Source organism: Onychostruthus taczanowskii, unplaced genomic scaffold (genome assembly GCF_017590055.1).
Source record: "Onychostruthus taczanowskii isolate IOZ18803 unplaced genomic scaffold, ASM1759005v1 scaffold285, whole genome shotgun sequence".
In the NCBI taxonomy this organism is placed as follows: Eukaryota; Metazoa; Chordata; class Aves; order Passeriformes; family Passeridae; genus Onychostruthus; species Onychostruthus taczanowskii.
In genome coordinates, this window is record NW_024500184.1 from 9,747 (window position 1) to 81,835 (window position 72,089).

General features: G+C 39.4%; 1 protein-coding gene across 1 annotated transcript; it reads left to right on the top strand.

Moving 5' to 3' along the window:
- The first annotated feature begins 698 nt into the window (after positions 1 to 698).
- ANKRD55 (ankyrin repeat domain 55) lies at positions 699 to 47,760 on the top strand. The gene is made up of 11 exons (XM_041408004.1): positions 699 to 930; positions 7,969 to 8,091; positions 9,901 to 10,031; positions 12,146 to 12,255; positions 15,245 to 15,305; positions 18,943 to 19,071; positions 31,593 to 31,777; positions 33,792 to 33,959; positions 35,789 to 36,453; positions 41,937 to 42,038; positions 47,172 to 47,760. The coding sequence occupies exons 1-11, from the start codon at positions 891 to 893 to the stop codon at positions 47,423 to 47,425; spliced, it is 1,968 nt and encodes a 655-aa protein (XP_041263938.1). The 5' UTR covers positions 699 to 890; the 3' UTR covers positions 47,426 to 47,760.
- The last annotated feature ends 24,329 nt before the right edge of the window (positions 47,761 to 72,089 follow it).

Here is a 72,089-nt window from a genome sequence, read left to right on the forward strand (position 1 = left end):
TGCAGCCATTCCAGGGCAGCTGCCCTGGCTGTGTTCCCTCCCAGCTCCCTGCGAGCCCTCCCAGCCTCCTCGCTGCTGGGACACACTGAGGAGCAGAAAAGGCCTTGACACTGTGAGAGCACTGCTCAAGAAGAGCTTAAACATACCTGTTACCAACACAGCCAATCTCCCACCTCCCAGCCAATCCACACCTCAGCCCCATAGCACTGCCTTGAAGAAAATGAATTCTACCCAGCCCAAACCAGCACAGCCGTGCACCGTGTACGTGCTGCACTGTGCTGTTGTACAGTGTCCCCTTCAGCCGCAGCAGTTTGCTGTCAGTACTGTCCCTTCACCGTCCCTTAACTAACTGTAACTGAGCGGTACCGAACCGAGGCAGGAGGGCCTGTGAGCTGTGTTCTCCGCGCTGCGCTCGCCCCGCTGGTACCCGAAGGCCCCAGGGCCCGGCGGCTCTCCGGCGCAGGGGGGGCGGGCAGCGCGGGCCCGGCTGGGCCGCGGGCCCAGGAGAGGCTGGGCGAGCGCGGGCCCGGGGCTCTGCACATGCTCCGTGTGCCAGCCCGGCCGCTGGCGCTGCCCGCGCTGGGCTGCCCGAGCTGCGGCACCGCCGAGCCGCTCGCACGCTCTGGCACTCGCTGGAGACGTGGCATCTTTCAGCATCTCAGATAGGCTTCCAGGGGCATCTTTTTAAGAGAGTCCGTAAGAGAATATAATGTTTCCATCAGGCTCTTGCCTTGGCAACAACCTGCAGCCGCAAAGCGAGTTTAAGTCTCTGAGAGGAAGAGTGGTGACAGCTATCGTTTCGCTGTGTACTGTAATGTGTGAGATTCTACCCTGAGAACCCTGGAGGTGGCATTTGTCTGGTCTGGTTGTAAATAATGAGATAGATCACAATGGATTTCAGTTCCTCATCCGTGTTTGACCAGCACAAAGGTAAGTCACGTGCTACTAATTTCAAAATCCTCTGGTCCTCCAACGCGTCCCATGCAAATGTGCTATGGTCACTTCACAGAATCAATAACATTCATTTTTGGGAAAGATTAGGTTTATTTTGGTTTCATGTAAAGGAATCTCTTCCATCAGTGTTAGACTGGATGGATATTTCAGTCTACTGCTACAGTGATTTAAAAAAATTGATTTTCAGCAGAACAGCAACAGCATCTGGCTACTCTTATGGTTAGCACTGAGAGATGTATATATATATATTTATTTATTTATTTATTTATTTGTCTTTGTATTGTATATTGGTCTTTTTGTGGTTATAGATATTAAAAACAGTTGCAGCACTAGCAAACAGAGCAGTTTTAAATGGAGTAAAAAATTTAAGAACAGGTGGTTTTCGTAAGTCTACACTTACGAAAGGACTAGAAGCTGACAAGTGAAATACTTTGCTTTAGGAAATTTATCTGTATAAGTGAGTATTGCCATAATTGCAAATTTAAGAGATGACTAAAATACCCAACGTAAAGATTGTAAGGTTGCTATGGAAATATAAATGTCTCTTTCATGTCTATTTTGAAGTTAAATGTTAAATTTCATGTCTTTATTTGCCAATACAAGCTTTTATGTCTTATGGCTTAATCCACTACAGGTGTAATGACATTCCTTTTTTGTTCCCAAAGCAGGACACTGTCATTGCTTGATTATGCCTGTTACAATAAATTTCTAGGTTGGCTTACCAAAAAATACTTTGCTGTAGTGCAAAATATGTGTGCAGTGGCCACAGTTTCCAGTGCCAACCTGCAAAATATCTGAGCTGACGTGGCCACACTGGCCCCACAGCAAAGGGGCTGATGGTGGAACAAAAATGAAAGCAGGAGGAAGACAAGGCGCTGACTTTTGGGGAGCTGAGTGCTACAGGTTGTACTTCTATGCTTTCCTATACTACCCTGGTGAATCCAAAGTGAATACAGCCCACATAAAGCGGTGGGTTTATCACTGACCTTCAGCCACAGTAGCACTCAAAACCTGAGCAGTCTTGGGAGTACTGGTCTGTGTCAGCCCAGCTGGAATCCCCTTGTAGTGGGGGATGAGTGGGAAATAAAACTGAGTGACAAGAGAGAAAAATCTGTTACCAACAAGTATAAAGGGAAGTGCAGTGATAAAAGGGGGAGCTGTACTGCAGGAATAGAGACAGGTATTCCTAAATCACGTGTGAATGACCTAAGGAGCATTTTTCCCAACAGGACAGAGGTGTGGGGATGACTGAGCTTCTGCAGCCCCAGACAGCCATTCCAACCTCTGCTCCTGCAGCACTATGAGTGTCCTCTGTGCCACATGCCATCCCAGCAGGGCTCGGAGTGGGGAGGCAGAGGTAAAATCCTGCATGCTCAGTGCCATGGGATGGCTGCCAGGGAGCCAGTGGAAGTGGCACCAGGAATGAGGCTGGCATATCACCAAGGCTGGGGAAGGCAAAGCCAAGTCTCCAGATGTTTTAGGGGGCAGAAAGCAGTGCAGGAGACCTCGGACCCCAACCGGTTTATCCAGATAGAAGGGATAGAGCTGGGAGGCAGCATCTACCTATACTTCCCCTTGCTCCTAATCTGCACCCCCCCCGCCCCTGCTGCCAGGCCACCCTTCACACTGACCCATCCCAATTTCTGTCCAGAATCACCTGCAGCCTGTGTCACTCTCCACCCACATCAACTCCCCTGCCAGAAGGTCCCTTCACTATGCATTCATCGCCTCTGCTTCACCGGCGCTGCAGGAATGCTTGCTCATTAGGTGCTTTGTGATTTACTGCGTGCCTTCCCTGGTAGCTGCGTGGGAGGTGGATGGGAAGCAGGAGCACAAAACACACATTAATGGGATACTGAGCTCACTGGTTACTCTGCAAAGAATACTCTATTCAAAACTTAGAGTGTATAGTGGATTTTTTCCAAATACCTTCTTACTGTGTTGGCACATTATTGATTTAAGCAGGTATCATTTTTTTAGAAAGGAGGAGGGAAATGTCTTTTATTGCAGCAATTTACAACAATGGAAGAATACAAACTATTTTTCAAACACACTAAATTTCTCTCTGTTGGTCCAAAAAAATAATTCATCTCTCCACACAAACCCTTTTTTCTCCATCCCACACACCAGAAGACTCTCCCAACTATAAATAAAAACAAATCCCCTGTATTCCAAATTTGAAAATCATAACTGTCTCTTTGCAACTGTTTTGCTCAGTAATAGCTCAAAATACTTACAATAGTAACAGGAATGTGGGACTTAGAGAAGACAAACAGCACCAGAAACCCCTTCCCTCCTAATATTGCTAGGTGCTATTTAAATAAATGTCGGCTGTGCCTGATTTCAAATGTTTACTAAATAAACAGAGAAAGCAGACAAAAGCCTGTACTGATGCATGCACTGCCAGGCATGCACAGGGATTATTATTTTGTTAAGTGTTCAATAAAAATGCAGTAGTAGAGAGTAAGTTACACTTTTCAAAAACTGCCCCTCCCACTGACCCTGGACACTGATGTACTGAAAACCAATAAACTACACAGTATTATGTCCTAACAGCCAGGTGTAGGAAATCACATATGGCCTTTGGCTAGTGGAGGAGACAGGAGGAATTATGAGAGAGAGGGTAGTAAATTACATGCATAATTAGTTCTTTTTCACAATGAACGTGAATTATCCTATTATTCTGTCTTCAGTTTTTAATATCTTTGGTTTACTAAGTCCAAAATCAATGATTGTCATGTACGTGTGCGTGAGCATGTACACTAAGCTCCAGCAAATTTACATAGAACTTAAAAATCCAGTGCGCTGGAAAGCATGCACTTATGTACATCTCATGTGCACTTTGTAAAACAACAAATCAGCCAACATCACAAATCATGTAAAACATGCATTCTTCAAAGTACATCAGAGGAGAATTAAGAAAGAGAATTAAGATAATGAGAAGCACAATTTCACTGCTCTGAATACTGTAATAATTCTCTTTTTATATACCCCCTTTTTGATCAAAAGAAAACTACTTTGCCTTGAAGAAATTATACATTCTTAAAACACTGCAGGTTATTTCAGATAGATTGGTGTTTAACTTTGATTGTTTCTGAGGATTTTAACACCACCCTGTATGTCATTTAATCTTTTCTTCCAGACCTTTCGACACCACTACTGCCAGCCTGCAGTCTCTCCCTTGCCTTTTTCTATACACAAGCACTTAAATGGAAAAAAAATGGAATGGGAAAAAAAAAATGGAAAAGCACTTCTGCCTTTCTGAATCTGACTGACAGCTTCCTTTCACTAGTATCACAGCAATTCTCCAAAATGTAAAATGTATTTGAAATGGGACCGTACTTAGTGGCATTTCTTGGACTGCAACGTAGTAATGGAGTAACTCTAACACATTAGAAGGTGAAGAGTCAGGCATTTGGTTGTTCACAATCCCTTTCTGCCTCATGGAGCTTGTGACCCAGCCACAGCAAAGCCCCCAGCAGGGTAAGCTCACAGAGGGTGGGACACGGGCACTCAGTACTTCACTGTTGCCTTCTGCAAAATGCCCACTCTCTGAACCATTCCTCTTCTGCCCAGGAAGATGTCTTCAAAAATAAATGTTCTACTACCTTCGCCCCCTTACTTCTCCATTCCTTGACAGGGTGAGCTGGAGGAAGATTAAATGGTTGTGTTGTTCAGCTGGAGCCAAGTGCATCCAGCACAAATGACATCCAAGCTCTTCCAGCATTTTCTGCTCTCTGTCATGTGAAACGTCAGAGCACAATTTATCTGTCTTCCTTCTCACTCCCCATCCACAATCACACAAGTCAAGACACCCCACTAGTAGTTGGGTCGCCCCTACAGATACGGAATTCATGTCAGTCATCTTTATTCAGATCCCAGCATGAGTGCTTATCCTTTGCTCGTGGCCGAGGCTGACAGGAAGGGTGATAGCCTGCTCCACCTGCTTCTCCTTGCTCTGGCAGATTGGACTTGTGGTTGTGGAAGTGTAAATCTTTGTGGCTTCATGCCACCATCCAACTGGAATGGAGCCTGTGTTCTGCAAGAAAAGGCAGGGGCAAAACTTCATTAATTTTTCCATCCATCTATCCATCCATCCATCCATCCATCCATCCATCCATCCTTCTGTCCGTCCATCCACAGTTTTACTTCCCCTCCTTATACACAAGTAAAACAAGGATAATTGCTCTGGGGAAAGCAGACTGAGCGCAGCAGAAGCAAAGGGGAAGTGTCTTGGTTTTACCTAGAGGAAAAAGGGCAGAGATGTTCAGAGACCCACATGAAGGAGTGCACCCTTGTCCTCTTCTTCCTGCCATAGTGCCCTCCAGGTGAGCAACTGCTCTGCTTGGGAGATGGAGATTTCCCTTTTGTGGCTAGATTTCTCTGCTCCTGACTCACAACAGGAATACTTTACAATATGTGCAAGGCAAAAAAGGAGTAGAAAATTTACATGTGCAATGCACAATTATACCTCAAAGGAGGTGAGGACCCTTTGATTCACTGTCTGCCTCACTACATGTAGCAGTTTCTTTCCCAGTGCCAGCAGCATCTTCTCTGTACCACACCCACACAGCACCTGCACAGCTGTACACGACAGCAGACGTCAGAGGAGCCAAATCACTGCTCAGGGCTGGCACCCTCTGTGTACCTCCAGAAACTGGAGGACAAGAGGAGTAGCTCAAGCTATCAACCAGTCAGACCTGAACTTATCATTAACCTTTTTTGCTGAATGTACCGATTGTGAGAGGCATCTTCAGGTCTGATGTAATAAGGAAATATTACTAACTGAACCAGTGGTGAAGTCACTTCTTTTTCTTCATGTACTAGTCACTGATGATGACTCTTCAGCAGCAATGACTCCTCATCTCTCTGGATTTCCCAAGCCCACAGGACAAACCTCCTGAGCCAAACGAACAGTTGCCTCAGCAACAGACCCCCTCAACAGAATAAAAATCAAGTTAACATTTTTATTCACAAACTTTATGAAGTGTGTAATTTAAAGTACCAGTTAGAAGAAAGAAAATAAATTAGATTCTCTTTAGCTGAGGAGAAATGGAGAGGGAATCTGTGACAAAGGCAGATTAATACCAGCTTTTTAATTTTCCCAAGCCCACAGAGTTCCAGCTTTGACAAACTAACCCATTCCAGGGTAAGAGCAGATTGTGTTTCCATGGCAGCCAAATTTTGAAGTCCAGAGTACTGATTGCACCCAGTGAGAGAAGATCACGTGCAGAATTAGGCTAGGCTGTGAAGTCTAACGTAGAGCTCATGTAAGTTCATCTGAGACATCGTCTGATCACAACATGAATAGTGTGGCTAATACTTTGCAACAATATTTATAGGTCTTTTATCACTCAAAAAATGTAAATAGTCATACTATCTCCAGAAGTTTGACAGTACAGATAAGTCACCAGTCAATCTGTCTTTCCTTCGATCAACTCTGTAGTGTGATTTAGGCATTTTCTCCAGCTCACAAGGTTGTGGAGTGGCTGGACAAGTGATACGTTTTATAGCTCTGACCCTGTCCTGGTTTAGCCTGGAATAGAGTTGATTTTCTTCTTAGCAGCGAATACCGTGCTGTATTTTGCATTTAGTATGAGACTAATATTGAAAACAGAGTGCTGTTTTAGTTGTTCGTAGTTAGTGCTTGCCCTAAATCCAGTACATTTAATGTCCTCTGTACGTTAATGTACATTTAATGTGCTCTGCAGCAGTCGGTGCAGAGAGGCTGGGGGAGCATGCACTCTGCATGGAGTCGGTGCCAAGAGGCTGGGCTGACCCCACATGGCCAAAGGGATGTTCCATGCACAGAACAACATGGCCAGGATGTGAACTGGGGGGAGCTGCGGCATGACGGGCTGGGCATCAGTCAGCAGGTGGCAAGCAACTGTACTGTGCATCACTTGCCTTTCTTGGGTGTTATTCATCTCTTTCTCTCCTTCTATTACAATTATTAACGATGATGTTGTTGTTCTGGTGGTGGTGATGATGATGATGATGTGTTATTTCAATTATTAAACTGTTCTTACCTTAACCCAACAGCTTTACCATTTTCTGATTCTCCTTTCCACCCCTCAGGGGTCAGGGCAGTGATGTTAAACCCCAACAGACCCTCAGCCATGGTGAACAGTACAGCTCACTATGGCTGTACTTATTTTTGAGTTAATAGGTATAAGAAACATGCGACTGTTTCTGACCAGCAATACATATCTAGAGCATTTTACCATTACATCAGATTTGACCCCGCACCCAAAAATCTACTCTTTTGACTCCAAGAGTTAAAAGGTTAGTAATCCTCTTGAAGGCAAAGGAGGTGCACACCTGTGGAGCATGACATGACAAGTCTGAAAAGAAGTGAAAAGGAAAGAAGCAAAGAGAATCTTACTTCTTTAGAAAGAAAAGCCTGAGGAATGTTCCAGAACAGGTTCTGCAAAGCATCTGCTTCAAATAATAACTCACACTGTAGCTGCCAAACAAAATAAACCTCTCCTGGGTTCCAAGCAATAGTCCACTTTTCCTTTTTGCAGGAATTATCAACACAAACCATTGCTGCCAGAAGTTTACTCTCCCGAGAAGAGAATTCCGTTGGACATTGCAGGGAAGTGAAAAGCCTCAGTCTTCTGACTGGTACAAGGATAACACTGAAATTGAAAACACCTGAGTCCTGATTTCCTCCTATCTCATAAAAGTGCAGCCAGAAATATTACGAGCTAGTTCAGTTATTACATTTTTTCTCAAGTCATGTTATGTTAGTATGATTTCTTACAAGAAGTGGAAACTTTCCAGAATTTTTCATAAGTCCTTTCAGTGTCTATGTTTGAAAGTTTTTGGAATAAGTTATGATGAAAAGCAATTTTCAGATGACTAACAAAAACCACAGTGCTGTTTAGATACACTTTGTTCCACCCCAAGTTGCACAGTCATTTAAACTCAGTGAGACAAGTGTCGTTATTTTTCCTGTTTATCATTTGTACTTGCTCTCTGTTTGCTCATGGCTGTGCTCCTTGACTGCAGCTGATGCAGCAGAAGAGATGGACTTGGCTGTGGTTTACCAAGCGGCAGCTAACGGCGATGTGAACACCCTGACTGCAGTGATCCGAGAGGATCCTTCCATCCTGGAGTCTTGTGACAGAGAGGGTAAATGAAGGCCGAGCTTGTTCTCAGGAGATCTGTTGCTTCAGCTTGCAAATTAAACTTTCCATTTTTTTACTCTGATGTTTTAGTTCAGGAAATTATATTTAGTAGCAGAATATGGGAAATTTGAGTTATTCTTTGGAACATCCACTGGAAATGCACAGTTTGGATAATTCTTTCCCCCTATAATTGTAAGATATTTTCACATGATTACAAATAAGCTGTTTTTCTATAATTAGACCGTACTTTACCATTTATTTAGTTTATCTTGTTTAGGGGTATGCTGAGAAACTGCTGACATTTCAGGGGAGGAAAAAAAAAAATATTACCAATGCAAAATGACATACATTCTGGACATCTCTAAAGCAAATGTTATAGTATGTGTAAAGTCACAGTTTGAGTGGTTTTGTCAAGTAATTTTTTTGCCAAAGGATACAATGTGCAATTATCTAAATGATCCGTTTTATCTGTCAGGCTGTGCTCATTTTGTGTTCAAGTTACTATTTAATGTTATTACAAATTATTGTACATTGGCTGGGTTTCATATGCATCTGTTTCCGAAGTGAGTAAGAACCACAGACTTCTGGAAGCTGTTCTCAAGGCCAACTTTTTTTTGTCAGAAGTATTTTTTTTGATTGCATTTTCTTATAAAGGGTCCATATGAGCACTGTCTTTTCTAACAGCTTTTACCAAGCTACCAATTTTTCATATACTCTAAGCCAGGCATTATTACTGATATCTTTAAAACATCCACTGGTTAGTAGAGAAAATTTACTTAAGTGGTCCCTGTCCACTCGTTAATGGGAGAAAGACTAGGTGTGAGTGGTGGGTGGAGTAGGAGGAGATGGACTGGCCAGGAGTGCTTCAGCACTGGAGCTAACTTGTCTCCTAGGCTCTCCATGCAAATGTAACTAAAGAGCAGTATTTCAGCACAAAACATACAGCTCATATCCTGCACATTTTTTAGGCTCTACGTGACCTCAGGTTGAGTAGCACATTTCCTCAGCAATCTCATTGAGTCCAGTAAGAATAATTATTCTTCAACTATAGATGAAGTTTCTAGTAGTCTTATAGTTTCTAATACTTATGTTTAATCCCAGCCTAGTAACTTTAAAATGCTTTGTTAGATTCTGCAGGAAAATCTCCTGCTGTTTTTCAACTGTTAACAGAATGGAAGGAAGAGGAAGCAATTAAATGGTACAATACTTCATGAAGAAATTTGATTATTAGGTTTAAATGGAGATTTCAGGGGTTTTTCAAAACAGAAAAGTTTTGCAGCATATTAAAAAACTTCTTATAAAAACACAGGAAATAAGATATCCTAGAGCAAATCCAGACTTCAAATTAAGTTGTTCTCTGCATAAAGGGCCAACTCACACTTTTATACCTTTGCATGGGACACAGCTTGATTTCGTAAGTCTTTTGAATATACAGACATAATGAAGCTGGGTTTTGAGAAAATTAGACAGGCACCATCTGGTTACTAGTCAGTCTGAAGGATATTAGCCTCCAAAATGGTGTACAAAGCCAAAAGTTAATTTTGGGAACTTATCAACAGAAAAGCACTTTTCCCTCCAGAAGCAGAGTTAGTGAGGCAAAACTTTTGGTAATATAGTCATGCTCTTTTTAAAATCAGTGGTCAGAGACTGTCATAGAAGTTACTTCCTGACTAAAAAAAGCTGAGTACCACTATTGGACAGTTGTCAGAGAAAGGATTTGTTAGCTTGCCAGTGTTAAGATCAGAAAATAAGAAGCTATATCTTATAGACATGACACAACAAATGGTAAAATTAATTTGGCTTTCTTCCCCAGGTTGCACACCTTTGATGCATGCTGTGTCAGGACGCCAGGTTGACACAGTGAAGCTTCTGTTGAAGATGGGAGCTAATATTAATACTCAAGATGCTTGTGGACGTACCAGTTTATCTCTGGCAACTTATTTGGTACCAAGACTTGGGGGACAAGGATGGAGTGAAGGGAGTAAATGTACAAACCAAATAAGATTTCTGCTTATACTACAGGAAGGAAAAAAAAAAGCACAAAACATTTGGTTCTAGACAACAATGGAATTGGTTTTGAAACTTTACCACAATACAAAGCTGAGCAATGATTATTACAAGAGGATCAGGACTCCTGTCAGACACTCCTGTCAGAGTGTCCTTTCTCTTTTGACTTATAAAATAAATGCATGATATGAGGATCTCACAAGAAAATCGCGCTTTTTTGTACACTGAAAGTTTCCTCTTGTTCTTATTAGGCAGATTGACTTCTCCCCCTTGCATAGCCAGCATTAGATATTTATTAAGCTCTAGTTTGAGACAGGAGGGCTTTCCTGTCTCAAACTCTGGTGATCAGCAGGCAACTGTTACTGCACACTTGATGAACAAGGGCATTGCTTCTTTTCACTGTGGTGCTGGACTCTGGGTGGCCAGGTTGAGGACTGAAGTTCTAGGTGCTGCAGGTGCTGGTTTGCTCAGATCACAAACAAACCAATCCCCTGATCAACCCACATCCAAGTGACAGGAGGGGGCACACATCCCACTGAGACATTTGGGAGAGGAATTGTACTTCAGAATCTGTCTGAAGCAGCAAGGATAGTCCTTTTCTCCTTAGTCTTCTACTCCTTGCAGCAGGTAATTCAGAATTCAGAGAGAAAGTGGGGACCAAGTTAGCCCAGCAGACAGGGCTTCCATTATTAATTGGACAAAAAGGAAGAAGGGGTGTGCATCCATGGCTGCGCATTATGAGTTAAGCTGGATGACTGCCAGCTCATTTAAACAGACACCGTGGCAGCCTAATTAAATGACATCCCTTGCACGTAGTTTCTTCCTGAAAATTCAAGACAAAAACAATGTTCCTGCTTAGCTATGCAATATTCAGCCAGAAAATAAGTGTAGAAAATAACAAAACAGACAGTCTCATCCAGTGGAAGGAGCATGCCCCACTTAGTTGACAATAAACATTTCCTCTGCTTGATATTTTAAAAAAATCCCATAATAAGTGTCACACTTCTTTTTTCCTTCCTCTTTTCCCGGAGGGGAAAAAATATTCTTTGGAAAAAAAGAAATGACTGGAAAAGATTTGAACCACCCAGGCTTCTAAGTTTCCATTTCTGTTTCTGTGAGGGATATAACAAGAGGTCCGGAGAGAATTCTGCTGTGATGTCTGTCCAGACAAATGAATTCAGGAGAGTTGCACAGTCAAGACTGCGTGTGGCATTTGGTGGTCTTGTACTTCCACCAAGAGCTCCAACAGGAGTGTTCTGATTCCACCATTCCACACATTTCCCCCAGCAATGCTCGTAATGCCAATCCAAAATAGCTCATATGAGAGGGAATGGTCTTTGTCAATGGTCCGTGGTTTTAACAAAACACTTAAACTCATGCTTGATTTTCATCAGACTTAAGTATATGCTGAAAGATTTATGCAGTCACAGTCACAACCAGACTGTTTACTTGTTTTTATGTTGAGGTGATCAATAGAAGGTTTTAGTCCAAGAACTGATTCATCCCATCTGTTTTGGTGCTATTTTCAGTCTAACACTGCCACTAGTACAAACTTCTGCAACAACACTTATAAAACCACACTCTAAGGCTTTTTACCATTGATTTGCCGTCCTTGCTAAAATCTCACAAACAAAATCAGATTGAGTGCTCATGTTCTTTGTTTAATCTAGCATGATTGAATTCACATGCAAGAATATGTGTAGCATCTGCTAATGATACAGGAATTAGCAGGTTTTTAATCACTGTTAGTGCTTGCCAAAGATGCAGGGGGAAGAGAAACAAACAAAACAAAAAACAAACAAAAAAAAACTACAGTGTAAATTAAACACCTCATCTGAGACATTAATAACTGAGGTAGTTTGAGGCCCAGACTCCAAAGGGGAGCTACTTTCAGTGCTGAGAAACCTCTAATTTTTTTTTGAGGAAAAAAATTCCAGTTTCTCTGCAGACAGAAGTGGCTACAGTCACATGTGAATGCCAGGACCAGCAAGAAAAGATCTGGCCTTATACTTTTCACTTTCCTCTGTGATATGCTCCAATTTCTTTTTTAGGGCTGGCTGGAAGGCTGTGTCAGCCTGCTCAGGAATGGTGCTAAGCAGAACATACCTGACAAGAACGGGAGGTTGCCACTACACGCTGCCACCGCAGAGCCTGACGTCAGGTATGTGCCTGGCTCCCCAGGGAGAACCCACAGCAGGAATAACAGTTGTGACAGCTACACTTGTGACCTGTGTCTTTGTTTAGTCGTTACCATGAAGGGTAGAGAGGTGAAAAACATTGTGCAATACTTGTGTACCAGAGATCGATGGCTGGGTAAAGAGGAGCCTGTTTTAGTATTGTGATAGCTGGAGGAGGGAAAATAATTAGAAGGGAGATTGAAACCCTACGTTTCCCCTGCCCAACTACCTTTCTGTCCTACCACATGAGATATTACAAGACTCCTTCTCTGGACTTCTCCTCTGAGTAGCATGGCAAATGTGAGAAAAGTTTTCCACAAGACAACCTCTCTGAAAATCCCCAGCCATAAAGGGGAAGTTAAGGACTGGTGGTCTGGCTCGTTTTTAACTCTTTTACTGAAGGTAGAGTAACAGCTACAGAGTGTCTTCACAAGAACTCTTAAGAAATATTCTCTTTTTCTGATTCCAGCCTGTGACAATAGTACAATTTAATAAATTTTGGTTTGTATAGCTAAATAAACTTACTCAAAAAATTCCCCTAAGTAAATCATGCCTGAAGGTACAGAAAGGCATTAGAAACAGGTTAAACATTCAGTACATGCAATTCATGTGACATAGTCACTGAGTCCATGATTTTGTTGCTGTAATCATATCAGACCAGGCCAGACATCTGGTCATTTCTGCTGATCTTGTTCTCCAGCCTTTTTTAACAGCTTTATTCATTTTCCGTATTATCTTTGCTTTTCATGCATCACTTGGAGAGAATAATTTGAGATTCCTGCAGAAAAAAGGTCCCTATCATTAAACAAAGCCAACACAAGAAAAAATAAAATGTTTGTACAACACCACACGTGTTGCCACTTTAAAGGGAACACTAATCTCCTCTGCCAGGAGCACACTGGGTCCCCTGAATGTTTTTCACATTCTCCAAGGATACAGACCCTTCTTTGCTCTGCACAGTTTTCCTTTTCCTCTGTCTTCCCCATGGGTTTGCCCCGTGCCCAGACACAGGCCTGGAGCACTGGGCAGAGGTTTTTCCATCATGGTCATTGTCAGTCCCTTGTCATCCTGTGTCACTGCCAAAAGAGAATATGCAATGGCCACTTTTGAAATCCTTTTGCAGCTAAATTTGAAAGCTAGCAGTCCACTGCTACAACCTCACGTGCTAGAGGCAGCTTGGAAAGACAGAGACTGTTCATGTATTGATTTGATAATTTATTTATGTGCTCCAGTGCACTCCACAGAGCCTAACAGGCAAGGTGGAAAGATAATTCATTCCTGATCTATGCCTTTAAGAGTAGATAGCAGAGAAACCTCAGCTGCTTGGTTGGGTATCTACATATTTAAATGTAGCACTTAGGTTGCCATAATGGTGTAACTGAGTCAAAGTTTGTTCATGACAAACATTCTAGTCAAATAATTAGATTTCTTTCACATATAGTGGTGTCGTTGATCATATCAGGAGCTGAACCACAGAGCCCTGTATCAGATTATAAAACTATGTGATAAATGGGTTTTACAAGAATACTATGGTTATCTTACTTTGTTTTTCCTCTCTAGTTGATATTTACCAAGACCTATTGTCAGACACGGAATTTCTGAGATTCTCATTAATTTTCTTAATGACAACAGAATCTTTCTTCACTTTTACAAACTTCTACCAAGCCAATCACAACAATCATAGTGTCATCCTTTTCAGATTTCCTACAGTATGACTCCATTTAGAAACAGAGGTGTGACACCTCTTTTCTACCAGAATTGGTATCCACACACAAATGGATTTGAAGTCAGAGCAAAATCCCTATGGTGGGATCTGCCCAATCATCACCCTTTAGGGACTCTACTTTAAAAAAGTCTTAAATTTGGACTTTCAACACCTGAGGAAGATGTTACCTGTAGATAAGATTTTCACCTGCAGAATTGTCAAAATCATCCCTAAGCAACTGTAATTTACATAGCTAGTTCTTTATTACCAGTAGGGAAGAACAAATTTGATATGAAACGTTAATTTGATGCACACACCTGAGCACAGTTCAACCCAGAAGATACACTAGAAGTGGTTGAAGATAAAAAGCAGCAAAAGATTTTTATTCAATCTCTTCTGCATAGGAATAAATGCAGGATTTTATACATTTGTTTCTGCGTTATCTTTACATTTATCAAATTTCTTTACTTTATACTTCATTATTTTTTACTGTCCTTGCTAAACAGTATGTCTTCTTCATCTCCATGTTCTGAAGGTTTCTACCAAATTCACACCTTCAGATGAGCCACAGGTTTGCACAATGATCCACTGAGGATACATCCTTCATTTTGCTATAATCCTAAGAACTGTACATTCATATTGGGATTGGCTTTGCTACAGCATGTGAATGGATGGAGTTTTTAATTTTCATGGTCCAGCCATGTACATGATCCAAACAATTAGTATCCTGCTATAAAACACAACCAGCTTTGCTGAACCTATAGTGATTTTAGAACATCTTCACAAGATAGCAAAAGGATAAGAAGATGTTAAAAATATTATTGTACTTGAATAATATTTCATGTAACTACTTCATTGTTCCCTCCACTAGACACGAGTGCTTGTAGTCCAATATTCTATAAAATGTGAACCTATGCATTGCTATGTTCTATGCCATAATACAATATTATTAAAATGTAAATTTCTAAGCTACCAAAAGCTGCACACACGTACAGTGTTATACATTCTGATTGTAGCCCAGCAGTCAGCATAAGAGTTATTCTGAGTGGATCTTCTTTTAATTCCAAGCTCTGAAGTTTTGTTGTTACTGTAAGTCATAAAGTCCAATTTGTTTTGCTCATATGACAAAGCTCAGATCTAAGATTCTGACCTGTGCCCGTCACTAATACTGATTTTTCATGAAATTGCACGTTTTGTTTTTAAAAAACTGTCAGTTTTTCAAGTTTAGTCAGGCATACAGCACACTGATTATATCGTTGCTTCCACAGGCTTCTGAGCTTGCTTCTGCAGCAGTCAAATCTTAGTGAAATTAATCACCAGGACAATGAGGTGAGTGAGCTTGTGCTACAAGTCACAGTCCCTGGCACTGAAGGCATGGAAGCCATTCAATTTTACAATAAGGCTAAGTCAAAAATTTCTATAATGCTTTTAATAAACTCTGCAAAGTATTATCTCATTCTTCCTTCTATGTACGATGCACCTGTAGGCTAATAAAGCTTCTCTCTATTGAGCCAGCTATGAGGTACCTTGAATCCGCTTCTTAAATTATTTGCCAAGACAAGAATTGCCCTTGATTGTTCTGAAGTTGGACACTGGACCAAGTCTTCACTTTTACCAATCATAAGTGTTCAAGACCAGGCTGGGTAGAGCTTGGAGCAACCTGGTCTAGTGGAAGGTGTCTCTGCCTATGGCAGAATCCTTTGTACAGCCACATGGCTCCAGCCAGATAATATTTAAGATCCCTTCCAGCCCAAGCCATTCTATGATTCAATGATTCCTTGATCCCACCATTCAATTCCTATTCTCAGGAAAAGTATTGGAGAGCTGGCATTACACAGAACAGTCATGGAAGCACAAAAATTTGTGCTGTTGTCTTCCATGTGGAATTGTGTCCTGCATGTATATATGTTGTACATAGGAAAGAGTTAACTTCCCACATGTTTTTCTCCAAATAGAGAAGCCGAGACACATAAGAGATTCTGAGTGTCTTTTCCTATGTTTCTGTTCATTTTTTAACAGTTGCTAAAGGATGTGTCTCTTTTCCACAGTGTCAGAATGGCCAGAGGGCTGTATATTTTTCCTCTTTCTCACCCACTGAAAGGTTTGCAGACCCTGCTCACAACACTCTAAACCAGACACATGTATTGTCTCGATGTAGAACTATGTTACTAATGAATTGCGTGAAATGGTGGATCATCATTTCAAGCCATAATATTTTGCTGGAATGCACTGCTACATGCAATTTGGAGCTTCTAGTTCATCTCATTGTTATTTGGCACTGACAATATATTTGTTCAAGTGTCAGTACTAAGCCCTGAATACTCATGTTTTCTGAAAATTGTGTATCCTAATAAATGATTACAGCTAACAGAGCTGTTCTCTTGGCATAAGTAAACACTTCAATTTTCCCACTCGATGCTTGAGAAAATCACCCTGATGAATGCATGAACACGTAAACAGTAAGAAATACATCTGGAGGTTTCATAGCTTCCACAACCGTGTCTTTCTGTGGGTTTATTAGTGAAGCCTGTGAGACGACAATGCAAAGAAACAATCCCTGTAAAAGCCTTGAATCTGAGCAAAACAAGTGTCACACTATATTTCTCAGAGCCATTTCTTGGGGTTTGTCCTTTTATGTCCCATATTGCTCCTCAGTTTTTGTGAATGTGCAATTGTTTGCCTGTCTCACCTCTAAGATTGTTTTCTGCTGGACCTTCAGCTTTGGCAGTTCTGATACCACTTATGTTTCCACTTAAGAACAGCAGTCTGTTTACCTACAGATGCCACTCCAGGGTGGTAGCACAAAGCACAAAGCACAAAGCAGTTGCCCGCTGCAGAAAGCCCACACGAGTGAGCTGCTGTGACAAACAGCTCAATGCTCTTTGCTCAGCTGGGTGCTCCAAAAGGACACGTGGAATGTACAAAGTATTAGAAAGGAAACGGAGAAGAAAACAGGAAGCTCTGTTTGAATCCTTTGTACAGCCACATGGCTACTAAAGTAAACTGAAAAAATATATACAAGAAAAGGAACAGAAAAAGGACTACAAAGATGATAATAGTTATAGAGCAGCTTCCTTACATGGGCAGGCTGACTAGAGCAAACTAACTGTAACAGGACTCTCACCTTGGCAACTACATCAAAGGGATGATATAAACCTGTGGTATCATAAATGGTGTGGAAATGAAAAGAAATTTTTTTATTAATTGTTCTGGGGGTTTTGCATATAAAAATATGGGGGCTTCTACAAAAATTATCAGGCAATAGTTTCAAAGAAAATTAAAATAAAGACTTTTTCAGAAAATGCGTCGTTACCTTTTAGCAGGTTGGATATCATATGAAGTCTTTAATCTGATTACCAAAATATTAGGTGGCAGTATATTGTCAAGCCTTGTTTCTTATATTTTTGCACTAAGCATATGCTATTGGCCTCTCTGAGTTTTGTCGTTTTATTATAGAGATTTTTGAAAACTATCCACAGTTTTACACTCTTATGTTACAACTGATTCTGCTGGCTACCACAGTAGAAACGGAGAGAAAGTTGATTTTTCAAGGATTTTTTTTTTGGCCATATCAACACACTGAGAGAGGATGACAGAAAGACAGCCTGGTACACTGTAGTGTTTCCTTCTTCAGTGATTTTCATGCTCTCCAGGACCAGTGGCTAGTACTCATTTCCCAGCTGGAAATCACTTCAGTGATGCCTCACAGATAATGTGTGTCCGTCAACAGTACTAGGTCCCTCATGTTTACTGACATCAATGGCAGAGATCCCATTAATTTCAGTTGGTGCAAGAGTTTACCCTCAGTTTTGGTTTTACAAAACCGAACCCCCCATGATTAATCTTTGCAAACACTAAGTAAAACCAAAACTCTCATTCAACTGCTCTGTTTTGTTATCACCCATTCTTAAACCACATGGGAACTGAAAAGTCTTACAAGATATGGGATGAGTGAGAGAAATGAATACTGAGGCATTCAGGCTTTTAGTCAGAAAATCACTGCAAACAGCTTCCATTTTAACACACTGATAAGCTCTCTGCATCGGTATAGCTCATACTTTAGCTGGGTTGTTACCAACTGGCTTTATTGGGTTCTAGTTCAAGTTTTAAATTGCTTTTCCACTCAACCTTTTTTTTATTTTTAATGCTTTTTATCCTTTTGGAAATCAGGCAAGACCCTTGAAATACGTGTTTTTCTGGTAAGAGAGAAAACAGAACCTACCCAAAGGAAAATGTTACCACACCTAAGAACACTAGAAATTTGTTAGAAACATAATAAATTAGTCAATTTATACAGAAAATCTTAATTAGTATGGATATAGAGAAAAATGCATGTGAGTGTAACAATGCTGAAGGTACAAATATAGGTCATGAATTCTCTGATCTCTTAAAACTGACTGGATGTAGCTAAGATGGAATGAAAATGCAGCTGAATACCTTACCATTTGCTTTGTTTTCTCCCTGACAAGTAAATATAAAGTGTTTATATTGTGACTTTTTTGTGGGCATCACTCTGTCAGTTCTTTAGCTTGCTGACTAGTACCAGCTGCAGTAATAGCTTATAATATTTATTTTGGATCAAAGATAAGACCAAACACAAACATCATGCTGTGTAATGCTGAAGCACCAGTCTAATCCAGGCTTTTCTTGCAGGATTCAAGCTGAGCAGTGAGGAACTGTCCCACCAGCCATCATGGCCCTGACCACATGTTATTTATAACAGGCTATAGGCACATATGGAGGAAGCATTTGTATTTGTATCCATTTTCTGTAATAATTCCAAAAAGCTAATTGGTTCCCCCTTGTGACTCCACTAATTCAGAAGCTGCTACTATTTCAAATCAAGGTGAAGAGGGAAGAATTTGTCCACCCTGGATGGTTTCAGGGCTGCGTAGCTTATCTACAGAGCCTTGAAGGGTGCTCCTTTGAGTGACAATAATTTGCCCTCTGGGTTTGTGGCTTGCAGGGAATGACTTCACTCCACTGGGCTGCGTTTCACAACAGACCTCAGCACACCCAGACTCTGCTGCACAAGGGAGCAGACCCGACTCTGGTGGACAAGGACTTCAAAACAGCTCTGCACTGGGCAGTACAGGTGAGCCACAGCACAGCCCCAGAGGGATGCTTATTGAACTGGGTTGGCTATTGTGGTGTCCTAAATACTCCTAAAAAAGTAGTTTGGGCTGTGCAACACAGAAATTGGATGCCAAAAATGCCCACTAAGCCCCAGTGTTTTGCCAATGGGTATAGATCAGGGACCTAGCCTCTTCTTTGGAGACCAAGTCATACCTAATAGAGGCTTAGCCCTGTTACCCCAAAGTTTTTGTTTATCTCAGTGGGATTACATGTATGCTTCATCTTAAACTTGTGCCTATTTTTTTTTTTTTTCACTAAATCAGGGTTGCAGAAACTAGAAGCTTACTTGCCAAAGGCCTGTGGGAATAAAATGGCATAAACACAAGTTAAAACACATTTAAAGAGCTAGAGCTATGAAAGAATTATCTGAAGGGTTGAGGCCCTACTTCTCTGGAGACTGGAGAAGACATGGAGCTAAACACATTTCCTGTTGAGCTGTATGTTTCTGTCTCATGTGCAAAAGAGCATTGTCAAATACTCAGGCCATCATTAGAGAAACAAACCATACAGGTTTAATATGATATTACAAACTGTATTATGTAATTGTGTTAGTGAGTGATATAAAATACAGCATAATTTAATGGTTTTCCTGGTTTACTGCAGAAAACTGCCCAGATGAAATTGTATGTTTTCACATGCTCTCATACCATAGCAAGTTCCAGTATCAATGTTCAAAACACATTGATACTGGACAACAGATAAGCCAAAATAGAACTCACACAGAAATCCACAAAAATCTTTTCGTACAATTACCAAATATTTGCATTCTCATCTTTTGGTCTAAGTTTGCTCTTCTTAAAAGAAGTCAACAAGGAAATTTGAAATTCTGAACTGCCATATACTGTATTTATTACGGGGTAATACATCTGAACAAATAGTCTGTTTTCTTCAACCACAGCCTCACAAAGATGATTAGCATATAATAGGCCTAATTTTTTTTTTTCTGAAGTAGAGGTATATTTTGACCTCTGCAACTGGTATTATTTCAAAAGTTTTGTTCTTCTTCAATCCTAATCAGTATTAAATTGGACTTGTTATTTGCCTTAGAAGATTATAGGTATCTACTCTACTGCCTGTTGTGCATTTTCACCAGGCTTATTCCAGTTCTGGCTGCTTCCAGTGGGAAACATCTGAATCTCATGCAAACTCCTGCATGATAGCCAGTGGTCTGTATCATAGCTCTGGGAACAAACTGTCTGACAAACAGGAAGACAAAAGTGAATCCACTTTATAACCTTCAGAGTTCCCCTCCTTCTTTAAGCTTTCCCTGATTCTGTATTTTGTATGTTTCATTATTTAATTCCGCTGTTAACTCTCACCTCCACCCTTCTCTCAAATGTGCAGACAAAGTCTTGAGAAATAGGGAAATGGAAACTACACAAAACCCACTTGGCCCCAGGTGGAAGGAACTCACAAATGCCCTCTTTTCCTTTAAGCTGCTCCCGGAAATCAAGAGGAAGTGTGCAGAATGACACACACACACTCTCCTTTTCCCTTATTGTGACATTTCTGCCATGAAACCCTTTAAATTGCTTCTTCCATCCACATGCTTCTCCACATTCTAGGTCCACAAGTGGCAGTTGAAATACCAGAGCATGAAATAGATCTGTTCACATTTCTCTTACTCTAATAAGAACACTCTTGGCCAAGAAAACAACAACTTGCAGCCAGTGCTGCCCATTTAGGCCCAGGAGATTTGTATACTGTGGACAGGCACAACTTTCTCTGCTGTGACAGAGAAGAGAACAACAGCTCTGCTGAATGGGATCATCATTATGTGTAATAGCCTCCTCTGTGACTGCTGGAAAGAAGGTATTTTTCCTTTAAGGATTGTATAAATATCTTCAGAGAACAAGAGACTCACAGAGCTCAGGCAGTACAGCTGCAGGGGTTATTTTTGGCTGAATAGGGCCCTGTGTTTAATTTCTTTTTTTTTTTTTAATGCAGTGAGGGGAAGACCAGACACTGCACAGAAACTTGTTTCAGAAGTTGCAGGAAAGAGGCAGTTTGTTCACACTGGGCTGAAACACACAGGAGGACCATATGAAAATCATTGCCCACCATTCAAACCCAAATTCATGGGCATGAGGCATATTTCATATGAAATCATTGTTCTGTGCTGACTCTTTCAAAGACTGCATGTTTGTGACTTTGTCTTCCTTCAGGCATCATGGGATGATGAGTCCCATCCATGTAACCAGACAGACCTTGCCCACACCAAGGTCTGCTCTTTTGAGAAGCTCAGATCTCCTGCCATTCAAGTTCACATCTTAAGTGCAAGTGTATCAGTGTCCAAAACACAGATCATTACTGTTTGGTGTGAGAGTATCATGCCACATTTTTTTACGCATGCAGAATTTCTATGTGCTGGTACAGACAGGCCTATTAAAAGTGTCTCAGGAGGTATTTCTCTCCTTTCACTTCAGCCAGCATTAATTACTGTAGTGAAAAGGAAACACACCTTTGAAATACAAAACTGTTAATTGATACATGGACAAAGGGTAAAGCCATTCTAACAATTCTACATAACAGTGTTATTGAAATCCTGGTCAAATATAATATATACCATACAGCATGCACTCTGATGCTACACAGTTCTGTACTCTAACAGTATTAGTAGTACCTTGGAAACAGCCTGGGAAGATTTGGAATCTTGCTGCATTGCCTTGCCAGTTGTCATCATTTTTACCAGAATTTTCTTTGTCTCATTCTCAAAGTCTCTGACTCCCAAAGTCATGTGATTATGTGAAAATATCAGCTTTCTGCTAAAGGATAAACAAAAAAAACCAGATTTTTTTTTTAAGTGAAGAAATACAAAGGAATAAAAAGAATGTAACTAGAAAGAAGCTATTAAAAATAACAATCTGCCATGGAGAGATGTGCTTATGATTTTTTTATAGGCTGATTTGGAGTGTAAAGTTTTAAAAAATTATAAGCCAGTGTATTTTTCCACAGCAACAATGCAGTTGTTTCATTCCTCTGTTTCCAGAGAAGAGAGTGAAATACCTGTATATATAAAACCCACTGTAAAAGAAATGCATAAGTAAGTATTAATTTGTGTTTGGCTGACATTGCAGTTTCTCTGTAATTGTTTGGAAGGTGAAAGCACACTTAAATGCCAGGATCTCTAGGAAAGAATGTCTCTGTTGCTGCAGGACATCTCAAGGACACAGCTGGCTATCCAGCCAGAGAAGAGGAGGGGGCCAGTGGTGGCTCAGAATGTCTCCCAAGGGATCACTTCTCTCCTTCTCTCTGCCCAGCACCCCATTTTTTCATGTGGGCTACATACAGTGTAAGAGTTCATAGACACTTCCAAAGACAACTTAAAACCCAGTGAGTGTTTCTCTACTGCAGATATGTCAGTTGTTGGACTGACCAGAAAAGGTGCCTTTGCTGGGCATGGTTCACTGTCCAGTTGGTTTCAGGCAGATTTCTTTCCCTGCAAAGTTGTACTTAATTTCTCCTTGTTTCATGCAATTTTCTAAAGATGGCTTGAAAGGAAGAATAGTGATTTCCTTTTTTATGTCACTAAGCTTTAAAGACAATTTTGACTGTTAACAAACAAGTCGAAAAGATATTAAATTTTCATTTTTTTAAAATATACACTTTTAAAATCACTTTCTTTTGTAAATATTGTCATTCCAGCAATGGTACAACTCTTGCTTGGGGAGCCTGGAACATTAAATAGCAGCAGGGATCTACAGAGTGAGCTGTCAAGTTGCAAAACAAGATAGAAGAAAATTTGCAAATAATTTTGAGTAAGAAATAAACTTGCTTTAATGCCAGCAGAAGCTTTTTCCGTAAACTGCCCTAAATATTTGTGACACTGTCTGCAACAGTGAATTAAATGTGCTTAAGTCTTGGCTCTGGCACTGAGGCAAACTATCATGGGACAACCTGTGTCCCTACTGCTGTACTCTCTTATCCAAACAGGATGATCATACACAGACCACCTACTGGGAATGATCTGGCACCCATATTAGCTCCAGGAACTGGTAGGGAAAATACTAGTTTGACCCAGGCCTAAACCATGCCAGGGAGGATTTTAAGAATTATTTGGTACAGACAACTACATTCCAGTGCTGAAGGATGTTCCTGAGTGCTACTTCATTTTTTTGTGTAGCTGCAACTATTTCTTCATTTAATTTGTCACAGAATAAGCTGAGTTGGAAGAGACTCACAAGGATCATTGAGTCCAGCTCCTAGCCCTGCACAGTTCACCACAAGAGTCACATCATGTGCCTGAGAGCATTGTCCAAACTCTTCTTGAACTCTGTCTGGCTTCGTGCCGTGACCACTTCCCTGGGGAGCCTGTTCCAGTGCCCAAAAACCCACTGGGTGAAGAAACTTTTCCTGATATCCAACATAAACCTCCCAACACAGCTTCAGGCCATTTCCTTGGGTCATGTCACTGATCACCACAGAAAAGAGAGGCCAGTCTGCCCCTCCTCTTCCCCTCACAAGGAGGTTATAACTGCAGTGAGGTGTGTCCTCAGTCTCCTCCAGGCTGAACAGACAGGTGACCTCAGCTGCCCCTCATACGGCTTCCTAGAAGTCCATTCACCATCTTTGTTGCCTTCCTTTGGATGCTCTCTAATAGTTTAATAACTTGATTATACTGTGGCACCCAGAAGTGCCCCCAGCACTTGAGGTCAGGCCGCCCCAGCTCAGAGCAGAGCAGGACAATCCCCTCCCTTGCCCGGCTGGCCATGCTGTCCCTGATCCCCCCAGGACACGCTTGGCCCTCCTGGCTACCAGGGCACTGCTGGCTCATGTTCAACTTGCCATGGACCAGAAGCCCAGGGCCCTTTCCATGGCACTGCTGCCCAGCCTCTCATTCCCCAGTCTGTCTGTACATCCAGGGCTGCCCCATCCCAGGCTCATAATTCAGCACTTTCCTTTGTTGAACTCTGTATGGTTGATGATTGCCTCCTATCTCTCTAATTTTAATCAAGGTCTTTCTGCAGGGCATCCCTGCCCTGGAGGTTGTCAGCAGCTCCTCCCAGTTTTGTATCATCTGCAAACTTGCAGTATTGATAGAAAAACTCACCAGTACAGCCAGATGATCAGAAAAACTCTTACTGAAATAATAAACAGTTAAAAAGTAAGCCCTTCAAGTGTGAACATGCCATAGACAATTTAATTGTTCATGCCAATCAAATGTTTGAGGTAATCAATTGCAGAATTCCCACTGAGCTTAGCAGGAATTTGTCTTGGGCAAAGCCTTTAGGTAAGTACAGAATAATTGCCAGACCTCTTCCCAGCGCAGTCTATGTGTAACTGCACAGTGGATGCCAGAATATGAGTAATGTATGTGCAACACACTTCTTGCGTATCTATACTTGCCCTGATCTCCTGTGCCTGACAAAAGGCACTTGAAGACAAATGCTTCAATTTCTCTGATAGAATAAATCCTATTCTTCTGCAGATTTTAAAAATTACCTCTTTTCCAAAGCATGTAAACAGCTCATTTGGAGAAATCAGTCCTTACAACAATGCAATAGCGGGGGAAAGTTGCCAAGTGATTTTAGTCATAGTCATAGTCATTTACACAATAAATCATATGCACTTAGAATCCAAGGGAAAATAAATTCTCAAAGAGACTTGGCCAGTGTTTCATGCAGTGTTTTGTTTGAGCAAAGAGAGGGTTAGAGAAGCAGGGACATATGATAGCCAAAATCATGCTTCCATGACTGCCTTTGTAATTTGGTACCTTTTTCCAAAACACATTAAGGCTGCTAAAAGGAAAAATATTTTAAAAATATCATGTGCCCTAGCTGTACCAGAAGCAGCAATGCTCTGAGGACCACAGGACAAACTTTCCTGTACAACAACACATTCTCTTTCCCACAGTGCCACAAAGTCCAGCCAAGCTGGGTCGCTCTGACTCTGCAGAGATGCTCTCTCAGTGGGTATGTAAAGCTGCAGCACTTGAGTTAGGAGAAGACAAATGAGCTTCTCTCTGAGCTGACTGAGTCTCACCAATATATCTACAGTGGCGTCAGAGCAGTTGTTGTTAATTTGTATTGGTTTGCCGTCAGAAACACACCCTGTGAAGTGCCTGGGCTGCATTCAGAGAATCTCTGGCACAGTTTCCCTGGCAGGAGGCAAGATGAAGATGGTATTATGACTTGCTTCTTTCCTCATCACAAAGACCAGTTTTCCATGTCCTCTAAGGGTAGAGAAGCCACAGGATGCTCTGAATTTTTGCTCACTTCTCCACTGCCAAGTTCAGCCATCTAGCAGCCAGGAAATGACAGCAGTCAAGGTAGAGTGAAGGTGTTTCCCTTCCTTGGCTTTGTCTAGTCTTGGGTGCAGAAGGGGGTGGTGCTGGAAGTCCTTGATACATGGGGGAGAGCACCAATGTGTGCAAAACTCTTCAGCAAGCCAAACTGCCAATATAAGGACATTTCCCACTGCACTGTTTGCTGCAGACCAAAAGCAGCATTATACCTCTGGTTTTGAGTCTGGCATTCTCCATGCTTAAAACAGCAGACATTGCACCTACCACAAGATAGATTTCTGATACTGCCCTAATATCTGATTCCAGCCTGACTTATCCTCACAGCTGATGCAACATTTGTCTTGCTCTGAGTCTAGAATGAAGTTCTAAATCATACTAAAGTAATGGTGTGATGCACTGCTCCAGTGCTCTGCCTGTGAATATGAGGAAAATGGCACTTCAGTGAAATTAATCACATGAGGGAAAAGAATGTATTGGAAGAACAGCTGACTTTTGCCAGTATAACTGTAACTAAGTTTCTTCCTAAGTTTCTTCCAGAACAGCCTTGAGTTAAAAATCAAGTATTTTCAAGATCCAGTCAAGAGATCCATAATAATGGAAATTTTATTATATTTTAAAAAATGTGGAATGTCTTCTGCTTTTGGTAAATGGTGAATTTCAGAATGAAGAAAAAGGTTAAAAAGTTATTTGAAGGGAAAGATGTATTTACCAACACAATAGTTTCATCTGGGGTTATAAAATAAAAAGTCCACAGACAAGTTACTTGTTAAAATTTTGCTATGAGTTGCTCAAAAATAGCTCATGTTTCTTTATTTCAGTGCAGGAGAAAAAGATTTGTGTTTTGTTTGGCTGGTTTATTTTCTAATGGTCCTGCTGGTGTTACATTTGATTTCAGATTAAAGTATTCTATGCATGTCTATTTGTGAAGGATAAGAAGAAAGACAAAAGGGCTTGGATTCTCTAACATAAAATTCTAACAACACCCAGTGATACACATAGATGGTTTCCAGGAGGAAGCTGGAATTACTTATGTAAATGTAATTCATTTTACTTTTTTTATAAAAGTGAGTTACCTCCCAGAATAGTGCAGTGGTGGTAGTATTTGTTGCTGCAGAAAGGAATGAAATAATGCTTAAAATCTCAAGACACTCAGGGGTGGCTTTAGGTTCATAATTGAGAAATCAAAAAATGACAGAATGAAAAAGAGGAAAACACAGGCTGACCTAAAGTTCAATGCTAATGATAAGAAGCAACATCAAGAGCTTCTAGTGGGGACTTTCCACCTGGCAAAGATGGCTATAAATGTGGGAAGGCTTTAAGCTGCATGCTAATACAAACAGATAGAAAATATAGGAGAACTAATACAACCTAACCACATAATCTCCAGAGGCATTTACTTGGAAAAAAAGTATTTTATCTGGGTTTCATGAGACCAATTAAGTGGTCCACAGCTTGTTGCTCTACCCATCCCACCTCTCCATTACTGATAGAAAGCTTAGCAGACTCCTTTTGTATGACTCCTCTTTGCCACCCCATTATCTAGTTTACTAGGATACTTGGAAGAAGGGAAAAAAATAGCCATCTACACAGTGCAATATAAACAAAAAACAAACATCTCAGAGTTTGTGACTGAAGACCTGGCAGAATGAAATGCAATGATACGGTAAAATATTATGTAAGGGACAAGAAACTTTCTATATAAAATTATTTTTCTGCTTATCAGTTGAACATAGAAAGGGCTGAAGTATAAGAACCATTGCTGTAGTAACAATGAGGATAAATTGCATAGACATAGTTGAAAGAAGTGCCAAAACTAGAAAAGTGTCCCAGAGGTTCAGGATTCTCCTCAGGGTACTTGATTAGATGGATGCTTCCTGAGTAATTATTTTCTTATTTGGAAAGCACTGAGAGATGCAAGTCTCAGAAGTCTGACTTTCATTAACAAACATACAGAAACCATAGTTGTAATCAAGTGTCAGAGCTAAATATCTGTTAGTGATTTGGCTGTTGGCCACTGTCTGGAGATGATACAAATCTCAGACAAAAATTTGCATAAAGCACAGAGTTTTTTTTACAGGGGCTCATGGATCCAGGCTTTAGGACATTTCTTCTTCATAAATGTCCTGGTTTGGGATGAGTAAAGTCACTCTAGAACAATAAAGTATGTTTAATTGAGATAAGGGATCTAAGGAAGAAAATTTCACTGAGGAGAATCAATAATGGATGGAAGCAGATAAAAGTGTGAGATGGGACAAAAGTGTAACAAAACCTGGGGGAGGGGCAGGGATGGGGTGGGGAGAAGTCCTGCAAAACTATTTAGAAACACACAGCAAAAATGACTGATAATATCTGAGAACATTTGAATCTGTGCTGTAAAGAATTTGAATACAAAAAGGGAAGATTAAATTTAGTGATGCGTACAGTAAGGTTACAAAAACACATAATTTTCGTATGGTAAATTTACCAGAGAACATCCTGGTCTAACAATAGTACTGTGGTAAATTTACCACAGGAACACTATATTTTTGGTGACCACATCTCAAAGCTGTCAATCTCAGAATAAGGGCACTGTAAGCATTTTAGGAGAATTTTGAGTGCAATTTCAAAGAGACAAGGGGAATTTAAAGATAAGAAGGCATTCCTAAGAAGATAGAACTGGAAAGCCACTGAGCAGTCACCCAGAAATCTTGTACAGCAGAAGGTTCAAATATTAGGAAATATTCTTTGATTACTTAGAAAATTGAAGTAACAATTTGATTGAATTGAAATGAGGCAGAATTTTCATAGCCATCTTCAAAGCAATTACTGTTTCCTCAAATAAGAAGCTTCTGTACCTAATAAGGTATAGTATGTTTGAATGTCAATTAATAAGTTTAATCCCATGTAATAAAACACAAAAACTCTGAAAAAGTGACAAGATAAAGTTCATCACATGGCACAAAAGCCTTGCTAAGCATGTAGCAAATACAGTGGTCATTAAAAGGCTAATTATTTGTTTCTTTCTCATTTGAGCAGTACATACAAGTTTAATCACATTGAATAACATCAATAGCACAATTTTTATAAGCACAACCTGTTATAATAGACACAGAATTCTGTCCAAGATGTCCCACAGGGGAAGAAGAAGGAGTGATGCCATCAAAATCAATCAGAGACTTGTATCACACATCATATATTCTCTATCAGCCACATCTAAGACAGTTCAAATAATCTTTGGAGGCAAATCTCTCGTAGACTGTCCAACCAGGGATGTATCATAAGAATGTTTTTATTTGTTCCATAATGAGGTGTCGAAACACAGAAAACACATATAACCCACAGTAAAAATCGAATTACAGGGACACCAAGTACTTCATGGGTGAGGATGAAATTCAAAATTACTTTGAGAAATTGTAGGAATTAACTGAAGTTAATAAAATAACGCTGTGTACAGAATTGTGAAAAAATTAAAGGTTTTTTTGCAAAATCAAGAGTAATAGACTAACAGATTACAAAAGTGAGAAGCAGTTTAAGTTATGATGTTGATATAAATCAAACAAACATCATTCTGGGACATACTAACAGAAGTATAGTACATGTGGGCTACAGGACGTCATTTTCAATGTCAGGAGAGAAACCTCTGCTGGATAATTGTGTTTTTTGGAGTGCCATGGTTGAAAAAAAACTGTAGACAAACTGGAAACAGACCAAAAGCAAGCACCAAGTATAATAAGTGCATTGGAAAACATGACCTGCACAGGGAGGTTGAAATTATTTGTTTAGTCTAGAAGGCAGAAGATTGGTGGGAGACAGAACAGTCTGTAAAAGTATAAAATGTCAGTCAGAACAGTGGGAAATTTCTTATGTGAATGCTAAGAGTTGTGCAAGAACATGGAGGGACTGAAACTGCAGCTGCAGGGTGTGAAATTTGCACTTAGCAAGACAGTGTAAAACTGGAATAATAGTAGAGTCACTAGAGCATGAATACAGAAGTAGTAAGGTACTAATGAAAATTATATTTTCTATCAAAACTGACTTAGAGCAGGATGATAACAGATATTTATTGTGGTGGTACTATAAGTATGTAATAGACTTCTAGATTTCGTTAGCCCTGAATGTGACTAGAGATTTCACTGATGCCAATGATGAAAATGTATAACTGGTATTATTATACCAGTATGGAGGATATTGGTATCTGGCATAGGGACTGGACAATGAAAACAACAGTTATTCATAGGACCTCAGTATTCCTGAACATGAGGATCAACACTCCTCTTTTCATCAGATGTTCAGACAACTATAACTTAATAACAATTCCAACATTGTTAATCAGGATGTTACAAAATGCTGGCCATAGAAAATAAGCTTGGATTACATGATCAAGATTAGACTCTAAGTTAAACAAAAAGTACATGTAAAACAAAACTCCTGATTGCAGTGGGACATGTTTTGATAAATTAAGGAAATTCTCAGCTGGATTGAGTAGTTGTGAGATCAGAATGTTCCAGGGACCTGGAATGTATTCTCTCAATGGTGCAAAATATGGCAGGAAGCTGAATCCCAGGAGCAGAGATGGAAAGTGTACAGTAGAGTCTTGAGATAATGGATGTCTACCCATCTTTAAAAGATAAATTTAGAATAAATAGCTATCTTACAAAATAAGATACAAAAGTACAGAGAAGCAAAAGAAATTGTGTCTTAAAATCCAGAAAACAAGAGTATGATTAAGTGTTGAATAGAGGCTGGAAGGAAATTACTTTCAGGGATAAGACTTGATAATACTCTTGTTTAATATTTTCATAATAACTTGACACATAATACAGGAGCTTTCTGATAAAATCTGCCAATAATAAAAAACTGAAAGACAATAACACAAAGGAATGGGGATATCATACAGGGATATGGATCACCTTGAAATCTTGAGCAATAAAAATGGGACAAAATTGAATAGGATAAAATGTATAAGTCAGGCACTTTGGTGCTAGTAACAGAAGGTCCTCCTCAAAACTAGAAACTCTATGCTTGGGAAAAAACTAAGGAAGTACTGAGGTGTAAAGGGTCATTCCAAAATCACTAGGAGCTTCTAATGGGACACAGCTGTGAATGAGGCAAATGCTGTTCTATGACGTACCAAAAGAGGTATTTCTAACACAAATAAGGAAGAGCAGTGTCACTGTATAAGATCTGGCAAAAACATCTTTGCATGACTAGTACAATTTTAATCATTCCCCTTCAAGGAAACACAACTAAAACACAATAGGAAATGGGTTACTAGGTTAATGAGAGAAACAGAAAGCATATTTAAAAAAAAAATAAACTTAAAAGACCATGATGGGTTAGAGCAGCAGGAGAACAATTCAGAAGAGATGTGTTGATTGCCTATAAATACATCTGAAGAACAAGTACCAGTAAGAGGAAAGGAGTATTTAATCCAAATAATAATACTGGAACAGAAACAAAAGAATATAATCAGCCCTGAGTGTGAATAGAATTTAGAGATACAAATCATAAAAACAAAGTAGTTCTTGAACTGTGTTCCTTTGAGAGTAATGGGGGCAAAAGGAACCTAATTGCCTTTAATGGACAGAGTAAGCTTATGAGAGGAATGATGTAACATAGCTTCAAGTGATTGCAGGGATTGAATTTGATGGTACAGAAAGACCTCTGCAACCTTGTGTTTCTGTTGTTATAAAAAAGTAATGAATTCTTTTGCTCTGTTTCTACTAAGGTAGGATATAAAATGTTCCATTTCATTTGCAAGTTAGAGAACAATGTCAACTTTATATTAAGACACCAGACACTGGAGCAAACTACCTAAGAAAGTTTTCAAGAAGCACTTGAACAAATATTTGACATGGCTTTTCTAAGTGTACTGAGACAGACTTAGAGATATGGGTTGCTTTTCTGAGGTTCTTTTCAGCCCTACATTTCTGCTGGAAAATATAAGCTTGTGTTTCTGGACTCTGGCTTAGCAAAACAGCAAAAACCACAAGTAATTTCTATTAAGTAATTTACACTCTACCACTTCTGGAGATATTTGCAGTGGTTCATTATTTATTATTTATCTCGTGTTCGGAGTGTTTTAGAAAATTCATAAAGTAAGCACAATTCCCAGCTGGAAATGGAAGATTTTGGCTTTCATATCTGGAGATTCTGGTATACACACAGAAGAATACTATTACTGTATTTAGCAGAGAAGGTGCAGCCTGGTGTGAGCTCCATTGTAAAACACTTTCCTTCTCTGAACTTCCTTCCAGAGTGGCAACAGGATTCTGTGTTCCATCATTCTGGACCACTGGCAGGGACCATCAATAATAAATTATGATGATGAGGATGGCAAAACATGCATGCACATTGCTGCTGCTGCAGGCTACAGTGATATCATCAGTGAGCTGGCTAAAGTCCCGAAGTGCAACCTGCAGGCCCTTGATGTGGATGACAGGTAACCATGGAAACTCTGAAGTTGCTGCTCCCCTTCTGATAACCTGAGACCAGCTCTGTCTACTATGTAATCATGTTTCCTGTTTCACAGGCCGTGGCCTAGTAGTGCTGTGCTTGCTCAGAAACATTGCAAACCAGTCCAGTTCGCATATATTGTACTTAGTATGATAACTGACTAGAAAGAATGATATTTAGCTTTCTGTTTGTGCTAGAAAAAGAGAATATTTGTGTAAGGACTTTGCCACGACTCACCTAAGTTTCTTTCAATCAAAAGTGAACATTCTTTTTAAAACAATACAACAGGATCCTTGAAACTTGAAGCCAGGATCTTGCTGTTATTTTTGTTTAAGAAATGGCAGTATTCTCTTGTTGTATTTAAGGTGAAAATACCATGCTCCTGTAGGACCAGAAGACCCTCACCTTCCATTCTGAAAAGACCTGTGATTTCTTCTGTGATTAAGTCTCTATTTCATGTACAGAAAAGTCATCTTTCCTCTTTTTCACCCCACACCTACCTTCCTTGGAACTTTGCCCATAAATTTATTTAATGCAAAGAGAACCAGCTGGCTGTTCACATTGATTATTCTGCTCAGTGCAGCAAAAGCCAAGGTTTTCTTGGCTTAGGCCTTTAGGTACTTAAAATAATATCATTCTTCATGGAAAAGTGCAATAAAATGGAACAGAAATAAAATGAACAGGGTTCTGGAGCAGTTTCTAAACATCATTAAAATGTAGTTGAGCAGGCTGTGTTTCTGTGGAAAGAAGGGCAAAGGAAGGAGATTGCCTACACTTCAAAGTTCATTAAGACATGGCCACCTATTCCACATGCTCAGATATTTCCACAGAATATATTATACTTGGAGAGGGAAAAGGTAAGCTTTTGTCTATAAACACATCTATAAGATTTTCATTCTATTGTGTTTCTGATTACACCCAATCTGAAATCACTGGGACTGAAAAGGAATAGAATGAAAAAATGTCAATTTTTTTTTATTATTTTTTTTATTCTTAAGTACTTCTTTTGCGGTGCTGTCTGTGCTTTCAGGTTTTTCACAAGAGCAATTTGGAAACTGGACAAAAGTTTCTAAACACCATTAAAATGTAGTTGAGCAGGCTGTGTTTCTGTGGAAAGAAGGGCAAAGGAAGGAGATTGCCTACACTTCAAAGTTCATTAAGACATGGCCACCTATTCCACATGCTCAGATATTTCCACAGAATATATTATACTTGGAGAGGGAAAAGGTAAGCTTTTCCCTCTCCAAGAGGGAAAGATTTTCATTCTATTGTGTTTCTGATTACACCCAGTCTGAAATCACTGGGACTGAAAAGGAATAGAATGAAAAAATGTCAATTTTTTATTATTATTTTTTTTATTCTTAAGTACTTCTTTTGCGGTGCTGTCTGTGCTTTCAGGTTTTTCACAACAGCAATTTGGAAACTGGACAAAAGTTTCTAAACACAAGACGCAAATTTTATGCCAAGAACAAAATCAGTTTGATTCTCCTGCAGAGATTCAAAACAGTTATATGTGCTCTGGTCTGTGACTATCACAGAACTCAGAAACTGGCAAAGTGGCAGTCTGGTAGATGTGTTCAGTCCTCGTAATTCATCTGGGAGAGGCTTCTCTTATTACCTTCATGGAGAGTCCTCTGCCACCCATGGCTAATTGTGGTTGGTGTAAAGATGAGAAGAGTTTGTCCCTATGCAGTGGACACTGTGAAGGTTTTTTCCAAATTCTACTCTGAAAACTTCAGTCACTTTTCCTGCTCTACAATTCCATCTGTGGAAGAGATGCTATTATATTGTGTGTAGGCATTCTGCAGCCCCATATCTTCTTTATCTGCAGCTAAATAAATGCAGTTACAACAGTGTGGAATAAGTTGGCTGGAGAATTTCTTAAAATGTGTATTACTAATCTGGACAAATAGCATCTCCTGTGCACACCACACTATGTCATTAATAGCTTTGATTGTAAATCTATTAATCTATTTTAATGATACCCCCCTTTCCTGTAGGACTCCTTTGCACTGGGCTGCAGCAGCAGGGAAAGCTGACTGTGTGCAGGCACTGCTGGAACTGGGGATAGACAGCAGCCCTCGAGACATCAATGAAAACACTCCTCTGACATACGCAATATACTGTGGGCACACGGCATGCATTAAGCTGCTGACTCAGGAGAGCAGGTAAAAGTAAAGTTCATGTCTTGTTCACATGTTGCTGCTGACTAGAAAACAAATTTATTGGTTTTTGAATGCTCCTGAAGAGTTTGGACCCTCAGTGGTGTGTCCTTGATCCACAGGCAATACTCATTTCATTTTCCACCAATGTTGCAACATTACAATCAGTTCTCTTTACAAAGACTCTTCACTGAGGTTGAATACTACTCTACCAAGCAGCAGAGGGCTATGAAGAAGATGTGTGTATAATTCTTGCTCAGTCACCTTCATGTGGAAAACTTGTATAACAGAATAATTTCAACCCTCAGATATATGTAACTTCCACTTATTTGAGATCTCTGTGCACTGTTCCTCATATAATCAGACAGACACATAGACTGAGCACAAAAGCAGCTTTGATGGAAAATAAAATAAATCTCAAGTTGTCATCCTCAGAGTAAGGGTTTGGTAGGATTATCCTAGCCTTCTTTAGTTCTCTACCTTGATACATTTTTTTATTCTGAGTTCTTGTCTGTTAAAAAGTGTAACAAAAGACTTACTGGTTACAACCTTCCTTTCTTTGTGTTCTTCCTTTTTCAGCAGCTGTTATCTAATTAGTTTCCGTTCTTCTACTTCAAGTATGCACTTACATTTATCTCCCCATTTCTTTGTGCTTTCCTCTCATTTCCAGTCAGAAGTTAGTATTGTGTGTGACACAGCTAATATTACCTCTGCCCTTTCTCCTGCACTCTGTCTACTAGAGAAGGTCAGAGATTAGCCAAAATTTCATCTCCGAACCTCTACAGCAATACTGATACCATTTTCATTTTTTTCTTTTTGTCTTTTACATGTTCTCTGTGTTCTTTGGTCATATCTTTGTAGCTCTGTAGCCTATTGTACTAGTGGCTAGTTTTCCCAGTAATTTTCCGTGGCCTTCTCCTAGGCAGAAAGACAAAACAAATTCCAGAGCTCCAAATCCCAGGAGGGACAAGGCCCCATGCTGTCTTGGTTCTTCCTGGCTACCAAGGTTGAGAACTCTTTCAGATACATTCTCATGGACAAAGTACACCTAGTACCAAGGGAGGGACTACAGAGAAGGGGCTTGAGCTGCGGGGGAATTCCATCACCACCTGTCTTCCTAATTGGTGCTTTTTATCAATTACACTAATTTCCTAAAGCCTATAAAAATGTACTCTCCCTTGTGGCGGTGGGCTTTTGTCTTTCCATAACTGCCCCTGAAGGCCTTCAATAAAGATCCACTTTTATATCACCTCCCTTACTAAAATAATCTTGAGTTTCATTTCTAGTTTGGAAAAGGCAACAACACCAGTGTAGGTGTTGGTCAATTATCTTGACCAATCTGAAACTGTGCTGGACCTCTTCAGCAGAAGCTGGAAGGGAAAGGGCAAATGGGAAAGAGGAAAAAAGGCAAGGGGAAAGGGACAGTAGGAATAGTGAACTAGTGCTTTTTTTTTACAGTGTTTGCAATAACCAGAAATACCTTTTTCCAAGTATGACACAATACAAATACCTGATTTAAAAGATCACAGCACATTCTTCTCATTATCATTAGATCTTCACATCTGGTAGATACTAAAGCCACAAAAATGTGGGTTTTTCCCAGACAGCTATGCTAAGTTGCATTAAGATGATTGTAAGGCAATTCACCTATAAGAAAGAGTGAATTAACACAGTAGCATTTTCAGTCTATTAATTACAAATTTGGAATCCTAATTATCTTGAACCCCCTATGCAAAGGTATCTGGACAGAATATTGCTTCATTAATGGAGTAACACAGTTGGTATTTTCTCATTGTTTGGTAATATTGACATTACATTTTGTTTTGTATTTCCAGTAGATCTGAGTTAGTTCATCAGTTTCACTCCCAGAACAACAGACTTACAAAGAAAGAAGGACGATTCAGTATGCTGAACCAGATCTTCCCTTGCAAAAAGAAGAAAGATGATCAGAAAACCAGCCAGAAGGAGAGAAGCAGGGATCAATATCCTGGAGAAGAGACCTCAGAAGTAGATGATATCATCGCCCGTTTTGATTGCATTATGAATAAAAATTGCAAAGACGTTCCAGATGAGTGTAAGACCACCCCTGACTTTAAAAGAAAGAGCACAGACACTAAGTACCTCACAGCAGAAAAGAAGAAATCAGTATGTCAGGGACTTCCACCCATCACCACCCAGAGCTTCCCCCCAATTACTGCAGGCAATTCCTTCCTAACTGCTTCCCAGAGCAAAATGTCAAGGTTCTCCTCCAGCTCCAGCACCCACCATTTTCCACACAAATCTCAAAAGAGTAGGAGTGAGCACAACTTGCTGGACAACACAGACAGCTGCCAGGCTTTGCTGGATGATCCCTGGAACACAGATTCTAACCAAAGGCTCTCTTTCAAAGTCTGTACTAGGACTTCTTCAGACAAACTGATGAATGGCTTGAACTCTGATAGATCTCACCATGTGCTTTTGTGCCCTCCCTGCCTTCCCTCACTTCCCAGTTCTCCATCAGGTAATTTTTTTCTTCTCTATATCCTAAATCCTATATCTACTGATGTGGCTGAGTCAGAAAAAAAGTAAGGACCAATAACATTTCTATTTTTTAATTTTTTTTCAGTTTCTCCTTTTCTCCTATGGCCATCACAGATAGCATGTAGGTGGGACATGAGTTGAAAGCTGAAGAGAAATAGGAGAAATTGGAGATTTAAGTAGGTCTGATGAACAAGCAAAAATGCAGGTATCTAGGAAGTATATAAGGCTCCTGAGCAATAAGTGCGTCCAGGTAATATGTATGTGCTTGGTGAATTGCACATTGTCACCCACTGCCACACCTGCTGCCTTGTGTCCACATCTAGTCCTGCATGTAGATGTGGCAAGGAATGGTTTTGCCCTCAAATCTTTAACTGTGCTGAGAGCTGCTTCTGGATCCAGCCAGGTCCAGTGCCATGCTGGACAGCTTTATGCCATGCCACTTTACCTGTTGAGTTATATTCTGACTGCAGGCTGCAGAGGCACCCCTTCCCACCCTGAATACCACCCTGAGTGCCAGCTCTTTGGTCTGATGTGCTGTTCTTATGGTTTCTCCAAAGCTGAATTCAGGTTGCTAAATTTACAGAGATGGGACAAACGCTTTTATGCTGTGGTCTGGAAATTGCAACAGTAATGAAGCAGAGCATTAGAAATCTAAGGTGAACTTGATACTAGAGTTTGGCTGGATTTGGGATCTGGTATTTTGTTTGACTCATATCCATGTTTAAATGAATCTGCCTGGCTGGCCTGTATTATGGAGTTTACTTTAACATATCAGTGTCTCCAAATTCATCTCCTTTGGGGTTAGTCCCATGCCAAAATTAAACACATCTAGCATACCTTCCAACCACTGCAATATCTAACTGAAAATGGAGCAAGCAAAAGCAAACCCCAAACTTTCCAGTATATCATTAAAAGGAGTAAAAATTTTACAGTAGGTTAATCTACACTTATCCCAAGAGACATGAGCCATTACCCTTCAGTGGAAAGAGGAGTGAACAGAAACCCTAAGAAGACCCCTCAGTTAGCTGCATGATAGTGCAAACTCTTCTGAATTCTAAGTGAAGAGAACTACAAAAAAGCAAATCTTTGCACACATCTGACAACTAGAGCAGAGACAGCCATTTCAGAACGATGGGCCATTATACATAAATTGTGAAAATAAAGGCTGGAAATAGCTTTTTGTTGTAAAAAGGAACTACATTAAAAGTGCCACTTCCTGAATGCCAGGCCACATTCCTGAAAACTTAATTAAACTTCTCCAGAGGTGTCACTGCTTTCTTACTATGCACTCTTCAGCTGCTCATTCAACCATACGAGCCCCAGACTCCACATGCCCAGCAATTGCTTCTGCACGACTCTTTCTACACTAAATTCTTAAAGGTTCAGCTCACATGTGGAACACAAGAATACCTGCAGGGCTACTTTACAACCCCACTGTATTAGGGCACAGTGAGGCTAAGATATTTGAGATCATTGAACTTGACAGCAGTAGCAGGAATAAGCTCAAGCTGGATAAACCAAACTGGAGGACAGCTATTTCTGGGAAAATTTCTTGATGGAATTTGCTAGACTATTAATACATTTGATATGGAAGTAACTACCATGTTATTTAATACGTGATTTTAGATTTTTCTTAATATTGTAGTATACTACATTGCTAAGAAAATGGCTAAATGGCTAATGTCTGCTCTGGACAGAAGGATAGGTGTTTTTCCTAGAAAAAAATGTTTCTGTGGAAATCCTATGACAAAAATCTAGTTGTTATAATGGGAGCCATCTTTGCATGCCGAAAGGGAAGGTAAGTAATCTTATTTCTGACAGTCTGTTATCTCCCTCAGAAAATAAAAAAGCCTGATTCGTATTTAAGTCCAGTTTTCTTTGTACCAACTCCATTTTAACATTTATCATTTTCCAAGAATGAAACTATTCCTATAGCTGGCAAAAAGGACCTTCCTCTGAAACGTGAATTAAAATCCTCTAAGGAGGAAGAGAGTGTCTGACAGGAATGCATTGCACAACACAGATATTGTCTCACATTTCTTCTTGATAAAAAGATCTACTTATCCCTCTTCATGCCTATGTGTGTGGTTTAAATCTGTCTGCCCCTGTAATTAAAGCCACCTGACTTTCTGTGAATTAGAACTGCATTTACTGTATGAGCTCTAGGCCTTCCAGGTCTCCAGTGTGCTGTGCCTGCAGGACTTACAGGGATCAGAAGCAAAGTCTGGTTCCAGCTCAGCCAGCAAGGCTGTGCAGGCAGCCTTCTCTCTGAGGAAAAATATCTTTTGTTGGTTTTTCTTGGGTTTTGGCTGGTTTTTGGGATTTTTTGGAGTTTGGTGGGTTTTTTTTGTTTTTTGGGTTTTTGGTTTTTTGGTTTTTTTGGTTTTTTTTTTGGTTTTGGTTTTGGTTTGGTTTGGGGGTGTTTGGATTTTTTTTTTTTTGGTTGGTTTGTTTTTTGGTTTTTTGTGGGATATTTTGTTATTTGTTTGTTTGGGGTTTTTTAATTGATTTTTCTTTCTTTCTGCAGGAGACTTAGCTGAGGGGGGAAAAAACAACATCCTGTTTTTGAAGACACTGAAATGTTAATACTTCGTTTCTCAATTCATGACTGGGGGGGACTACATGTAATTTCCTAATCACCGAGTATCTAGGCCAGGATTATGGGTATCAGTAATCTAAGAAAACTCAATTTTAAAATATTTTCTCTGTTGACACAGAGTGTTGATTGTCTTGCATGACCATGTCTATTGTCAAAGTCAAAGCTAATTTTTGTGCTCACTTGCTGCAAAGGCAGCTGGCACATATATGTGTCAAAGCCTTTGGAGGTTTTTGTTCTATTATCTGTGCTCCTGGGAATGAAAGATGAGTCAATTTACTAGCTGGGCATTAACACTCACACAGAGGGGAGAGGTTGCTGTGTGTAGCAGTGAGAATTACCTTACTACTGTGCCATTGGTTTCTCCCAGAATTACTGCTCTCCACTGAGTAGAGCAAAGACAGTTTATACTAAAAACTGTTAAAATTCCATGAGAGTTTGCCACCCACAGTACTGAGCTAGCATCAAAAATCTGAAGCATTTACTTATGAGCTTTGCAATCATCTCTTTTTGCAAAATGTACTTCCATCTACATTCTACAGGGAAAAATAGTAGAAGTAGAGAATTCCAAGCGATATGGAAAACAGGAAGCCTGTCTCAAGTAATAAGATAGCTCTGAGACTCCTATCACCCACTTGTCTTTTGGGTTACTAAATTTCCAAATGTAAAATTATACTTTATTACAGGTTTTATTACACTACCTTCTGTTTGCTTGAATAGGTAATGTGAAAAATAGGCTATTATTAAGTTGATGAAGGTATAAGCAGTATGGTATAGTTCAACAGGAAACATTTTTTAGCTAGGAAAGCAGAGCAAAGCTGATCAGTGTGGCTGTCACTTTCTCAAATTTAAGAACCAATTTATTCTGAGACATTCATGATAACATTAACAACTTTTACACAAAATACACTACTATGTGGTCCACCTTCCTAAATGCAAGGAAAAATTTAAAAAAAATACAACCTCTAAAAAGACCCAAATGCAGTTCTGCATTTTATAAGAATGAAATTGGTTTCTTTCAATTTATTCAAAAATAACTGCAAACATAAATGTGCTCTTGAGGAGCAAAGATGATGTCTCAGAGAGAGAAAAACTATTTTTCCAGATGTTGTGAAACAGATAAAAAGGAAAAGTAGAGAAAACTTCCACTTGATGCCAAAACTTCTAACAAGGATTCTTTCCCAAGCATTCAAATCATCCTTGCAAACATGATTATGTTCTGTACCATTGTTTTGCTGGCAGATATCCCATTTATGAAATGAACATATCTCTTGATAGCAATAACAACCTCCTATCATCAAAGCCATAATGGTACATTCACAATAAGCCATTAGTGCTCAGCATAAGCATCACAGAAACCAATATAACTTGAATTGCTCTAATGAGAGCAACAAACAATTCTCTGCTATATTGAAATTGATATATTTAGTCTTTTGTGCAAAGCGGATGCAAGGTCTGTAGAAGAAATTTACCAACTAGACACTAGAGATGTGAAAGAGTAAAACACATGAAAGCCAACCTGAAGTCTGTTTCTGTTAAGCAGAGCTCACCCATACAAGATCCTTCATGCTTTAGCTCAAACACATCAGCTTAACCACAGGACCCAGCAGACTGACCCAATGTCTCTCAACTGCTGTGGCTTTTAGACCAGAGCCTTGCTGCATGCTGAGCTGAAGGCCGCACTGTAACATGGTGGTTTGCCTGACACCACAGTAACTCCTTTCACACAGAATATGTTTAGTCATCAACATAGTTACAGGAGCCGTGACAGCCTCTTCTGTGCACCTTTGGAAAACTTCTAGAAAACTATTTTTCTACAGCTTTATCTTGCACAGCCCAGCAACACATAGGTATTTTCAAGTACCAGCTGCAAAGCCACAAATGCAATTAATGTAATTCCATCTCTTCTTCTTGCTTAGGATGTCCTGCTACATCCACCCTGTGTCTCCCCTTGTCTCTGTGTGCTGACAGAGTATATGCCTGCTCTTCAATGAGCTATGTTGCAAAGCCATGCTCATTGAGCAGCAGCTCATCTCGTTACACAGCTCATCACAGATTTGGTGATAACAAGAAAAATTATTTGAGGGACTCAATCATCACAGAATAAGATCAGCTCAGGAAAAAGATCTGGTAAAAATGTTGACTTGGTGCTTGAGTTTCTGCTTTTTCCTGTATTAGACATGTCCTTTATGTGATGAAATGCATTACATCATCTAACATATGGTCTTTTTTAAAAGTATTAGACCTAAGTTAACTTTAATCTTAACCATGACATGCCAGAATTAACTAATTAACCTTTCCTTTTCCAGTATTTACTCTTGGTGAAAATGATACTGCCATAAACATAGTGTAATAAGGATCAGTATAGCCTTGGTTGTGATGTGCTTTCATCTGCAACAAAACCCTCTCAAAGCTCATCTTTACTGCTTATAGCTTTCAATGTCCTTTTCCAACCAGCAGTTGAACTCTGTTTTTATTTTGATACTTAAAAAGGCTGAGACACTATCAGGACATTTTGCAAACTAAAGCTTCAATTTTGAAATCAAGTCATCTATTTGAATAATTTTACAGATTTAGAGTCCAAAGATTCTTACAGAGACCGAGCTAATAAACTATGCCCATTTTAAGACCTAAAACAATATTATACAAGAGGAAACTATAAAGGTTGTACTAAATCAATCAGTCCTTTTTATGACTGTAAAGTGAACTAGGCAACAGCTTCTTTTTTTTCAGTCAGTGGTTTCTTGTTATTACATATTTCTGAGAAATACTAAGTAAGTTTTCTTTTCTTTTCTAGAAGCCAGAAATGCACAGTGCATCACACTAGTTACAATTATTTCCATAATAATTTTCTTTTTCTTTCACAGGTAGAAGTTTTCGACAGATGTCCATAGACCAACACAAAATGAAAAATGTTATTCCTGTACAGAGCAGCCTAGCTCCAATACCCAACCATAGTGCTCACAAAAGTAAGTACAGACAAGTGTCAGTTACTGTATCACATTGTGTACCTCCATCACTAGCCTCTGACGGCTTGGGAGAGGTTTCATGTTTGTTTTTCACAGCATCACAGAATGGCTGAGGAAGGAAGACACCTTTGGAGACTGTCTGTCCATCCTCATGTCCACAGAGAAGTCACCTACAGCACATAACTAGGATCACATCGGTTTTGTTTTAAATATCTCTGAGAATGGAGATTGAGACTACACACTTTCTCTGGGCCATCTCTTCCAGTGTTTGACTACCCTCAGTGGAAGTTTCTTAGTACTTATTTGTGGCCATTGATTCTTTTCCCTCCAGAGGACTCCACTGAGAAGAGTCTGTCTCCTTCTCCATTACTCCCCACAATCAAACATTTATACATATTGACAAGATCCTTTGAGCTGCCTTCTCTTCTTGAGGCTGAACAGTCCCAGCACTGTCTCCCCTTTAAGGCTGACACTCCAACCCTTTAGTCATCTCCATTGTCCTCCATTGGATTTGTTTCAGTATGTCCCCCTCCCTCTGTGTACTGGGAGCCTCAGAACTGGACTCAGAACTCCGGATGTGTCTCACCCAAGCTGAGTAGAGGGGAAGAATCACCTGTCACAGTCTGCTGGAATGCTCTTCCTGGTGCAGCCCGGGACAGTGTTTGCTGTATTTCTGCATGAGCACATTGCTGGCTTGCACTCAGCTTGGGAAGCAGTGGTCCCAAAGAGCAGGAGAGCTTCACCCCACTCCCAGAGTCCCAGCAGAGTGTCAAGACCATGATTGTTCCAGGCTGAATCAAACCAGCAGCTGGAGTTTTCTTCATACACAGACATCAGCCCTACTCCAGCAGTGTCCTAACCTCACATTCTTGTGCTCCACAAAGCACAAATCTCCCTTGTATACTGGATGAGGATTTACAGTTTGCTGACTGTCGTCCTGCAGATCAGCCAGGTCCAAAATCATTAAGGCCTACATTTAAGATTCCCTGCCACTTAGAATCTGAATATCAGAAGCAATTCTGCAGTGACAATTCTGCAATATTGCTAGAAATGAGGCAGAGGCAGCCTTACAGGGACCATCAGATTGGGTGGGGATATACAGAATCCTGCGCTGCTGCTATTTTCTACATGAAACAGGAAGAAGAAAAGGTGTTTGAATTACTGAGGTGGTATTCTCTATCTGCTCAGATGCTCAGAAGGAAGAAAATAATTTAATTGCTTTTGATTGCTTTTAAAACCCTAGGTCCAAGCTTTCTGGTTTTTAAGCTTTCTACTCCTGTTCTCTGTGTCTTCTAGTTAAATCATAGTTGCAAGCAAAATCCTTTAAAAAATCTTTCATAATAATTTTTGTTCTTGCATTAATTCGTAGAAGTGGTCAATAATTTAGTTATAGTCTCATGCCAAAAAAACTGTTTTACAAATATAATTTGTAAAATGATTTACAAATATCAAGATACAATTGTCACAATTAAGAATCACGGTTTTATTAACTAACACAGCACATTTATCCAGGTGCCATTACTGCATGAACATTAGTTCAAGCCAGTAACAGAAAAGTAAAATTATTTGCAAAATAGACTGTATTTCTTGTTAACACAAATGACATATTTGCTCCTGAAGCTTTCTAAATAACTGTTTCAAAGTCTCACCTCAGTATGAGAGATTTCACTCATCCTCCATCCAGCCCTAAAAGTATTGCCCTTTTGGACATAGCCTTTATCCAATTAAAGTGCTCCAGTAACAAAGACTGAGTATAAATACTTGTGTTTTCTCGAGTATTTTTAATACACAAGATGTATTTTAAAAATACAATAAGAAAAAAAAAAAAAAAAAAAAAAAAGACCACAAAAAACACTACCAAGAAGCAGGAACAATAAAATAAGCAAAAACTAGAATGAGAACTGAAACTGCTCAGAGATAGAGAAAGAAGAAGTATCTCCCCCAAAAAAGGAAGGGCAATGAAAAAAGAAGGAAGAAATTATTAAATCTCTCAGTAAAAACACTTTTAAATACACATTAGAAAGAGGAAAATAGGAATGAAACATTAGCCTGGGAAGAGTACTTGAGTGATTTTAAACAATAAATTCTCACCCTTCAGATATTCCCAGGGCCAGAGATCCCTCCCATGAGTTCTTGAGTAGCCTCAACACAGACTGCATCTCCTATTCTGCATGCTGCAGCTTCATCCTCCACACACTCTTTCTATCTCATCACGCAACACTTCCAACAACCCCTGGAAAACAGGGGTCACACACTCCTCACAAAATGCCAGAATAATTTTTCACACAAATATGGGACTTCTAGAGAACTCTCTGCCGCTCTCACTTCTTCATGTAGTTAAGGTCTGATGTTTCTGGAAACATCAGAGGAGACAACATGTGTCTGATGCACAAAAAGGTGACATAATTAATTGCTGGGAAAAAAAACACAATAACAACAAATTTAGAAAACAAACTTAAAATCTGTTTCTACAGGTCATTTAACAATATTTTCTGGAGATCTATGGTTGTTTTTTGCTGTTATTCATGATTATTTGACATGTCTTCTTTCCCAAGTTAACAGCAAAGCATTCCACATAGCACTCACATCACTGCAGAGGGCCACTGTGGTCTGCTGCTTGCAAAGGAGAGTCCATTCTTTTGCTGGACTCCATAATCCTTGGGCAATGCCTTTCTGACAGCCTTATTTTTGCCTCTGCAGTTTGTAGTAGCAGCCACTCCAGAGTCTCTACTGAGTGGAAAAGGCTTCCTGAACCAGTAGCTCCTGCTGTTCAGGTCTTTGGTGACCGACTCTGCCCTCTGTGTGTGAATCAATAATGGTGCTTTTGCTGTATGTAGCTCCTGGGGCCTTAAGGGCTCTGCCTCCCACAAATCCCAGCTCTGGGTGCAGGCTCATGTGTTTCAATACATGTACTAACACTAGTCATTATATGCATTGTTTCAGAGCCATCCATGTACCAGGCCTGAAATCCTAAACTGAATATTCTAAACTGAGCACAGTATGTGGGACAGTGTGGAAAGCACTGATGTTTGGATTCTTTGAATGAGCATGAGATTGTGATGGCTGCTCTGTCATGGGCGCGAAGTTAAGCTACAGTGGTTTTGGCATACTTAAGTATGCCATCATTTAAAGCTTTTAATGATGTACATAAAGTACATAAAGCTTTATGGATATTTTTCACACAGATGTGGACTTCGAATATATTAACATATGACTGTGTTCCAGAGAGAGGCACAAGTGAGCCTCTTAACACTTGCTGAATGCACACCAAAATTTCAGTGAACTCAAAGCATTCTACCATGTGCTAGAAAACAAATGGGCTATTTATTGTCTATAGCCCTCCCAGATTCACCAAATTCAGCACCAACTAAAGCAAAGTATTAATGGTTTGGGGTTTTTTTCATGGAAAGGAGAAGTGATTTACTGGATTTCTGAACATGAATGAATCTTAAATACGACCCTTGAATTACAGTACACTGCCAGAGGCCAGGCAGTTGTAGTAAACACTGTCTGCTCTGGTAATCACAACTTAAATAGTAATTGAAATTAGCTTAAAAAGAAAATAATCTACCAAGTTTCTAAATCCTCTCTATAAAGATCCTGCTTTGCCCTAAATCCATACCTGGTAAGCTTTCAAAAAGTACTGCTCCTGAAAAATAATCAATTATTAAATCAGTATAAGGTGTATGCTACAAGGAATTATGACAAGAGCTTTAGCCTCTTTTGCACCATTTGTATAGTTAAATGATCGATAGATAGATGTAGAGATAGATAATATAGATATAAATATAGATAGATATAGATATTAGATATAGATAGATATAGATAGATATAGATATAGTTAGATATAGATATAGATGTAGATATAGATATAGATATAGATATAGATATAGATATAGATATAGATATAGACAAATATAGGCAGTGAGGGCCCACTGCAGACACTAGAGAAGTAGAGAGGTAACGTTTGTTTTCAACGGAGCAAATTAAATTAAGCACAAAATTTCCAGCTAGAACACTTCAGAGGAAAGTGTTAATAGCCTCTCAGATAATTCATCACAAATATGCAGATGGAAGAAAATCACAAATGCAATGAGAACATAACCAAGAAAAAATGAATGTTAAAAATTGCAAGAAGATTCTGTAGCCAAAATAGAGATGATGTAACTCCAGAAAGAACTCTTCACATGCTTAAACTATAAGAAACAAAATTGTTTGTATACAAAGAGCTTGTGAATAGAATAGAGATAAAATGAAAAGAAGCTAATGCAATTCACAATAAATTGACAGCACAGAAAAGTAGGTCTACAATTATGGTTTTGAATTCTCCTTTTCAAAAATCAGGAAATCAGTGAGTTGTCTGAATGAAGGAGCCTGCTGATTTCAATTTAAAGAAAATACAGAACTATATAGCTTTGGAGCACAAACAATGTTACACTGATGACTATGAGCTGGAAATAAAGGATGATCTAAATCCACAGGTTCTTACAAGACAACAACAGAGATACATAATGGGTGTGCCTCTCAAGTGTTTTGGTGTGTCTTGGTGTGCTGCTGGGTAATGGGCTAGTTTTGTGGCCTGTGAATAGCAGAGCACATGTGGACCTGCATTTATGATTGACTGTGCCTAGAGAAACCCAGACACAACATTCCACATTCTTCCTTTTCCTCTTCCTTAGATTTTGATCATCAATTACCTTCAGCGATAGAGCATTTTTGTTAGAAATAATATATTCCCATCGAACACTTCTGTAATAGTCAGCCTGTGATTTCTGATGAAAAAATATATTGTGAAAATTTCTCAAACAGACCAAGTCTGCTCCACACAAATGATGGGTTCTCTGCTTATCAAAAGTAAATCTTTGAACTTTTCAAGACTTACTGATCACTAAATCAAAAGTAAATCACTTAACACTGGAGTTGTTTCCTTCAGATGAAGATAACCCTTGCCAGGCTTATCTTCATCTGAATACAAAAATACAATATTTTATTAGTATTTTGATCACATTTTTCAAGTACAGGCTTGAGTACACACAGTAAGAGACTGCAGTTCAAAGGAAGTTGCAAAAACATTTGTAAAAATGCCATGTTTTCACTTTCTGTGCACTTTCTTTTTTTTCCTATTTTGTCTAGTTCAGCTGCCATCTCAGGATGCTAAGAAGTTTAAGTCCCTACGGACTGGTGCAGCTATTCTCCCACCAGCTCCAGTCTCCAGATCTCTGAAAACAGGACATTCTCAGAGTCAAATCCTCTATTCTCTTTTGCCTGGTCTATCTGGAGAGCATCTAAAACCAAGCTGCATCCTGCCTGCTATCCCAAACCAGAAGAAATCTAATCCTGAAGAGGATCTTGAAAAACCACTCACCAAATCAGATGCTGAAAATTAATTCATTACAGTGGCCTAAATTAGTTGAAATATGTCCAAGTGGCTGTTAAAAGACAACTTTACAGCTAAATCTCATTAATGTGCACTAATGATACTGTTGTGATCTGGAGCATAGCAAAAACCAAGATAAGACAGCGCATAACAAAAGCTGCACTGTGTGTGTATATATATGCATTTGCATTATAGTTTTCATGTATGATGAAACTACTTAATCAGCATTTAATGTGCAGTAAATTTATGTTGTGAATGGAACCCTCATAACATGATTTTGTTACAGCAATGTGCTGTTAAGAGTTTCATAGACAAAAGGAACAAAGAGTAAGGTTTTCTGCATGATTTAAAAGTTGGAACTAGGGAAAGAAAATTGACAGGGCTTCTCTGTAATTTGTAAATGCAAAGGTGCTGATTCTGATGCTGTGTGCTGTAAAAACAATCTTTTTAAGATTGAGAAAATAAACTCAAAAGGTAGCTTCAGCAACTGAAGTCTTTTTTCTCTTTGTTTTTCACACATTTTTTTAAATTGTATGTTCATGGGTTTTGTGAATTCAACAAGTTTAAAAAGTACAATGAAATAATTCCTGTGGAACAGGCACACCTTTAGTATTCACTGTTGAAAATTGTTCATTTCACAGACAGATTTATGTCTTATTTAATTCCTCCTACTCCACAATGACAAAAATGCAATTGGTACTCTTATCTTCATAAAATAAGGACTGCACAGTCCTGAGTTTTTAGGCATTGTTTCACTTTGATCACTGAACTGGGGGAAATTTAACTAGACTACTGTTCAGTCAAGAACCTTTATGAGTGGTATAAGCCTTCAACTAAACATTGCACAAGACTGTCCTTTCCTAGAGGCTAACAAACACATCAGCGTTTGCTTGCTTCAGTGTTCTTATGTAAATCTTGCTGCAATTGCTTTACAGGCTTCTCCACTTCTGATTATAGAGGGGCTGTGGGCTGGGGGAGGTTGTCCTCTTTTGTCACACTTCTGTATCACCACTTCTAGTAAGTCGGTCCAAAATTAGCTTTACATCAACAGCTCATTCAACAAGGACATGGCACTTCTGCTTATCTCTAGATAAATGTCTTATTAGCTGTACAAACATTTATTTTGCTGTGTCACAGTAAAAGACAAACGTGACATGAAGATAATCATGTTCCAGTAGCTGCAGTTTCCAATTTCCTTGCGCTAACGACTGTAAATAGGATGGCTGGTGGCTGTCACAGACAGTCCCAGAAAGAAAAAAGCAGAGCACAACAACAGCTGCTCTGATGCAACACAGGGAGAGGGAACTTTTGCACGCAAATAAAATAATGCTTTATTTTTAACCATCTCCCCCAAATGTCATGGTATAAACTCAAATTCAACAAGTGATGTAAACATCTAGCTTCTTGATGAAAAACATAAAACTAAAATGCTCATGTGCTTGGACCTTCCAGAGAACCTGCTCCCTGAGGCTAAATGCAAAAAACACTGCATGACAGATGCATGCACTTTTAAAGGAAAAATCAGATCTGGCATGCTCTGTCTTTGCACCTGAGCAGTCCTGTTCAGGCCAACCTCACTGAAAAGTCCAGAATTTCTCCTGCAGTATAGCAGACTGGTATTTGCTCCACAAGGTCACTGGCTGAGCTGCTCTCTCTACTCTACAGAGCCCCTGAGATTCTTTGCTTGAAACTCTACCTTTGCAAGTCCCAAAATCTCTGTCCTGACTTATGCCATTTTGTATCTGTGTGGCCTCATACAATAGACAAATGGTTCATAAGTTATTTCCTAGAAACAATAAAACTTCAGCACAGACTTTATGCCACTACCATTTGGTAAAAATAAAATTATTTTGGTTTGCACAGATTGTACAGAAGAGAAGGGAAATCTAATTCCTACAGCTCTGGCCGTAATAAGAATGAGGTTTGTCTTCACAGAATGAAAGCCTAAAGTAACCATTCTGGCAGAGATTAATTATCTTTAGTTCAACAACTGCTTGGGAATGGGTACAGCATGTGGAAGTGAGGGAAGACCAAATGGCACAGCAAGGAAAGCCTAGTGAGGTCAAACATCTGTAACTCCTTTTCCACATTAGCCCTTTTCAGTGGGTATGGAAGCCATGCCTTTAGCTGTCTACTGGGATGCCTCAAACGAGGCTGGTCACATGATGCAACTCCAGATCTTCCTGAATAGAAGGGGATCCTCACTGCTACTGCTGGATTTTAGAGAGGTAGTGGATCTCTCTCATTTCTTGCATTACCCTGCAGGTCCAGGAGTCCTGGGCTGCCTAATGGCAACCGTGAAAGCTGTGATGGCACTCATTTGTTTGCCAGCTGCTGTTCTATGCCAGAGAGGAAGATAGAGCAGTCTGTGTTGGCTTCCCATAGAAGCTCGAACAAATTTAAAATGTTTCCAGTATTACAGCAAGAAAGAAAGGGAGAGAAATTCCCCCATGCCTTAGGTTAGACACTTCCATTCCCAGAAAAGAAGCAATCAGATTTCTGGTTTTCCTGTTGAGCAGTGTTTTGTTAAGGCAGCATGGGTGAACAAAGCTGAATAATGAACAATTTCTGATCAAAGATAACATTGTCTTTAAAATTAAATTCCTTTTAAAAATGTAGAATTTCAGGCGCAGTCACTTGTTACCATGCATGTTACCACTGTCTACACAATATACTTGCATGACAGAAGGTTAGGTGAATTTTTCCTATCATTTACCCTTTTTTTCTTCATCTTCTACTTGGAATTAATGTTTTTTTTCCAGGGGTCTGCCACCCAAGAAAGGCTTTTTCAGAACAGGAATGCAAATCCAACTGCCTGTTCAAAGGTAAGCATAGAATACAGTTCTTACCTGAACAGTCTTAGGAGCTGGTAATCTGAGTTAAGTTCCAGGCCACTTTTCTAATGTGTTTTTTCTGTAGACTGCCAATAAGGAAGGAGTTTGTGATTTACCAAATATAGATCTTTCAAAAATTAATCCTCATAGAAAGCATTAAAAATTATTCTCAGAAACGTTCCCACCAGAAAGTATTCTTATCTTTTGAATTTGGTTGCCAATTCTACAGTAAAGGAACATGACAAATTAAGATGAAGTATTTCACCTTCATTGGAGAGCAGACTGTTGACTGCAGCATACTGCATGAAAGATAACAAATGAACCAATACCTACTTAAGCTAGTCTGACCTCTTGCTCAGACCTTTCCTGGAAGATAATGGCAGGGGAGACAATAAAAGGCTAACATTGTTGATTAGCAGTTGCCAAGAAATGTCTGGTCGGTAGGTCATGACAGATTTTTTTTCCCCTCTGTCTAATGATTAAATAATCCTGGCACATTCTTCTCTGACACTAGCTGAGTGTTTATTCACAGAGTGTGAAGTATTCAGGTGTCTGCGGAGTTCAGCTTGGCACAGGGAGCTAAGAAAATATATATGCACAAAGGATATATTTTCTGAACAAAACACACCTCACTGGCATAGGTTCGACATATCTCCTCACTGGCATAGGCTCAACATTCCTTATACCATTCCTATGAACATGATTTCAAAATGCTTTTAAAAGTAGCCTTTATTCCAGTGGACCATTTTCTTATACATTCATGCTGAATGGACTGGTCCACTCTACGAGTAAACTATGCAGGTGATTAGCCTCAGTCCATTATTTAAAACAGAGAAAAACATTCACATGTATAACAAAAGATCACCACTATTATGATGACCTTTCAAAGGCTGTTCTATTGCTGAGCAAAATATCTGATGAGCAGGCTAATTTTCTTGTATAAATACCCACAGAGGAAGCTACATCCTCTAAAATTCAGTCCTAATAAAGCATTTTAAATACCTCTACCACTGGCAAAGGTGGAGATCTCTGTTCCCTCACCACTTAACAGACTGCATTCTGCTACCTTCACCAAGGGATTGTCACCAATCCATATATTTTTCCACTGCAAAACACCAGAAGCATCATAGCTATCACTTTAGCTAGGGACATTAAAAGCATATCAACTCTTCAAACAATTGTGAGAGGACTTAAAGAGCTCATGTGGTCATACAGTCATGGCTCATCACACTTCTTCCTCTGCATTGGCATCTTCATAACGATTTAGGAGAAATATTGCAAGTATACTTTATTTACCTTTGTATTTTAAAGGTTGAAATTTTTTCTCATTATTTTTATAGGGTTTTCTGATGATTCAGACAATCACAGGAAATTCCTTAGATTCTGAGATTTTTCTGTGCTGGCCCTATTTGTGCAAAAGCTCACCATTATAACAGAGGTAGTTTAGACCAGTTTGTTTGGTGTCCAGCCTCAGAGCCACCTCAGACCAAGGGCATGGATGAGTACTTGATGTAAAGCAGTTGACACAGAGACACAAATTAACCCCATGCCTGTCAGGATCCTAAAGTCCAACTTTTCCTCACAGACAGCCAACACTGACAAGGGTCTGCCCGATGCAGCTGCTACTGAGCTTGGTAAGGTCACACAGTCACAGAATCGCTGAATGGTCAGGTTGGAAGGGACCACACTGGGTCATCTGATCCAGCATCTCTGCTCACTCACATTGTACAGCCTTCTGTAGTTAAGCTTCCATTTCCATCTCACTGTTTGTGGTGCTTTAGGTTACTTGGCATCATGATGTAACTTTCTGTGGCTCTGTAAACACTAGAAAAACCTGCAGAGTCAGGGGTACGTTCATACCTGTCTAAGAGTATTATACGTGCCTTCCTGCACCTTTGCACAGATTTCTACGCTCAGCATGTGGAATTCCATCCTCTAGAAGAAGAATGTGCCAGAGTTCCTTGTATCACACAAGAGGAGACTGAAGCTGTCTGAACGCACTAATGCACTAAGAAAAGGCTTGGTTCGGTTCTCCCAATGTATCTCCGTAGCCATCATCACCACTACAAAAGACCCCACAGTCACAGCTTTTCCTTTCAAGATTACATCAGGAAGATTAGTCAGTAAGAGTAGAACTGAGGAGAAGGAGCAGGAGAAGCAGATCCCCTTCTCACACACAGTGCCTTCAGCTATACTTTCTCACTGTCCTTCTATTGCCTTCTCTTCTGTTGGAGCTATTTATGCCAGATAAATTTACATCAGAATTTTATTGTATTCACTACTGCATAAATACCTGCTGTACAGTTAATCAAATGCTGCATTTATGGGCACTTTAAAAGCACAGCTAAAGCCTCTCCTGTACTGTTCCTGATGCAGATCTCATACTACTTACTTTCAGAAATGAAAAAAATCAATATGTAAGGACTTACAGCGAAATTACTCCTTTACTGGAGTAGTTCTTCTTAATTCAGACATCATCTTCTTAACTGAGGCAATTGTTATACACAATAGAAAGAAATACTTTTCCGAATTCTTTTTCACAAATAAAATTTCATTTTACTGTCAGATTTATCAACACGCATTTTCAATATTGTTTTTGTAGATATAAGATCAGCACATGTCAAACAAAGGTAAAAAGAACATTGTAAAACTGGCAGGAATCAGGGTAAGTTCTTTATGCAAATAAAAAAAACAAGTACCAGTTTTTGCATGCTTCTGGTGTTTTCTGGTAAGGTGGCAGACAGGAAGATAGTCTGCTTTCACAGAGGTTTTATTTTCCTCTCAGCTTTTATGTGGTGATAGCAAATGGTTACTAAAATCCATAGAGATCTCATAGCCAACTGGAGGATATATGTTCTAATGAAATTAAGCATTTAACATAAAATTAGTCATTCCATAACTGCACACTTCCTCATAGGTTAGTAAATAGTATTAGCCCAATGTCACATACGAAGAAACTAAGGCAGAGAGATTAGACAATAAATTTCCAATAGTGGCTTCTTAGAACTGTGGCTGGTGGGAGCTAACTTTAGTGCTCAGTGTTAAACCTCCAGAATGTGGCTTATATATTCCCTTCTTACGGGAACTTGCTTTGAGTGTTCTGTATTTATGACAATCAGGTGGAGGAATGCAGGAAGCAATTTAAGGGCTGAAACATAAAGATGATGAATTATTTTTCTCAGGGTACAGTGCAGAGAGTCAGAGTCTGACAGCAGAGCCTGACCGTTGGCTATGCTTACTCTTGACCAAAAACCACCTTGGCCAGCTCAGGTGCAAGGCTGCTGCTGGGGAATACGTAGTAGTTACAGTGCTGTCACCAGCAGACTGGAAAGCAACATTACCCACGGCTATGGACAGTTCACACAGGACGCTGGGAATCTTAGCCTGGAACCACAACTTCAGAGCAGTAGGAAAGGACTGGAAACAGCCTATATCTTCAGAAAAATTAAGTGGAACCTTCTCTTGGCAATTACTTTGTGTGAATACTCTCTGGACTAGGAAAGTACAGAGCTGCCAGCTGAGACTAGCTCTTTGTGTCCTTAATACTCCTTGTCCTCTCATCTCCGTAATCTCCTTAGATGATGGAAAAGAATAGGCAGGGTTTTTGGAGTCACAGTACCACTCTGCCCTCCCAAACTACAGAAAAGAGATTCAACAAACTAATCCGTAAAGAGCACATTCCAGTTGCTCTCCTGACACATTTTGTAAACTCTAACTGAACCCATCACATAACACTCATCATCACAATGGATGGTTTTGTTTCACGTTCCCCAGCTGATCCAAATTAAACTGCTGCCTTGTAGTAGTCTCATGAAGGGACACCAGACATGGTACTTGTGGTCAGCACAACCTCTCTTGAGCAGCACCCTTTGGTAAGCACCTTGGCATAACATTTTCACCCCAGAAAAGATGCTGGGTGAACAGCACTTGAGAATGCACAGCTGTATTTACAGCTTCACTATAGCAAAGTGATAAAGGCATGATGAGGTTGTCATGTTCTCCATTTTTACCAAATGGAAAACTCTCATCGTAAAGTCTAAATCACAAGTTTATTTGTTCTTTAACTTGTCTTTAAAATTAAAAAGGCCAGTGCTTACAACTGGCTTCTGTGAGCTGAACCAAAATCAAACTCAAACCACAGAGGCCACTGGAAAGCTATAGCATGAGTTCAGTTCTTACTGACACACTCTACTTTACAGAGGCCACTGGAAAGCTATAGCATGAGTTCAGTTCTTACTGACACACTCTACTTTACGCAACAGGCTGGTGTGAAAATTTGTTTGTGTTAATGTGTCAACCAAATGATATGAAAATAAAATCCACATTAGCTAACTCCCTTGTTTAACATTCTACCTCCATAATACAAGTTTGCTAATGCAAATGTTGAGCTAAACTCAATAATTGAGACAGTTCAAACTAACAAGAACTAATTGCTTCAAGTGATGATTTAAACTATCCTAATTTAAATAATGAAATTTTCTCTGTACTAGATGTCATGTTTTTATGGTTTTCTTTTTTCTTCTCTTACACCAGTAGAAGCTTTAGTTGCCTCTTAGCCCATCTTCTCAACTCTGTCAAAACATTAATTCATATGCATTTCTGCAACATTACAATCTGCACGAGCATGATAAATTCTGCATTCCACACAGCAGTTTGGGTGGGGGTTTTCTGTCAGTTGCTATGCATAACCACGTAGTATTATTTAAATAGCAATATTACAGTGGCAGCCAGGTTGATTTTTTTTATTCCAAATGTTTTTCAAGAAAACATTAAATCCCTCAGCTGACTGAAGCTGAGAGATGTCTGACATTTGTGTCAAAATGTTCTCTAAATTAAGAGACCTACAAAGAAATGCCACCACAGATGTGAACTACTTCCTTTCAAGCTTGTCTACCAAGAATTTCAAACCTAGTGTTAGTCAGAAAAATTGTCTCTCAAGCTATTTTTAAATACATTTTCATAACAGAAATCAAGTCTCAGGTCAAAAGAGAATTTTTACAGGGAAAAACATACTAGAGAATGGCCAAAGCTCAGAGTGTTTAACATACCTACTGCCATAAAAGACAGAAAAAATGTTTTTATAAAGACATCAACAACATTGATGCATCATTTACTGCATATGGGGAGAAACATTGTGACAAAGGAGAATACAGAAGAGGTACTTACTGCCTTGTTTGTCTTTGTCTTTAACAGCAATACCAGTTTTTCTCTAGATACCTAGCCAGCTGAGCTGGAGGACAGGGATGGGGAGAAGAATGAAGCTCCCTTAATCCAAGGGGACATAGTCAGTTACCTGATGCCCCACACGTTTATGGGATTAGATGAAACCCACCCAAGGGTACTGAGGGATCTGGCAAAATAGCTCACCAAGACACTTTCTGTCACTTATCAGCAATCCCGGCTAACAAGACTGGTCCCAGTTAACAGGAGGTTAGCAAATATGATGCCCAAATACAAGACAGGCTGGCAGGAGGATCTGGGGAACTATAGTTAGCCTGGCCTTGATGCTGAGAAGGTCATGGAATAGGTGATCTTAAGTGCATCACACCGCACTTGCAGGAGCACCAGGAGATCAGGCCTAGCCTGCATGGATTTATAAAAGGCAGGTCCTGCTTGACCACCCAATCTCCGGAGGAAGAAGCTGTGGAGACTGACTTCTGTAAAGCCTTTGACACCATTTCCCAATATTCTCCTGGAAAAGCTTGGACAAGTGCTCTGTTCACTGCCTGGTAAAATCTGCCTGGATGGCTGGGCCCAGTGGGTGGTGGTGAGTGGAGCTACATCCAGCTGGTGGCTGGTCACGGGTCGGGTTCCCAGGGCTCAGTATTGGGGGCATTTCTGTTTAATGTCTTTATCAATGATCTGGACGAGGGGATTGAGTGCACCCTCAGGCCCTTCACAAATGACACCAAAGATGAGTGTGAATGTTGATCTGCTGGAGGACAGAAAGGCTCTGCAGAGGGATCTGGACAGGATAGATCAAGAGGCTGAGGCCAACAGTGTGAGGTTCAAAAAGGCCAAGTGCCAGGTCCTGTCCTTGGATCATAACAGTCCCAGGCTGGGGGCAGAGTGGCTGGAAAGCTGCCCTGTGGAAAAGGACCTGGGGGTGCTGGTGACAGCAGCTGAACATGAGCCAGGCTGTGCCCAGGTGGCCAAGAAGGCCAATGGCATCCTGGCCTGGATCAGCAATGGTGTGGCAGCAGGGCCAGGGCAGGGATTGTCCCCTGTGCTGGGCACTGGTGAGGCCACAGCTCCAGTGCTGTGTCCAGTGCTGGGCCCTCACTGCAGGAAAGACACTGAGGAGCTGGAGAGAGTGCAGAGAAGGGCAGTGAGGCTGGGGCAGGGTCTGGAGCACAAGTCCTGTGAGGAGCAGCTGAGGGAGCTGGGGGTGTTTATCCTGGAGAAAAGGAGGCTCAGGGGAGACATTATCACTCTCTACAACTGCCTGAAAGGAGGCTGTGGCCATTTCAGGTGGGGGTAACCCCCTCTCTGAAGTAACAAGAAATTGAACAAGAGGAAACAACTTCAAGATGCACCGGGAGAGGTTTACATTGCATACTAGGAAAAATTTCTCCATGGAAAGAGCTGTCAAGCATTGGCACAGACTACCCAGGGAAGTGGCAGGTCACCATCCCTGAGAATTTTTAAAAGCAAACCTTGATGTCATACTTCATGACATGATTTAGTGGTAGACTTGGTAGTTCTAGGTTAACAGTTGGACTCAATGATCTTAGGGGTCTTTTCCAACCTGAAAAATTCTGTGATTCTATAACAATTTTTATTAGACAACCTTTTTGATTTCTTCAAGAGTCTGAATTTTGCAGTATTCCTTTTGTCTGTTTATGGGTGACTCCTGAAATCTGGCACACTGATCCTCCAGCTGTTATCTACATGGTAGGATGAAGAGTAGTAAACCCTCAATGTGAACAACAGAGAGTAATAGTGATGTACTATTGGAAATTATAACACATGAAATCAGTAAAACAACAATGTCACAATATTAAGCACCTGCAATTAGTTGCAGTGTACCACCTCACTGTATTGGCATGCATTTGTTCGGGCATTATATTTTTGGACTAAAACTTTCAGTTTGTCATTTTAAAACTGATTACCCAATCTTCCTGAGCAGGTCTCTCAGAGTGTGTAGTTTTGTCTGTGCAGTGACTAAGAAAACATTGAATGCGAATACCTGGTGATGTGAGGTAGTTGGGTGTGGTTTTGTTTTGTTTTTAATGGTAAAGGAGTGTCAGCTAAAAGTTGAACATGCATCTTGGAAAACACAAATGTTTGTCTCAGATCATCAGTTAATTTCTGCTGTGTACTCTGAAAAAAAAAAGTCACCTGCTTTATAAAAATGGTATATCACATTTACTTATTTTAGTGGTGTTTTTGATAGATTAGTAAGATACATTAATTTAAAACCAGAACTTGCTTTCTGAAGCTTTTTCACCCCAACCTCTGCAAAGAGGAAATTGTAGGGCCTAGTTCAACAGAATAGAGCAGCAGAGCAACAAAATGGAACTCTGCATGATGCTCTGAGTCCCATGTGTCCACACAGAAGCATTGCTGGAAAGCTCTTGCAAGGGGGAAGGAAGGAACTGAGGAACAGCCACATGATGCACTGTTTCCAAGGTGAACCTCGCAATGTGATTTGAGTTAATTTAAGAATTTTCAGGGAGGTAAATCCTGAATGTAGGAAAGTATTCACAGCGTAGTTGTGAGAGCAACTATTGCATGGACCCTAAGTGACCAGCAAATAAATCTGAGTAAGATCCATGAGAGATAAGCAGCATGGTCTCTGACTTGGTCTGATTATTTTTCAGGGTTATGCTTCCTACATACAAAGAAACAAGCACTAGAATCAAGTTTCTGTATTCAAAAATGGGAAATTCTTTCCAGGCAGACCCAGAGAAGCTAATTGTTTCTCTTCCCACTGTCATCCTAATAGAGTCTCTCCCGGTGGATTCCTGGCCGTTCCTTCTGCAGTGATCTGGTTTTCACATCACCTGTTCATATTGACCAGCACCAACATAGCTGGCTCACACACCACCCAGGAATGTTTTCTATTTACACCCAAGCTGTTTAGCATCATACAGCTATGCCATAAAATGCCAGGACAATGCTAATAGTTTTGACTTTCTGGGAATACTTACCCAGTTTCAATTAAGATCTCACCAGTGAGTACTTTAAATAGTGTCTAGCAGGAGTTTCGGAAAGTAAGTAATAAATATGTTTATGAAGGAGTTCAATGCCACAGAGCAGCAGGGCACATGACAGTAATCTGTACTGTGATTATAAAAGAACAACCATTTAGGGTGTGGTTCATGCAGTTGGCTTATACAGAAAAAAAAAAAAAAGGCAGATTCCATTATGCAAAATATTCTTTCACTTTGCAGTCAGCATAACTGGAAATATAGCTTGTGGCAGAAGCCAGCATTGTCTCAGACTGCATTCATCCTCTCCCAAGCTGCAGGCAAATCTTTTGCTATTCATTCTTGTTCCATTAGGCTCCAATTGCACTAAAGTGCATCTTTTATACATAAGATGTGAGTACTTATTTAACTGTTTGTAATTTATTCCCTCATATCAAAGTAGTACCTAGGCATTCCACTGAAGATTTAAACCTCATTGTGCTTCTTACTTTGCAAATATGTTACAATAAATAGACCCTGTTATCCCCAAATTTATAACTGAAATAAGCAGGCTACACAGAGGGGGAAAATGAAACTATTTTGGTGAAGGTGATAGAGCAAAGATATCTTAGTTGGTTTCTTGATTCAGGCATGCATGATGCCCATTTGCAGTTAATTACTGAAAATGGTGGTGTTCTCAAGTCATCCATTAATATCGGTCACTGGTGATCTGACACATAGAATCCTTGTAGTGCTGACAAGCCCTTTTGAACAGTTCACTATTTCACCCTAGGAGGGGCTGCATTTTAGCAGTGGATAAAGCATCATTATCACATATGCACGATTCCTTAGACATTATCTAACTATTAACGATTTAAATTAATGGTAATAGCCCATGCTCCTTGAAACATGTCAGCAATGTATGTAAACTACGAAACATACGCTCTTTCAGCTTAAGTCTTTTGAAAAATCTTTTACAGAGTGCTCTTTAGTCTTCCTGCAAAGCATCTCTCACCCTTCACCTCATTCCTGTTACTATTTTTAGAAGCCAGAGATGTAAACATTTTGTCTAAAATAGGAGCTTGCAAGACCAGTTGAAAAGTACAGCTGTTGGAATGCTTGCATATGCTCATATAAAATGATTGTAGAGGAGCATGGGGCCAGTCAGAATCAAGCACCAACCTAGCTTCTGATGTTCCAGTCAATTATAAAACAACGTTTGTAGAGCTCTGGGATGCAACTGCACTGCAAAATATACTAGTAGATAAGTGCAGCAGGACTGTTAGAACCCTTTATGTCTTGTGTCACAAGAGCCTCAAGATATATTGTGTAAAAATTCTTCATGTTTGTTAGCAATTCAAAACATTTTTTAGAATTTTATAATCTTTTTTTAGGCTCATTTACACTTCTGAGGTGAAGAAAAAAATGAAATACACGCTAGACTAATTTGCTGCAAGGCTTATATGGGTGTTTCTCTTAGAGAAGAACATTACAAGAAGTAAAGAGGAAATGCTGTAATCAGCATGGCACAAGCTTTGAATGATTTAATGTGGAAAGTGAAAATACAAACACAAATATCTTTCTCCCCAAATACTTCTTGGCTTCTTTAAAAGAAAGTCCAATTTGTGTCTGAACAGTATTTCTGATGTAGTTCAAATGTTTATATTTTTTTAAAATAACAAAAAAAATATATCTTTATGTTCCCCAGCACTTTAGAAAAAAAAAAAGTTTCTCTGTCATAGGGTTTGAGGCTTAAGGCCAGCTAGAAAGTGTGGCAGCTGCTCAACAACTATTTGAGGTGAATTGTAGACAAAAGTACTTTTATACATGGAAATTTACTCCTCCCATTTCAAACCAGAAAAGCAGGCAAGATGCCAGGAGCTACACGCTATGAGCATCTTTTGAAGGGGGAATTCACCTGCCAAATCATGAGCTCGTTGAGCACTGCATGACTTTCTACACCCACTTTTCCAGAGTACACTCTGAAACAGCTTCTGTGTCTCTGAAACACAGGCTCCTGCTTGTGTTGCAGCCTGGAAAGATTACAAACCATAACCTGCTCCCACGATCCTTCCCTGGACTTTTCCCACCAATATTATTTGAGTGTGTTCCGTGTCCTGTATAATAATTTTTTTACTCATACAGAGACTCCTATCACATTACACTGCCCACAGCCTTTCTATCACATTACACTGCCCACAGCCTTTCTTAACATAAGATTGAAAAGTTTCAGAAACCTCTATGACAGCTTTCTAAACTCCACTGACTTCAGTCCATTCAGAACTGATTTAAGGCCTGATTTAGATGAACCAGTGGACGAATAAAATGGGAAGGCAGACTTCTTGCTACCAATAATTATTTAACCACAAAGTTTAGATCAATGTTGCTAATTCATTTCTTATCTGTATTTCGTGGCATTGAATTGTTTCAGTGGAAATGTAGTAGTCTGTCTGCTGAGAATACTACCTAGGTAAAACTTGAGAGTGAGCCACAAAATACACAAGTAGAAAGCTACAGCTTTTCTTCTTTCTGACAATAGATTACACAGGTGGAGTAAAGCACCATCCTCATTACCCTTAAAAGTAAACCACATCAGCATAACTCCCCCTTAGCTTCACTGGTTTCCCAACACTAAGTGCATGAAGAGTGTGTGCTTTCCAGTCTTGCAGAGGTATTAATCAATATATTTAGACTATAAACCCTGCATATTGAACAGAGGCTGAAGAAGTCGTGCTACTGGCATAAAGCACTACCAAAACCATTGTGTTTGTCTTTATAACTCAAAGCTTCCACAAGCCTCCACAGCATGCAAATATGGTGAGAAAATCAGGAGAAAAACTACAGAAAATGTTGCAGTGGGGTTTTTTCCACTTTTTAAAGAATTCTTATCTTGGAATTGAGCACTATTTTGCTCTTCCTGTAATCTGAAGGAGCTGTTTGTTTTCTCAGTTGTAACTGTCAGCCACAGTTAACATGAATACAGAGCTGCATGAAGCAGGAGAGAAGGCCTGGAGTACTTCTTCACAGCAGATTTATTTTACAGACTATGCCTCTTGCTTCTGCTTTTATGCCACAGTCAAAGCAACACAAAGCAAGGGTCAACCGTGGCATCTAAGAGATCTCTATGATAATCAAGAAGTGCAGCCATGAAAGAAACCCCTTTTGAAACATATTATTCCAGTGGTATCTTGTTTCATTATAGCTCAAAAAAAAAAAAAAAAAAAAAAAAAAGAAATCGGCATTCTTTGGAAATGTGCTGAATGTGAGGAAAATGGAACATTCTTCCCCATCTGCTGGAAATACTCTAAAGTAAACAAGGGTGCTAAGTACTGGGCAGAAATACTGGAAGTAATTTTTAAAAATAACAGAAAGGCAGACGCCAATGGAGGCCCCTGGTCACCCGCCTAGGCTTAGCACTGGAAAGAAATTACGGTTTGGGATACTAAGTCTACAGATAGATGCCAGATGGCTAATCTTGGTTAGCAGAGAACACAAAGGGCTTTGCTTGATGATCAGGTTTAGCAAAATAACAGATGTCCCAAAAAAATGAAAATTTTACAGATTCTGAAAAGTCTGGAGTCTGTAAACTTATACAGTCTGGCTCACAAATTCAAACCTTTTTTTAAATGCAAGGTCTTGCTTAGATGTTGACTGTTGTCTAGGAAATACAGGCTGCTAGGAAAAGCTTTCACAAACTTGTCCTTGAGAAGAAGGGTGCAGGGTTTGACTCTGCTACTAGTACACTACAACCAATTAGACTAAGATGATAAAATTATCTAAACTCCTCTTGGTGTCATTAGATGGGCTAAGAAGCATTTCCTATACCTACATTAGACAAAACAATGCTTGCTATATCTAAAATGGTCACCTAATATACCTTTGAAAAGTCAGCAAATACTATAATCAGTAAGAATCCAAAGAAGTCTGCTAGGTAATACAACACATTCATGACAATTAGAGAAATATATTTGGTCTCACAGAAGATTCGGTTATATGCCCATTGTACCAATGTAATCAAAAAACAACAGAAACCCCAGAGGTCCTGGTGTAAGAAGTAGAGAAGGTTGAATGTTGAAACTTGGTGGGGTTTTAAAGAAATCTATTGCTTAAAGCAATTTATTTGAAGCATTATTTGTGTAAGGTAAACAATAAAAGATATTTCCTTTTTCTTACAGTAGCTAAAATTTATACAGTACCCCAATATTGTTGACAGAGGCACAATGCCCTGTGTATCTCTCCAATAATCCTGTTACTTGTGTTTTCCTCCTTTTACCTTGACAGTTTTTCACCCTTTTTACATAACCTACTTTGTTATTATCAGTGAGTCTTTTTTTAGAACTGGGGTTTGACTCAAATCGGAAGTGGATTCACTGTTCTTCCCTTCCTTTCAAGATGTGTGTCGGTCCGTCAAGCAGTTGGCATCCTGTCTTTCACCATTACACTGTAGCTTCATTTCATAAAGAAATTGACACTAGTATTGTCATCCCTGTTTCAAAAATCAACTGTAATTTGAAAAGACACATATTGTTTAATATGCACCATTAAAGGCTGAAAATGTAGAGGACCTCTACAACTGTGACATTTCTTTACAGCTTGGCTAGATTGCATTTACTCACCTGGACATTTTTGGAAAACTGAAGATGAAAACTGACCTTCTAGAAGACAATGGAAAAATAATTAACTTCACTGAGTACAGAATTTCTCTTTACTTCTTCTTTTATCCATCACACTTTTCCAAGGAAACACCATTTTTTCAGTCTCCATTTGTACATAAGCAATATCACAAAGTATTATTTGGGCATTACAATTTGTGTTCACAAAACAGATTAATCTCCCTTGCAGAAAATCACGTCTGTCAGAGGTGACTTTTTTCGTCTGCATTTTGGGCTCATCTAGAATAAAAAAATTTTTTTTAAAAAAGTTCTACAAACAGGCACAAATAGATCAAACTCATTCAACATACATATAGTGCATTAACAATATCAAGTTTTATACAGCTTTACAGCTTAAGAAGGTTCCTGCTGAAGTAAAGACTCTTTTACCTGATATAGGTTTTATGTACCCTAGAAAACTTTTCCTCCTTAGTTAATACAACAACATATGAAAAGGAAAAAACAATACCATTGTGTCTTGAAATTACTTTTCTACCAATATTTTATAAAGTTTCTGAATAGTTCAAAGTACTTTCACAATGATACAATTTTTCTCTTAGTAACTCAAAATATCTTGCCCGTTTTAACTACAAATCGGTATTTTCTTCTTATTGATTTCTGAGTACCAACTTGTCTTAAGAGCACAGTGACAGATTTATTTCCATTCTTTATAAATAAGTGGGATTAGCAGAGGTCAGATAAATTTTGCAGGATTCAACAAGGGAGTCCACACCAGCTATTATTGAACTCAACAGCAAATATCTATTTATTTAAATAAGAATTAGGGTTAAAATAAAATCATACTTTTGTTTAACTTTCTAATAATGGCTGAAGATTTAAATCCTCAGAGAACATCCCTACTCTACAGGGTCTACTAATAAAACACACATTGGCTTTGCTGGTCTAGATTTTCATCAGTAAGTTTCACTTCATGGTTCAGGAACCAAATCTGCCAGGCCTTAATATGACGAAAATCTAGCTGTGAGTCTTCAGAATAATCAAACCACCAAGATAACATCACTTTACTACAAATGACAGCACTGGAAACATACTGGTCAAGTTGACCCTGACCATTTTGAGGGGAAAAAAGCAAAACCAAGGAATTCTAAACTATTGGAATATTATGTTAGCTTATATTCCTTTTCTCAAGAAAAGTGTAATTGAATAATGAACAGGTAAAAGGTTGTTTCTTAAGCTGGCTGGGAAAACACCTTCTTACAGCATTGCATATGCTCAGAAATTATAAAAAAAAGTATGTTAATTACCACTTTAGAGTTATCAAGTTTACAGTGTGTGAGCAATTAACCTAATCCTGATCTTGATCTAGCTTTGAATAATTAACTTCTTCCTGCCTGCAAAATTCCTCTACAGAATCAGCTGGATAAAATTTAAGACTTCACATTTTTAAACAATCATTACATTTGCTCCAGACATGGCTGAATTCAATCATCTGTAAAAGGGACTTCATACACAGAGAAATGAGACTGAACTTTCTGTCTTCAACTCAGACTTTTTTTCTTAAGGCTGAGGACAAAGAATGCTGCTTACAGAGAAAAGAATTGTGTGAACACAGATAATATTTCCTCTCATCCCTCAGATACAAGGGTCAGCAATTTGTCAAGGATTATATGTCAGATCGTGTTTTTCTTTTCTAACTCAGTGGTTGAACTTGCTGGAAGGAACTCAGCAGGAGCCAGGAACTGCTGCTTCCCAGGGGACAAGATCCCCCCACCATACCGTCAACAACTCATCTGTATGCGAGATAGTTTCACATAATCACAGAATCATTTAGGTTGGAAAATACTTCTAAGATCATCAAGTCCAATCTTTGACCAATCGCCACTAAGAGTCACAAGCACTAAATGACATTTCCAGTCATTTCTTGAACACCTCCAGGAATGGTGACTCCACCATCTCCCTGGGCAGTCATCCCAATATTTTATAACACTTTCCATAAAAAAATTTGTCCTGCATTCCAATCTGAACCAACTTAGGCACAGCTTGAGGCCATGTCTTCTTACTGGATGCTTGGAAGAAGGGGCTTACCCCCAGCTGGCCACAGCCTCCTTTCAGGCAGTTGCAGAGAGTGATAAGCCTGAGCCTTCTTTTCTCCAGGATAAACACCCCCAGCTCCCTCAGCTGTTCCTCACAGGACTTGTGCTCCAGAATCTGCCCCAGCTCCACTGCCCTTCTCTGCACTCTCTCCAGCTCCTCAATGTTTTTCTTACAGCAAGGAGCCCAGAACCGGACACAGGACTTGAGGTGTGGCCTCACCAGTGCTGAATACAGCCACCATAAATTCCTAACTATTGCACCTTGTTATTCACAGCTTCCTTTTCTCCCCTGTCTATACCTGCTCCTAGTACTTCTGTCAGTAGCAAGGGTTCCCCCAGTCATAGGCTGTGATACCAAACTATCTAACCAAATTTGCCTCTGGATGGTGAGACATGCCCTGGTCAACACTAAATAAATTCAGAGGCAAAAGTCAGGGAAAAGAAATGTAGTGGAAAAAGATATAAAGAAGACAAGGCAGGAAAAGTGCACAAGGCAGCGCACTTAAAACACTGCAGGAGATCAGGCAACTACCAGGTCATTCCTGAGAACATCAAGTGTTCTACAAAACCCTGAGCTGCCAACAATTTGCAAAGCAACTTTAGACCATGGCTTAGGCAACATTTGAAAAGCTTTCCCAGCACTACGAAGGGTAAGGCAAAGGCACTTATAGGGTAGCTTTTTTCAAAATGACATATGGAATACATCTTTACACTAAACATGGAACCACTCCAAAGGAGATGGTTGGTTATTGTGAATGTATTGCTGTATTTCCAGGCATTAATGGTCATCTAAGTCTGTATAAAGTAGGTATGTTATCTGTGATGCACATTTAAACTTGTAATAAGGTATGCATAAATGTAACATTTAAAAAATTAAGAAGACATTGAATACATTTCAGTAATTCTGTAAGTAGTAAATGCATTGAACAGCATATGGGCTAATGGCCAGATCTTTAGTGATAAAAGTCATTGATTATCATAGAATTGTAAAATAATTTAGTAAATAATTTAGAATGCAAACTCTGCTGGTGCTGTGGGTCTATCCTTCTCTCAAAGCTTGTATTACTACTTATCAGCTTATGGGGGAACAGTGAACTCAACACATACAAAGATGAGATGGTCCAATTCCACACTACTGTTTTTCAAAAATTTAGTTTAAAAGAACCTACATATATTTTCTATACCAACATGTTACATGTTGACATGCATGCAATTTACATTATGAAGGTGACTAGAAGCTTGGAGGAGAATATCAACATAATCTGAGAAATTTTCATAATATCCAATGCATTGGAAGTAATTTATTAATGACTCCTGTTGAATCAAGTTTAGCAGGCAATAATGAGTGATATATGAATTTATAAGCATTTCTGAAATACATTTATTCACATGGTTAAGGACTGTGTACAAATTATCTTAATAGTAAAAATTTTAATGCCTCTTCTGATTGGTGAATGAATTATTATTTCAGTTGATACTGATTGTCATGGATAGTCACACAATAAAATTCAAGTAATATGTAATGAACTATAACTTTGGAGGAAATATTAGCAAGCAGTTTCATAAAGGATCTGTTTTAAAAGGGCACTGAAATACGAAAAGTTTATATCTCTCAGAATATACTGATGATTATGTGACTTGAACCTGATCTTGAGTATGTAGAACTCTTCAAGAGGGTTCTCCCACTGCTTAATTAACTACAGACAAAATACATTTAAGTAAATCCTTACAGAATGAATGACAAGTGGCTCCAATTACAGAATAAAGGAAAGGCAAAATAAAAGAGACAGGAAAGTAGAAAATAAATGAGCAGACAATGATAAAGTAAAGAATGATGGAGCACTAGTCTATGTTTATGCAAATAGTTTGGCGGGTATGTTACATCTCTTACCACTGACATTTTTCTGCCATTCTCATTTATCTTTTAGGATCTCTGATTCTGGGGAAGATCTATATTTTTCTCCATACTTTTATACACCAGCAAGTACTCCTACTCCAGTCTGGGAAATGTGAGTGAGAGAACGAAACGAAAAAGAAATCACAAAACATACCAAGCTCTGTTCTTGGAAGTTAAAGTTTGATTACAAATATTCATAACAGAATTTCAAGTAACAATCACAATCTCTACACTGGGACCTTGGCTCTAAAAAGAATGCTTCACAGATCAGTGAAGGAAACGCTCTCAGGCTAGGATTCTAATGTCTTTGGCTTATCTCTTTAAGCAAGATTTCAGTGCTATTGGCACTATGGAAGAGTTTCAATACTGACAAACTGGTCTTCATTATGCACATCTGCCACCATTTTTGTTTGCTAAATTCTGATTATGGAGCACTTGATACGCCATGTTGGTAAGGAACTCTGTCACTTTGGATTTTTGGCAGAATTTGATTTGTTATATAGCTGAGTGATGATATAAATTGAGAACAAAAGTATTTTTATGTAATTAATCTTCTCCTAAAATAACTCTTAAAATGAATTATTTTGACAGACTTTTGCTGGAAAACTTGTAAATACAACACGTATTCTGCTAAAGGGAGCAGAAATAACAGGAAAATACACGAATGTGAGTTTGGCAATGTCAAAGGACAAAAAGAGCAAAAGCAGATAAAAGAAAGGAAAAGCTCTTAACAAATGGCAAAGAATGGTAAATAAATGGTAGGGTAGTGGAAGAAGAGAAGATAGATCAGTAAGACCAGAAGTCTAAAATACATAGATCCTCAAAGGCAGTGAAATATATGGGGCAAAGATTTTTACCTGTCTCTTTGAACCATATAGGAAGTCATCACATGAATTGGCTAATACAAATCATTACTATTTCATTGACTTTTTTAGTGAATGTGTAAGTTTCCTAGGTACTTTTTCACTCCAGATATTAACTATTTAGTCTTGTAGCTGATGGAAGCTATACTATATATATAGATATCTATATATATATATTTAGTATATTGTCTCAGCAATTAGAAATTATTACCAAAAGCCAATATTCTCCTCGTTCTCTTTTGTTCTGTTGTTTACTTAATGTGTTATACAATTTCAAGTAAAAAATCCTACATCACTTTCTGCATCTCTTAGTTGCTCATTTACACACAAATATACCTGGCATGTTGAATTTTGTTGCTGCTTTTTCAATTTTTCTTATTCTGAGGTCTTCATTCCTTCATCATACAAAGTTGTTACTCTTTCTCACAAAGCATTCATTTTGGTGACATTGTCAGTAAAGTACTCAGGACTGACTATATTTTACCATGTCTACATTGCTCTAAATGGCATTAGCCAATTTAACAATAAGGCAGCAGTCAGTGAGTGGTTATCTAATACTAACTTAGCTTCAGTGTTAGTGATGAGAATGTACTTCCCTGTGAATTCCACAGTCTTTACTTGTAGCAACAGGCTCAAGCCTTTTGTGTTTTCTAACAGCTCAAGCAGAAAACTTGAAGCACAATGCTGTCAAGGCCTCTTTTTTAAAATGTGTCACTTCAAAACAATTACCTATCTATCACCAATGATAGCTCTCTTCCTGGCAATCAAGTGGTATCTCACTGTATTGATTTCAGTGGTATAGTGTAGAACACTAGGTATAACATGGAAAAATACAAAAAGGACTGGTCAGTAGCTTGCCTATAGCATATTTCCCCTCTCTAGGCTAAATATTCACTGTTTCTTAAATATGTCTCTACCATCCTTTATTGAGAAGTCACAAGCTGTAGTATTACAAAGCCAACATTTCCAACCACAGCTTAACTCATACACACTCTTTGTGTTTAGAGTCATTCCATTAAGATCAGCTCTTACACAGACAAGTTTTAGCCTTAGACTGGAGAGGCTAAGGCTAAATGGAGCAACCAGTGTGTGTAGTACCAATTTAGGCACCCCTATGCTGTGCCTGCTACACTCTGCAGTTGAGGACCAAGAACACAAGCTCTATTTGTGTTTCTACACCTTGTATGCCAGTCATCATACAACCTGAAAAGGCACCTCCATGGTGCTGCTCTGCACCAGCTAGAATCTTGTTACAGCCTGCCCGAAACTCAAGGGAAGACCTGGATAACTGTGGCCAGAGCTAATTTGCCTGACTAGAGCTGTTCCCTCACTCACTGGAAAGGACAGAAGTGCCACCCATGTATTTTTTAAGAGGTCGACATCAGAAAGGAATCCACAATTACACTGATGTAAGACAGACTGGCTTCCTGTAACAGAGCAGACTGAACAACAGCCTTGGCTTCAGAATGCCTTTTTCTATTGCTAGCATGCCTTTTGTCAGCCCAAATAACTAGGCCCAGCTCAGCTGTTCTTCACACATAACTTTATTTTGTGCATATAGCTGTGCAAAAAACTTTGCCAAAAAAGTACTGACTTACATTTTCTGGCATATTTTTTATTGGCTAAATTGCTCATGAAAGCCTTTGTGGCCAAGTAGGAAACAACATTCCAGTCAGTCTGAGAAGTCATTTTCTTTTTAATCGTCTTCTGCTACTCTTAGTTTGGTCTTACTCACTGCCCAAGAGTTCTGCCTTAAGAACACATCCACATTCTGGTCTGTGTGTGCAGAATTACTCCAAATGCATTTTAGCTCCAGCAGCTGCAAACAGCATATTAAATTCATGGACAGCTCTCCCATGTGGTGTAAGAGACTGCAGCATAACACCTTCACCTCACCTTAGCTCTGAACAAGCATTTCTTCTCAGTGAACTGCATTGCTCATTCTGACTTAACCATTTTCCATATTTGATCAATTTAATCCTTTACGGTATTTTTATCTTCACTGAAATTTAATATTTGTTTTCCTTTTTCTGATCTCACCTTTGGTCTTGTTCCTCCAGTGAAGACCAGACCACTTTTCTTCTGATTGTCCTACCCACTACCTTTTCATAAAAAACACACCCCAGCAACATGTTCCATCAGTCAAAGCCTCCAGTATAGGTCTAAAATGTCATTAGCTCTGCAATTTCCACTGCAGAAAAGCAAGCAGATTGCTAGGCACACTCCTCCATTAGATGTACCATTAATTTAAAGTGGGCTATAACAAATCTCTTTTCTATTCTGTATGCCAGGCTGCAGTTTCGTGGTGTTACCACTCTTATTTTTGATAATCAGAATGAAAGAACTAGGTCAAGCCCTCTTCAGCAATTCCAAAGCTTTCCTATCACATGTGGAGGAGTCAGCTATCCCCATTCCTAGCTCCTTCCACTGATCACAAGATTCTCCTGAAGTTCTGAAGTCCTGATGAAGCTCTACAGACCCTGGCTGAATTTTTCAAGGTCTTGTCCAGAATCTCAGGTTTTATGCCCTTTCACTGAGCATAGCAATGCTAAGGAATGAGGTCAGTCCTGTTGCAATATGTATCACTCACTCTCTTGTAAAGAGATGCCATCAAGCATCCAGCTGCACATACGAGGTTACCATGATGACTGCTTGTGGCTCAGTGAACTTTACTTTTTTGTCACACCAATTACAAACACCTATCTGCTCTCAAAAAAAAAAAAAAAACCAATATGCTCCCATCTCCCTCAAGAGGAAGTAGTGAATTACAAAGTCCATTTTTTGCTGCCACTGAGCTACTCATGTTTGGCAAGTTAAAAGGCTGTGAAGTGCTGTAACTGTCACTAAATCATTTCCAAAAGTTACATCAGCCATTTTTTTCCTTTCTGCTGTCTCCTCCCTACCTCTTCAGAGGACTTCACCATGACTTTTTGACCTACAAGACTGTGGCTTCAATGCAACAGTCTGCTACTGTTCTCATCACTCAGGCCAAAAGGAGAAAAAATTAAGTGACTCTTCTTCATGTTAAAGAACATTAGACATTGGAGATTCTAAGTTCAAGCTCAGGAGAAGTGATACAAGCTGAGACAACATTATCACTTCAGCAAGAGGCTCATATGTTTTACTGAACCTCCCAGGCAAATAGTTCTACAGAGTGATTCACATAAAATGTCTTGGCATGGGTCAGAACGTTGCCATTAAAGGGTGTTGTTGTTCAGCTTCTCTCTTAGTGTGAGAACCTTTCCCAACATCCCTGTTCGGAGAGTCATGCATTACCAAAAAAAACCCATACCAAAGGTTGAACAGCCATCAACCTTTGCTAACAGCTACATGTTTTCAAATGCTGGTGCCCACCTCTACACTTCCAGGCCACCTCCTTCTTTCTGAAGGAGCAGAAAGAGGATGCTGAAGGCATGCTTCACCAGCTGATATTCTAACTGCGTATCACGAGAGCTTGGAAATATCCCATATAGCCCTGATGTGAGCACTATGCTGGAATATAAATTGCAGTGTGCATAACCAGAGGGTAATTGATATCAAAGACCTTCCTATTCCTATTACTAGCTTTCTTTTATTCTTGCCTCATATATTTAGGGAATATATGACCAAATATTAAATTAAATATATAAAATAAACATTTAATATAATGCTTTATTCAATGTGCAGATTAAAATGCTAGCTGTCAGGAACATTTTTAAAATGTGGTCAGAATTTTTAATTTCTCTCAGTATTTGGAAATGCATTTATAAACTGGTGTTTATATTACACCAGTACTATACTACATACATGGCACAATATAAAACCATATAACAGTAGAGAAGACTGTGAAGCAGTAAATCAAACTAAAGAGTCTGTCCAGGAAATCATCCATGTGCAGAAATGGCACTTCACAACATGCTTGGATGGCTTAATTCTCTTCTTCACTAGCAATACCAAATGTCCTGATTCTATCCAGTGGCAGTTGTAATGCTATTAACTTTCTACCTGCTTGTACCAGAAAGTAGCTGGTGTCTAAGAACAATCAGATTTTTGGCAACTAAACTGTTAATGAATAAATGGTACTTTGTGTCAATACAGAAAAATTAAGTACTGTTGCAAATAAATTATTTTGTTTCTTGATACAACTTTGGATATGCGTACACAGTTTTACAGAGTCCACAGATAGTCTGTGAAATACACACAGGTCTCTTGCTTATTTGAAGAGTTACAATGCATGTCATATGTTAAGTGAAGCCTGTCACA

Excerpts from the sequence above, each read along its gene's own strand:
- ANKRD55 (XM_041408004.1), top strand. The coding sequence starts at position 891 with ATGGATTTCAGTTCCTCATCCGTGTTTGACCAGCACAAAG. Across the intron at positions 12,256-15,244 it reads ACCGCAGAGCCTGACGTCAG|GCTTCTGAGCTTGCTTCTGC; the intron begins GTATGTGCCTGG and ends TTGCTTCCACAG. Across the intron at positions 31,778-33,791 it reads GCCCTTGATGTGGATGACAG|GACTCCTTTGCACTGGGCTG; the intron begins GTAACCATGGAA and ends CCTTTCCTGTAG.